Source organism: Perognathus longimembris, chromosome 6 (assembly GCF_023159225.1).
Source record: "Perognathus longimembris pacificus isolate PPM17 chromosome 6, ASM2315922v1, whole genome shotgun sequence".
In the NCBI taxonomy this organism is placed as follows: domain Eukaryota; kingdom Metazoa; phylum Chordata; class Mammalia; order Rodentia; family Heteromyidae; genus Perognathus; species Perognathus longimembris.
Genome location: NC_063166.1, coordinates 4,665,075 through 4,726,022, shown reverse-complemented (window position 1 = coordinate 4,726,022; position 60,948 = coordinate 4,665,075). Strand labels below are relative to the sequence as shown.

The 60,948-nt window shown below is 40.0% G+C and overlaps 1 protein-coding gene and 1 long non-coding RNA gene across 3 annotated transcripts; both read left to right on the top strand.

Annotated features, from left to right (window-relative positions):
- Positions 1–18,318: 18,318 nt before the first annotated feature.
- On the top strand, positions 18,319–59,556 carry LOC125352505 (CD2 associated protein). 2 transcript variants are annotated; one of them, XM_048347647.1, is made up of 18 exons: positions 18,319–18,496; positions 27,992–28,152; positions 29,953–30,106; positions 32,464–32,564; positions 34,794–34,914; positions 36,153–36,334; positions 38,587–38,665; positions 39,011–39,105; positions 40,334–40,438; positions 41,270–41,309; positions 42,263–42,325; positions 42,763–42,928; positions 43,271–43,410; positions 50,716–50,828; positions 51,552–51,653; positions 53,039–53,214; positions 55,556–55,619; positions 58,132–59,556. In XM_048347647.1, exons 1-18 carry the CDS (start codon positions 18,493–18,495, stop codon positions 58,171–58,173), a joined length of 1,908 nt encoding a protein of 635 aa, XP_048203604.1. In that variant the 5' UTR covers positions 18,319–18,492; the 3' UTR covers positions 58,174–59,556. The 2 variants fall into 2 exon arrangements, with proteins under 2 accessions (XP_048203604.1, XP_048203605.1); XM_048347648.1 differs by lacking the exons at positions 18,319–18,496; positions 32,464–32,564 and having other exon boundaries at positions 28,014–28,152.
- On the top strand, positions 37,609–38,580 carry LOC125352506. The gene is made up of 3 exons (XR_007211175.1): positions 37,609–37,926; positions 37,975–38,148; positions 38,344–38,580. It is a non-coding gene; the product is annotated as an uncharacterized LOC125352506 (long non-coding RNA).
- Positions 59,557–60,948: the final 1,392 nt, after the last annotated feature.

Here is a 60,948-nt window from a genome sequence, read left to right as displayed (position 1 = left end):
TAGCTTCTTAAATTCCACCACCCTGGTTTATGTCTTCATTTGCAAAGAGGTCATGAAAATGGGGTGCCTGGGGCAGGCGTTTATTTAACAGGACTCAAAGAAAACAAAATAAAGAGCCAGAGAGAGTCTTTGTAGTGGGGAGGGAGGAGGAGATCCTTATCTACAGCCATGAGAGTCCGCAGCAGAAAACAACCCAGGAGCTCAGGCTCAGGCTGCCGGCCTGGGGACTGGAAGAAAATCACTTGCTGCCGCTTCAGCCTCGCATCTGGAGCTTCTTTATGGCAACTTCGTGCAATGGCATTGGGTCTTTCCCTGAAAGCCGGCTGGTGCCAGCAGGCAGGAAGGTTTTCTGGGAACAACATTCTTTACTTAAAAGAGCAACAAACGATGTACTCTTGTAAAACTATTGTTATTGTAAGGTTGATGTGCAGAGGAGTTACAGTTACATAAGTTAGGTAGACTCGTGTGTGTGTGTGTGTGTGTGTGTGTGTGTGTGTGTGCGCGCTAGTGCTGGGGCTTGAACTCAGGGCCCTAGGCACTCTCTTAGCTTTTTCAATCAAAGTTTGTACTCTACCACTTTAACCACAGCTCCACTTCCAGCATTTTGACCTCAGTGCTCACATACCAAAATAAGTTTAATCTCATAGCTAAAGTTTGCTAACTACCTGGGGGAGGAGGTGTCCTAAGAACTATCACCATTTCTAGAAGTAATTATATGCTGAGCAAAGTAGCTGAAGTTTTAAACCATTAAGGAAGACTTTGCTAAATTACAGTTATTGTTTCCTTGAGGCAATGCTTTTCCTGGTCAAACCGCTTCTGTCACTTCATAGTGGGTGAATTCTATCAAGGTAAATGAGACTCTGACAGTGTTAGTGGCATTTGGGGACAATAAGAAGTCATCAGGAAGATTTGAAAGTGAATATACAGTTCCTCATAGGTCCTAAGACTTAAATTCCCTTTCAATATATTCTGTGTGTATATGTGTGTGTTCAGGAATATCACACACACACACACACACACACTAAGACACACACCAAAAACTTTAGAGCTATGGCTGAAGCTCACATGGTCAAGTACTTACCTAAAGCTCAAGGTCCTGAATTCCAACTCTAGTATCATTTAAAAAAACAGAAAAAACTCTTGCCAGGCACCATTAGCTCACACCTGTTATGCTAGCTACTCAAAAAGCTGAGAGCTAAGAATCACAGTGCAAAGTGAGCCAATGCAGAAAAATACACGAGACTCTATTTCCCATTAACCTGCAAAATGTCAGAGGTGGGAGTGTGACTCAAGTGGCAGAATACCAGCCTGAGAAAAACAAGGGACAAGTGTCCCTGCGTGTGTCCCTGAGTTCAAATCTCTCTCTCTCTCTCTCTCTCTCTCTCTCTCTCTCTCTCTCTATCCCCAAGAAGTTTTCCCCACTAGCTGCAGATTTGGGACTGACTTACCATGCCAGCCGTGGCTGACCAGGACTTGTAACTCAATCACGAAACACAGGACGTCTTCTGGGAGCCCAAACAGATGGACACAAACCCTACCTGCTTGCTGACTGGGTTCTGGAGTTCCAAATGTTGCCGCCTCTCATCCCTTGGTGAGAAATGATATCCTTTGCATCGCTTAAGCAAAGGCCTAGTATTGACGCAAGGCTACTTGGACAAAGGCAAGGGACAAACCCCCAAACAGTCTGCCCTTTGAGTACTCTCCCTCACCCTGGGGTGCTACCCAAGGGGTAGGTGCTGGGGCTCAGTCCTCCCTAGAGACGGATAATCCACCCCACAGTTTCATTTCTAAAAGATCAACAGAAGAGATTTTTATTATTTCCTGTACTGCTTAGATATGTGTTGATTTTATTATGTACTTTATATACATGTTACTATTGAAATACATTGTTATAAATCAATTTGAAAAGCATCTCTCTCTCTTTACTAACTTCATCATACTTCGAATCGCTAGAATTCATTTAAGTACTCAAAATACTTGCCCAATGTCAGGACAGAAAAAAGATATCTGGTTTTAAGTGTCTTGAAATGGGTGCTATAAACACTTAAGATTTCTTTAAAAATGAACTGGGAATCATGGCTCTGCCACTGTCTAAATTGAGGCACGTCTATGATTCCTCAGAGCCTCCGACTCATCCACTGTGAAATGGGGACTTGATTACCGCATTGCCTTTTCTTTTCCTTTGAGGTGCCAAGTGCTAAACCCTGGCTCTCACCCATGCTAAGCAAGTGCCCTACCTCCCGGGTCCATCCCTCGCCAGTCACACACTTACTTCTTGAGGCTGACAAGTTCAGTGATATGATTGATGTCGTAGCCATGTAGCAAATGTTCAAGGATGACTTCTGGTCATGATGTGCTCTAAACCCAACTCTCAGTTGTAAACTAGGCCACCAGCTGGGTGCTGGTGGCTCATGCTTACAATCCCAGTGACCTGGGGAGAAAACTGAGGTTCAAGACAGGCTTGAGCAGGAAAGTACAAATGACTTCCTTGTTGGGAGAGCGGGGTGGGGTGGCATGCACCTGTTATTCTAGCTCGGATGAGAAGGCTACATAGTTGATGGGCATGCGGACAAGCACCTGGGCAGGAAGTGGGACCCTATTACAAACACGACCAGCTGGAAACAGGGCTGAAAATATGTCCCAGAGGCCCTTAATATCAAACTCCAGTATAGCACAACCCCCTTCCCTAATAAAAGGAGGTCATGTAAATAATGTTGAATTTATTCAGCCTTCCCCTGAAGACATATGGTTCTTTCATTTACTAATAGACAAACTCTGCAAACACTTCCTGCAGAGAGCATACAAGCCCGGACTCCAAGTCAAATTGGAGTTATCCACAATTCTTTCTCGACAGGAAATTGTTCTCTGATTCTTTCCTGCTAGCTTTTCCTTGTCACCTGCCATTTCTACCCCCCCCCCCTTTTTTATTATTCATCTCTGTTTGTTTATGGACAACCACAGCTTTAAGACCTTGACGAAACTCAAATAATGTTTCATTGGGCCATGTGTTTTGAGGCAGGAGACAGGTGGGTTTAGAGCAATCCTGAGTCCTGGTTGTTGATCACAATAGATCATATTTTCCAGGTGCTTCTGCAGCCCAGAATCTCACATGAAAGAGGGAAATGGGCAGGGTCTACTGAGGTGAGCTGTTCTTGGTGCTTTCTAATTTTTTCCCACGTGCTCTTTCTGGTTCATATAAGATGATGTAGTTGCTCTTGTCACTTACTCCTGCTAGCCTGGGAAAGGGTCTTGGAGTTCTTTAGGAGCATACACAGAAAGGTCTGGAAAACTTGTTTCAACAGTATCCCCAGGTAGTTTCAGTGCACGGTGCAGTTTAAGCATCAAGTACATTAAAGACTTGTTGTCTATGATTGCTTTTTATTTTATTTTTTTCAGTGATGGGAATCAAACCTTTGGCCTTGAATATGCTAGGGAAGCAAGCACCCTGTCTCTGAGGTCCATCCTTAGCTCGTGTGTGTGTGTGTGTGTGTGTGTGTGTGTGTGTGTGTTTTGTTGTTGTTTTGGTCAGTCATGGGGCTTGAACTCAGGGCCTGGGTGCTGTCCCTGAACATTTTCACTGAAGGTTAATGCTCTACACTTGGAGCCACAGTGCCACTTCCTGTTTTCTGTTGGTTCTTTGGAGATCAGAGTCTCCTGCCTGAGCAGGCATTGAACTGCCATCTCAGATCTTAACCTCCTGAGTATAAATCTTTATTTTTTTATTGTTATAAAAGTGATGCACAGAGGGTCACAGCTACATAACTCAGGTACTGAGCACCTTTCTTTTTGGACAATGTCACCCCTTTCCTTGCTCTTCTCCATTTTCTTTTTCCTCCTGGGTTGAAATAAAGGCTCTCATGAGGCCCAGAATACCACCTTCCCACCTCCTCCTCCTGTGCACTGGAATTACAGGTGTGTACCAAGACGCCCAGCAAGAGTTTATCTTCACATTTTTAGAGTGGCCAGGGAAGAAGGATCAGATTATTTTTGCTGTCACACCGGAAAGAGACAAAGTGCAACCTGAGCTGGAACAACTTAAGTCCTCCGGTGTCTGGAGGTAGGATTCTTCGCCTCTGGAACTAGCTGATTCCTAACTATAGGTAGAGTTGAAACTTGCACCGAACTCTACAGGGGAAAAGATGGCTTCAAGTATAAAATGTGCTTTTGGCTAATTGTTCTGTAGCCTGTGTCAGCAGCAAAATTCTGACGAGATTGGGCGCGTTCAGGGTGGTATGGCCATAGACAGCAGCAAAATTCTGTAATTCCATGTTTCTGTGACGGAATTACTGAGAAGGGGTGGTTGGCGCTTCGATCAGCATGTGCAGGATTTCCCAGCAGCTCTAAGTCTTAGGTAAATTTCTCAAGGTCTCTCATGGTGTTCCAAAGATCTTCTTTAAATCTGTTTTGTCATTTTTCTGTTTTGAATTTTTGAGTTAAATATATGCTTCAACTTGACAAGTTGACATGTGGACATCCCTTGCACTTAGATGGTTTTGTTTTGGGGTGTTTTTTTGGGGGTTGTTTGTTTTTGGCAAACTCCTGCATTGAACAAAGGAGAAAAGGCTCTGCTTTTCTATGTGAAAAAGTTTCATTTGGGATAATACAGTAATAATAATCGACATATTGCAATGATCAAGGTCCAGTGAACTTTCTTCCTGGTTTTGTTTTCCCATCCTCCCACGTCTAACGTGTCTCTTCCTCTCCATGAGGAAGCAGCAGGCAGAACACCTCTACCCTACGGGGCCTCTGGATATGAACTCAGGAACTCAGGGGCACTCTACCACTCGAGCCCCAGCCCCAGCCTGTCAGAAAGGAATGCCCAGCAGAGGCCTTGTATCTTTCATCAAAGTGAAACCCTCCTACCTAGACAAGTATGCCCACAGGATCTTTCTGTTTGATACTCAGTGCCAACAGCCTGCTTTCCTGGCATACCGACTGCAAAAGGACATTCCCGTCAAAGCAAAACTTTGACACCGGCCATTGCAGGAACAGGAAAATCCCCACCAGCGTTTCCTTCCAGTCACTTTATTAGAATAGGCTGAGTCACAGAGTTTAGACTTTCTGCCTCGGGCTGGTGGCCTTTCTCTTGCGTCCCCATTTGTTTGCTTGTTTTCCTTGGTTAAAAAAATGGCAGTTGCATCTGACACAGGGCCTGTAACTCTGTCCATTGTTGTGATCAGGTTTCTGGTCATGGCTCAGCTCTCTGCTGGCAAAGTTTTCTTCCTCCACACCCAATGAGGTCATCGGTGGAGACAGGCAGAGTTCTACCTGTTCCTGGTTCTAGTCAGTGATTAACCTTTGCGGATCACTTTTCTACTCTGTGCGTGTGTGTGTGTGTGTGTGTGTGTGTTTGTGTGTGTGTAAGCCATTAATGGAACTCTGAGTCAGTGGTAAAGCATAAGGTTCTCAGCTGGGTGTCAGTGGCCCACGCCTGTAATCCTAGCAACTCAGGAGGCTGAGATCTAAGGATCATGGTTTGAAGCCAGTTTGGGCATAGAAGTCCATAAGACTCTGATCTCAATGTAAACATCAAAAGAGCAAAAAGTGGAGCTGTACTTCAAGCCCCAGGACCTACACACACACACACACACACACACACACACACACACACACACGAGAGGAAGAGGAAAAGGAAGAGAAGAGGAGGAGGAGAAGAAGGAGAAGGAGAAGGAAGAGAGGAAAGTTCTCCTCTCTCCATAATCTATAAATTCAGAGAGGTTTTTATTAAGATGCTTTGCTGTGGTCCCCTCACGGCTGAGCAAACTGTTTTCTATGCGTTTATTTAGCCTGAAGCCAATTCACAGACCATCATATTGGAATCAAGCATCAATATCAGTTAAAGCTGTATTTTCTTTTTTTTTTTGCCAGTCCTGGGCCTTGGACTCAGGGCCTGAGCACTGTCCCTGGCTTCTTCCCGCTCAAGGCTAGCACTCTGCCACTTGAGCCACAGCGCCGCTTCTGGCCGTTTTCTGTATATGTGGTGCTGGGGAATCGAACCTAGGGCCTCGGGTATACCGAAGCAGGCACTCTTGCCACTAGGCTATATCCCCAGCCCCTAAAGCTGTATTTTCAACACACTTCCTTGAGAAACAGCCCCAGGTGCCCAGCCCTACCATTTCCTCCTGACAAGATTCACTTTATTTTCTTATTTAAAAAAAAAATTGTGTTGGTTGTGGGGCTTGAACTCAGGGCCGGGCCGCTGTCCCTGAGCTCTTCGGCTCCAGGCTAGTACCCTACCACTTTGATCCACAGCTGTACTTCTGGTTTTCTGGTGGTTAATTGGAGACATGAGTCTCACGGACTTTTCTGCCTGGGCTGGCTTTGAACCTGGATCCTCAGATCACAGCCTCCTAAGGGTGGGCTTGTGGGACAGCAGGAATAGTACGAATTTGCCAGGCACAGATTTCACAACAGTGTTTGATCCTTCACAGCCGGATCTCCCTCATCCTCTCTTGGAATTTTCAGCTCCTTGTTTCAACTGACCACACCAACTATTTACAAGGACCTCTCCAACTCTCACCCAAATTGCAAATTTGGCCTCTCCAGTCACAACAGGGCTTCCTCGATGTCCCCACTTATCTATAGGCTCTCTGGTTCATCATTACATTTATTTCTGAAAAGCATGCCAGAGTTTAGTAGGTTTAATTTTGGAATGCAACAGAATTGCGTCTCTTGCCTATATGGGTATTCTGTCCAAGTGGGCACTTAGATCTCCTATTCAAGTAGGAAACGATTGAAAGTAAGAATTTATCACACAAGTCAATCTTCTCTGTATATATTAATGAACTACTAAACTATGGAGGAAAGATAAATTAGAGTAAGGTAAGCAAAATAAGTAACAGAAAATTTCAAACTTTAAAGGATAATAATAAAACTGAGTTCGAATTATTATTACCTCTTGACCTACAATCTTCCTTAACTGGACCAAATAGATAGCACATTCACTTAAACAGAGACTGCGATTTTAGTACTTTGGCCTGTGGGCTAGCTGCATCAGAATACTATTAGCTATTTTTATTACTATCTTAGCATACATAGATTTGTTGTATCCTATTCTAAAAATTCTGTAGTTCTAAATAACCATTGTGTGTACAAACTACCAATTTCAATGGTTAGAAAATGAAAATAAAATGTCCCTCCCAACCTACTTTCTTCCTCTAACTACTTAATTCCTCTGTCCAGCTGTATGGTCTGTCTAGTTTCTTAGATTTCCTTCCAGAAACACAGCTGTGTGTAGCATGTATACATATTGTGTGTATTCCTAGCCAATACCTTGGTTATTTTGTTAAACATCCATCTCACTCTCCTGAATTTGAAGCTAAAAGATAAATCTGAGTCTCCATTAGAGACTTTCTAAACGAGAGTTTCTGACACAATTTCGTTTCCTCCACTCAGTTGGGTAGAAGTGCAGAGCATCAAGTTCAACAGGACAAAACAAGCTCAGAAGGATGGGTTTCCCATGTGTTCTTCTCAAGTGTGAAATTGTCGTCGTCATTGTCATCATCATCATCATCATCATCATCATGTAAAATTATTGGGAGGAGTCTTCAGGAAGGGGCTGAAGAAAGAAGAGGGTGATAGTGGTTAATATGATCAAACTACATAATATACATGTATGAAGCTAACTAACATACTGAAACCCACAAAACCCTTTTCTTTTGTTTTGTTTTGCCAGTCCTGGGCCTTGAACTCAGGGCCTGAGCACTGTCCCTGGCTTCTTTTTGCTCAAGGCTAGCACTCTACCACCTGAGCCACAGGGACACTTCTGGCCTTTTCTGTATATGTAGTGCTGAGGAATCGAACCCAGGGCTTCATGCATGCCAGGCAAGCACTCTACCACTAGGCCACATTCCCAGGCCCCACAAAACCCTATTAAAAAGCAGAGGAGGAAGAACTTGTTAGAAAGAGTACGACAGATGGGATAGATTTGATTGAACGACATTTTATACCTGTCTGTAAATCCTACAAGGAAACGCCCTTTGTAATTTCTACTACTTGAACTCCCACTCTTGAGCTCTGTTGTGTTGCAGGGCACGTGGCTTTTGAAATGGAGCTAAAGGAGGCGAGAGACTGGGCAGCAGGCATGCACTTTGCTGGTGTGCACCTGCAGCAGTACTGCGGCGTTACCTTCCGGGGGTCACAGATGGCCCTTATTGCCTTTTTTTTTTGAGGCAGGCTTTCTCTATATTTCTGCCCACTGTGGCCTCAAACTCAGTGACCCTTCTACCTGGGAGTAGAGGCGCGTGTCACCTGTGGCCACAGCGGAGACGATGCCCCTGTGCAGACATCAGCCGTCCTGCGGTGTCCAGACCCCACAGCTGGCAGCCGGAGGGGCTCCTCCCCGCCGCCTCCCTCGGTGCACATTCTTCCCAAGTGACTTGCAGAGACTGAGCTAAGCCGAGTTAATTATTCAGCCTACAGTGCGGAGGCCATGGTCATAAATTCTCCTCTGCTCAGCCCGGCATAGATTATGATCTCTGTCACTGAATCTTGATAAGGTATACAAATACATGCGTCAGGGTAAGCAGGAACAATGCCCCTCTCCCTAAAAATGTCCATCTCCCAAATCTGTGGAAGCTGTGGATATGCTAGGTTACGTGACCAAAGGGAATAAGGATGGATTCACGTTCATTTTAAACTAGGGAGCGCTTCCTCGATTGTTCAGGTAGGCCTGACATGGAAAATGGAGGAGGAGAAGTGGCATGGTGGTGCAGGTCGGTCATCCCAGCCCTTGAGAGGCGGAGGCAGGAGGATTACAACTTCCAGGACAGCCTCTGCTGCGTACCAAGACCTTGTCCGAAACCCAAAAGCAAAAACATTGCGTGGAAGAAGACAGCAAGCATCTGACCAGAAACATGCACAATTGTTGGCTGTGAGGAGAGGAAGGGGAGAGACAAGAATCAGGGGGTGTGGTGGCTTCCAGAAGGTAGAGAATAAGATGAATTCTACTGAGAGGAAGAAGAAATGCTAAGAAAGACTTTGGGAGGCACACGGTGTTCCCTCCATACCAGTGAATGTCCAGAACATTTTTATTTTTAAAATTTATTAATATTTATTTATTTATTTTTAGTGGGTGCTGGGGGGGTGAATCCAGGGTTTATAAAGTCTAGTCATGTATGGTGACACACACCTGTAACCCCAGGACTCAGGAGGGAGCAGACTCAGGATTAAGAGTTCTAGGATACCTAACAAGCTTGAACTTGTCTGAACAAAACAAAATGACAACACTATGCATTCTGGGAAGACCGTTCTATATACTTTTGAGTTTATACCTTTGCCTTTGTCAGTCACTCCCGGAGAAAGGAAATTTGTAATATTGGTGGCAATTTTATATTCAGGCAAGGGCGTTCTGAGCAATTGTACTCAGTGCCTAAACACAAAAGCAACGGAGTGAGGAAAGGGGCTGAGAGACTGCGCCTGCTCTAAATTCTTTTTAATTAAACATCTGACATTTTAAATAAAAAATCAGAATAATAAATTTTAAATTATTATTCTTGCACGCTAAAATTTTAAACTTTGGTGGGGAAATTCAGCTATGATCATGATTTCTGATGAAAATGGAATTTAATACTTGATTTGGATTTAGTCAAAATATGTGTTTGGTGTAATTCTGATATTCAGTCATGCTTAGGAACCATTTACTTATTGGATCTTTAACGTCAGAACCTGGATAACCTGGCAATAGAAAGATAAACATCTGCACAGGGTAACACAAGAACATTTAGCAACTTGATGCCTGGCTAGAGCCCGTGTTCTGTTCTGACTCACTCAGGGGTAGAGCCCTTTTATAATTCTAAATATATAAAGCAGCTTACATCCTGATGATGAGTAATTTGGAGGATTGTTAATATGATTATGTATTAAACAACATCACACAGTGAAATGCTAGAGTAGGAAGAGTTCATCAGAGTTCTCAGACCCTACACAGAATTAAGCATATGAATCCATTAAACATCAGTAGAATATGGGTAGATTCTTTTTGTCAAGTATTATGGGATAAAAACAGACAAATAAGCTTAAATTACAATCTTACACTAAGTACCTTCAAATCAGATTCAGTTATATCACAGCTTTACATATAAAAGATGGAGCTGTGTAATGTAATTAAGTGGTAGAGTGTTTATTCAGCATGTGGAAGGCTGCAAATCAATCCACAGTATTGCCCCCCCCCAAGAAATTCCAATATGACATGAACACACACACACACACATGCGCACACACACACATTCAGAGCCACCAATAACAGGTTGAGACACTCTTACGCTAGCATTCTTGGATAAATGCTCTGGCTTCAGTGTTTCCAGTTACTCCCTCCCAATCCTGATTTCAGAAGTCCCTAAGTGAACCAATCCACACTTTGATACAGTCAATGCCTCTCAACAGCATGGTGACAGGTGCTCAAGTTGTTTTTCATGGTAATCCAAAAACTAGTTACAAACGTTTTTCCAATTTAGCCAAACTTTCTTTGGCCATATAATACAATAATATAATAGTATAATTTGTTCACAAGTTCCAGTGATCAGAAAGCTTGTATCTTTGGGGAGAGCCATTACTCTGCCTTCCACTTCTCCCATCTTCTACTAAGGCCTTCCCTTGTCCAAACTCAGGTGCAAGGCAACTGGCTAGGCAATCTGTTTTCCAGGGCTATTGGCAACTCCCCCTTCCCTTCTCTGCTTACCTAGGGAAAAAAGGAATGTATCTAAGAGCAAATAAGCACGTAGGGAAAAAAATCATTCATATCCCTAGAAGAGAGCATTCTTAAAAACCAATGGGAAAATGATAACAAGAAAGGAAAAGTAGCCAAGGATAAAGAATGGCAGGGTTGGCAATTTGTACACAAATAAGTAAACAAATAAGTCAATATAGAGATGTAAACATTCTTAATCTTCTAAGACATATTGAAACAATGAGCTATAATTTCTCTCCTACCCTGTGGACAAAGGTCAAAACATTGCTAACATTCAATTTTGAAGACAGGATAGAGTATTGAAGAGGAGTAATTGGTATAATCATTTTGGAAGGCAACTTGGCAAAATTTACTCCAACTGTAACTGTGGGGTTTCTGATTTAGTGGCTCAGAAATATTCTCACAATCACGAGTGTATTAAAACACACCTATAAAAATGATCAGCAAGGTGGTGTTGAGATACTACCTCTCCCCCTAAGCCCCCCACGGCCTGGAAATATTCACATACTTATTAATATAGAAATTTTCACGGCTCAATAAAACAGTGGAGGGCACCACTTGAAGCAATGCCATGCATGGATCTATGTTTAGTGCCAGGCAGAAAAAGCAAGTTGCAGAGCAATGTGCAGAGTATAATTATGAACTATTTATGTGGTAGAAAATGAATGAAAATCCCAGTAAATATAAGTCAAACTATTAATAGTGATTGTTCTTGGGAACATTGATCTTATGTTTTACCTATTTCTGTAGTGCTTGAGTTTTGTTTGACAAGCATTTTTAAAAAAAGTTATCAGAAGTATAAAATTATGGACTGTGGGACTAGGAATGTAGGTCAAATGACCTAGCACCTCTGAGGCCTTAGGTTTGAGCTTTTGTGCTGCAAAATAAATTTAAATAACAATCTCTCTACTCAATTGAATATGTGAATGAGAAGAAAACGACTTTCTCTCGGCTTTTAGTCGATTGACATTTCTCTCTCGCACTAATTTGTTTAAATTCAAGTTCCTCCTTCTGAAGTTTCTTACCCCCAAAACGAATCTGTCCCCTTGTACTTTCAATTCCTTTCTCCTCAAAGAGTCTGCTATGTGTTCCTTTCCTTTTCATGCTGGTTCTCAAAAATAGCCACCAAGACCCATCAATTAACACTTACGTTTGAGGAAGAGAAATGGAAGTTGAACTGAAGAGGCAGAAGTCTGCTACATGCTATTTCTTCTGGCTTTTCTTTTGGTTCCCTGGACCTTGGAAACTGCAGATCTTTGAACAGAACTCTAATGGGCAGTGATAACAATATATTTTCCTTCTGCATCTATCTTCCATAATCATTGAATGATGTCCCAACACCTTTTGTATACAATGAATCTTAAGTTCTGGCTTTTGTGTCTGACCTTAGCAGCAAGTCATCACTCTCCGATACCAGTTACAACCTTGTGTTATAATTAGCTGATGGCCTCATTCTTTGCATACTTTTTAGTAGTGAGCAGTTAGATCTGAAGAATAGGGTGGTGGTTTTATGGTAGGAGGGCACACATGTGAATATAAATACAAATGTGTCTCTGTGCATAGAGATGCAGCTGAAAAAGCCAGTCACTTGCTCAGGGGAGGATACACTGGGCAGATTTGGCCTGTCCAACATCTTCTTACACCAACATTTCTCTCCTAAAAAAGCTTACAACCTTGTTAGTAAATAGGATATATCTATCCTAAATCTACTTCTCTGACTTTTCCCGAAATGGCATTTTAAATAGAAATCAAATATATAAAATTTAACTTAAAAAGATTACTTAACAGGATTTATTATTTTCACTAAAAACGGATAATGAAACAATCAGGCACACATTATAGGTAAACCCATCTTGGCCAGTTAGTAAAGATTTCCTCTAGAGTGTTGTATTGTGTGTAATTAGAGTTTACATTGGGCATGGCAGGGTGTGCTTATAATCCTAGCACTTGGGAACCCCGATGCAGGAAGTTTGAGAACTTGAAAGAAGGCTGGGCTACACAGCAAACTCAGGTCTCAACAAGGAAAAAAACAAAACAAAACAACTACTCCATTCACTAAAGTAACAATTCCTTGATTTGAATCTTGGAGACAAAACTAATTTGGGTTCTCTCAAATTTAGCTTTGTTTACTTCTTTCTCGCAGCGCTAGCCACGGAACCCAGGGCCTGGGCCTTCGAGGTCCAAGCGCTGCCTGCCACTGACCTCCACCTCCAGCCCCATAGACTGTAATGACCCACAATTAACCTTCTGCGAGCCGATCGCAGGCGTGAATGTAAAGATGAGTGGGGCAGTCCCAGACTGCATCCACACAACAGGAAATGAAAGTTGTATGAAAATAGCTATTTTTGCGAAAGGAAACACACCAAATATCTTAGCAGAGGAATAAAGAAGGACAAGCTTCACGAAGACAGAGAGAATGTATTCAAGAGTCATGTCGGAGGGTAGGCAGAAAGAAACACAGAGGGTGTACATATATTGTGCTACTGTGCAAGTCTCCCTCTTTTAAAATCTTGAGCTCCATCAAGGTCGGAATGGTGTCTCCTTTCTCCCGGTTAGCCCAGTACCTGACAGATAGTAGGTCTTCAGTGAATGATAGAGGGGAAATAAATTGGACTTAAGCATTTAGTTGGTGCCCGGTCATTTCCTCGCTGGTCCTTACAACTACTAACGGATGATTCCTTCTTTTCTTCTCTCCCTTCTCCTGCAACAAAGGAAGAAATCCTAGCTCAGGAAGGAAATTGATGTAAGATAGGCTGGAGCAGCAGCTATGGAATTGGCCTTGAATTTAAGCACTGGCTCCACCATTTCATGGTTCGGCGATCTCAAGCAAGTTAAGCAACCCAGTTTCTAATCTTTAAAATGGACATGACAGTATTATTACTAATCATGCTGTAATGGCAGCCATATCTGATGAGGTATATAGTGTTTAGCCCAAGACTAAATGTGTTAGCTGTCATCAAGGTGGTTGTCACTAATAGTCTAACTATGAATGATATTCCCTAATTCACTGCTTTCAAAAAGAGATTTCGCACCGTTGATATAGAAAGCTTTGTCATTATGGCCTTAATATGGGCCAAGATTATCCTGTGAAAATGTATTTGATGGTTTGGGAGGGTTACAAGATCAAAGAGGCTACCTAGGAAGGTTTAATAAACCAGACAAACTGGATTGGCAATATTAAGGTAGGGTTCAAGTGGAGGGACATGGGATAAGATAAAGAGGGAGGGGAAGAAGGGAAGAAAGGGATGAGACTATGTTAGAAAGGGAACGCTAGCACAATAATAAAATCACTAGATTATTTCATACGTAACTTGCTGGGGAGAAAGAGGATGAGGCCCCTGTCCAAAAAGCAATGTGTAAATGAGAAGAAGGAGCTCACAGAAGCCCTGTATTATGACTCAGTTTCCCTGAATTTAAAGGGAAGGTACTGGCAGAAGCCTCAAGGGTTAGGAGGGTGAGGCCACTTCCACAGATAAGCAGGTCTGAGAAGAGGCAAATGCTGGCTGAGGAGGTAGGGAATTGCTTATGAGTTGCCTACAAAATGTAGTATGTTTGTGGGAGTGGCAATGTGTCTCGGCAGGCATTTAATTTTGGGCATCAAAATAACATCAGTGCATACCCAGTAACTTTCCCCCACCCCACAAATAGAACAGGTAGCTTAAAAGCTCCAGTGTCAGATGGAATGTAACTCTTATTGTCATTGGTGCACTTAAAGAAGTGGAGATCTAATCTGAAACCAAGTGTCCATTTCTTGTTTCAGAAGCAAGTTAAGGATAAGTAGACAGAAGCATAATAATGTAATAAATAGATGAGTGGGTTTTTTTTGTGTGTGTGTCCCATTTAGATCTAGAAATGCCCTAATGGTGTCCAAGAGATAATAATTATAGACAGAATCCTCTGTTGAGTTCCTTTGTATTTTCATAAAAATTTAGAAAATATTTTAGCTGACTTAGCTGGAAATCACATTGCATGAAGGTAGAGTATATAGCTGCAGAGATACATATCTCACAGATCCTATCATAGGAGGTGCTTCCTATACATTTAAAATTGCTTGTGATTCTTGTATTAGTAGAAATAAATTTACTACTGTACTTGATTGAGGATAAGAGGTGCTGAGTCAATGTATTTTTAATTTAATATTGCGGGTGCTTGGACTTAAAACCTTATATTTGGTAGGCTGGAGCTAGTGTGAACAGAGGGTTTTGCAAGCTTTAATCACAACACAGTGATTGAGCTGATAATTTCCTGCAATGGATTTCTAAAGAAAGACTGTTAAAATTCATGTTATACAAGTTTAAATGTACTGTAAATTAGCCAAGCTACAACACGATAACAAGAAAACGGCTCAGGGAACCTAGTACTTTGGAGCTATGAACAAAGAAACAATAGCAACAACAAAAAGAATTAGTTGCTTGCAATATTTTAGCAAAACAAGTACTTTATAAGTGATTATAACATTTATTTGTCTTCAATATAATCTTCTTGGTGAAACATGGTTTAGGCACATTTTAAGAATATGATGAATTCTAATATAGATATCCTCTAATTAGTTTCTAAGAACACTTTAGGAAGGCGTAATGGCAGGTTAGCACAGAGTGGTCCTAAACTGGTTCATTCACATAGCAATTGTAGAACTTTTCTTTGAAGCCAGGTCAACAACGTTCAATAGTTAACAGACAAAAGGGAGTAAATGATCAGAATGTTGGTAATTCATTGGTCCTCGAAAACAAGGACGCATGAGGATAAATGGATAGCAACAACCCTAATTCAATATAAAGACCACTGTGAAAGAAATGAAGCAAAAGTAAAAGATAAGCTAGGCGCAGTAGTGTATGCGTACGCCTCTGATCACAGTTCAAGAGAGGTTAAGGAAGAAGTACTGAGTCTGAGGTCATCCCGGGCTACACCGGGAGTCCCTACCTCAGAAAAGAAATACGAAGAGGAGAAAATAAGAGAATCTGTTTTTAGCTGAGTGAACTTTGAAGCTCTATACGTGATATACGTGGGAAATAGATTTTTCTCCTCTGACTAATAATTGCTGCGGAAGAAAACAATGTTTTGAGCTGAGGGTAGTTAGCCAAATGAAAATGTATGAAACACAGACCCATCTACTCTTGAAGGCTTCTGGAAAGTTGGAAGCAAGACTTACAAGAAGTAAAGAGCACCCTGGAGTAACCGCTGATATTTTATGTACTTGTACACAACTGTGTGGTTACATATTATTTTTGTAAGCTTAAAAGTAAGTACAAGGGGGCGGGGAATATGGCCTAGTGGTAGAGTACTTACTTTGCATACATGAAGCCCTGGGTTCGACTTCTCAGCACCACATAAACAGAAAAGGCCACAAATGGAGCTGTGGCTCAAGTGGTAAGAGTGCTGACCTTAAGCAAAAAGAAGCCAGGGACAGTGCTCAACCCGAGTTCAAGCCCCGCACTGGCAAAAAACAAAACATAAGTACAAAGGAGTTCCTTTGGAAGGCATTACCTTTGGAAAATTGATTTTTTTAAAGCTATATTTCAACTTTTTCAAACCTCCGTATTTCTGATTTTTGCCACTTCTTGTTTTTTGACAGTACTAGAGTTTGAACTCAAGGACTTGAGCTGGCTAGGCAGGTGCTCTATCACTGAGCCATGTCCTCAGATCTTTCCATTTTATGAGTCAACAGTGGACCTTACGTCAATGGGGTAAGGGCTTCTCAATTTGATAATTCTAATTTTTAAAATTCCCAAACACATACAGTTCACTATGGATATAAAGCAGATTTTGGAAGTTTCTAGGACGGAACTAAATATTACTTTATCACACTGACAGATCATGTAGCTTACATCTGATTACCTACTTCAGCTTACCTACTTGACCTCTGCTCTTCAGCTGTTAAAAACTTAAATATGAATTTTGTTACCTATGAATAACCAAATATAGTTACATATTAACTTTCACATGTGATTTTATTATCAAATCAAAAGCATTATTCCCTTTTCTTGTTTCCTTAACTTTCTTCTGGTCTCTTTAGAAATTTAGGGTTTTAGAAACCTAGGAAGTTTGTCTTTTCCAAGAGATTACATTTTCCCCTCTTGTTTCCTTCAACAAGTTGTCTTATGTTTACCAGCCTCATTTTTCCAAATCTTAATCTACTTTTTCTTTTCTCTTTACTTTGTTTCCTTAGACAGTATCTTACTGCCTTGCCCCGTTTGACCTGAACTGTCAGCTCAAAAATATCTTCCTGCCTCAACCTCCCAAGCAGCAACCAGAACTACAGTTGTGTGCCATCTCTCTCGGGTTGTGTATTCTCCTATAGGCTGCTTGAGCTACACAGACTTCTAAAGGGCTTAGTGCACCACTTGTGCGCGTACGCGTCTCTGCTTAGTTCTAGGGGAATGCCTTCAAACTGCCTCCAAGACTTAATCAACTCAGTTTCCTGCCCACAGCAATGCATTTTCCTTTAATTCTCAAGGACTTGACTTTCTCTGCTTGACACTTCTTTGCCTGTTTATTAAATTTCTGTTCGTGTTGCATCTTCCAAGTTCGCTTGCAGTCACTGCGGACATACAGCTATCTATTCCCTTTTCAGTTTGCTCCTAAGGGGACAAATTAACTCGACACTTGCAAATGTTGGGTAAAAGGAACAGGGCTCCAAGATTTCCACTCCAGGCAGCAACTCTGTGGCGGTGGCACAAGCCAGCAATCAGGTAGGCAAGTGAAGAAGCGAGGCGGGATGGGGGGAGATCCGCAGTTCAATACTACACACACACACACACACACACACACACCATTGACCTTTCGCTGCGCATCACGTGTGTTCTCCTTTCAACACACTAACTTCGGGCGAGCCCATGCCATAGGCGAGCTCCAACTCAGCCCCTCAAGCTCTGGCTTGGCTTTTTCCACCCAAGGCGGGAGCCGTCCCTCCACGTCTGGCTTTCTCCTTCTGTGCTGGTTCACTGGAGACAAGCGTTCCCGATCGCGGACCCTCGATGACAGGGGCGAGACACGGGTACATCGGCTTCTTTAAAGTTCACCGCCGCCCCCCCCCCCCCCCCCCGCCCCAGACCCGGGTCGGCGTGGGAATGGGGGGCGGTGGGCCCGGACCCCGCGCTGACCGCTTTACCCCCCGACTTACACTTCAAAGATCCGGTCTAGAAAATTCCCGCCCCACCGGAGAGAGGGAGGGAGGGAGGGAGGGCGGGGCGGGCCGGCTTCGAGGTGGAGGCCCCGGCCGCCCCGGGAACATGGCGGCCCGGCGCGCCCGTGCCGCCGCCGCCGCCGCGCTTCCGCCCGCGCGCCGCACCTGGGCGCCCCGGCCGTGACGTCACCGCACCTGGCACCCGCCGGGGGGCGGGGCCGGGAGGAAGCGGGCACTCTCGCGAGATTTCCCTCCGTTCCCTCACTCAGCCCGGGCCCGGCTCCCCGCACCGTCCCACGGCTCGGAGCCGCCTCCCGTCCTGGGCGTCGGGGCGTCGCGTTCCGTGGGGTCGGCGAGGGCCGGAGCGCGGCCGGGGACGCCAGGCCCCTGGGGAAGCGACCCCCCGCCGGCGGGGGCAGGCGTGCAGGCGTGCGTGCGTGCGTGCGTGCGGGGCGTCCCGCCGCCGTGGCTCCGGACGAGGCCGAGCGTGAGGAGCCGCGGCCGTGTCGGCCGGGCGGGCGGCGCTGAGGGCCCGGCCGGGGGGCGTCGCGGGCGGATGGAGGCCCCTCCTCGCCCCGCCTGATCGGGAGGGGCCGGCGCAGCGGAGCGCGGGGCCCGCCTCCCGCCCAGGAGCCTCGGGACGAGCGGCGGGCGCCGGGCTGGTCCCCGCCGGAGCCCCAGCATGGGTAAGACTCGGGGCGGGGGGCGCTTCGGGGTGCGGCCCGGCCCGGGGGCGGGTCCCGGCGGGGGGGGGGTCCGCGGCGCCCCCCCCCCCCCGCGCCGCCCTTGCCTTCCACCCGGCTCTTCGGGCGGGGAAGAAACTGACCCGGGGGCTCGCGGGGGCCGGGGCTCGCCGTCTCCGAGGTCCGGGCTTTCTGGGGGGCTCGGGCGCCCGACTCCCCCCCCCCCCCGGACCACCGCTGGGCTAGAAGTCAGGCCGGAGCCCCCGTCCGCGCCCGCGGGAGGGCGACCCCGAAGCTTCACCTCTCCGGGGAGCCTCCACCCTGGCTCTGGGAGGCTTCTTCCTCGAGCTGGCGCTTTAAAGGACCTACAAACGCACGCATGCTAGCTGTGCGTGTGCGCGTGCGTGATGCACACTCGGACGTGGTGGTGGTGTGATTTGTGCTCCCCTCTGTGAGCTGCCAGGGGTATCCTCAAGGGCAGTGAGGTGTGAGTCCCCGGGACCGTAAAAGGTCGACCGTCCCCTCCGCCTCTCCCTCCGCGGTGAATGTCTCCTCCTCTCCGGGGCTGGGGGTTCGGTCGGAGCCGGTGCTGCTTGGGCTGCACGCTGGCTTGGGGGAGCAGTTTCCTGTTGGGAGCCAGACTTCCTCGCGAGGGAGAGAGAAAAAGCACAAGGCCTTTTTATATGGACATATACATTGTTTCCCCTGAGGGTTGGAGAAAGCGGCATTTCTCAGCTTGGTTTGAAAAGGAGTTTTTTTCTGTTCCTTAAGTGGATTGTTACTACCAGGCAGTGACTCCCTCAATAGTTAAAAGTAACTTTTTTTTTAAAAAAAAAAGGACAGATTTTTTTTTTCTCCCTCCTTCAGATTTGTGCCACCATAAGGCAGCAGATGGCTGGTTTTGTGGAGTAAAATCAGGAAGACGCTGTCACTTCTTTCCAGTTGAAAGTTGGCACAGTTTGCTGCCAGCAGACCGTCACCCAAATTAATAATTCATGAAACCGACGAAATGATTTCGCGTCGCCGCCACCCAGGCGCGCGCGGAGCACTGCTGATGTGGTACCGCTGCCCACACTGCTGTGTGGGCGATGCCGGCCAGCGTAGTGTTCAGAGACGCTCGCCCGCCCGGCCATTCTGTTCGCTTAGACCTGCTCATTTTGTGTTCTCCGTGCCTCCCACTATCGGGTCCTTTGTGTATGCACAGTGCTCTTGAACTCTGCGCGAAATGCAGTATCCGCCCTCTGGAACATTAAGAAAAGAATCTCTCTATTTCCAATTGATTAGTTGAGCTTCTAGGGTAATTGTGGGCTTGCTCCTTTAATCGTCACGTTTTAAAGTCACTTGAACTAGTTTTTGTGAAAATTTTCCTCCGAGTAAAAACACAAATTTTATCTCTCTTGAATACAATACAGAATATAATTAAACTCTCCATGACCTAGAGCCATAATTTGTAACATTCCATCGCTGTGACCGCCTTGGGCATCGGTTGGATTGTATATAGAACTGTCATCCCATTACAAAATGTCTTGGCATTCAGAAGTTATCTTTAAATAACTTCAAGTAGGTATGCCCCTCCCCCCTTTCCTATTGGATGCTCTTATAGCTGTAATTACTGTCTACCATCGCCATCTATTGTTATGAAATGTGGAAAATCATATTTGTGATTTTGTGTAGGGAAAAGCTCAGTAAACAAGTAGGTGAATGCCAATTTTTGGACATTGTGATATCTCGTTTTTGTTGGCAAGAGGCTTTTTCTTAGTGACTTGTTTTGTTAGGTAAGTTGCTAGATAGTTTTTGTTGGCATGCTGTCAACTTGACTGTCTAAAGAAGATGTAATTTTGAAGGTTTGTTTCATGGTGTGTTTGTGAAACATTTCCAATAAATACATACTCATTTACTTTAAATTGGAAGTGGTGCTGTGGCTCAAGAGGTAGAGCGCTAGTCTTGAGCTGAAGAGCTCAGGGACAGCACCCAGGCCCAGAGTTCAAGCCCCATGACTGATAAAAAATTTACTTTACATTAAAATTTATTTTAAATTATATTAAAAATCCTCAAGTTCCTTTGGTTTTGTTGTGAGCTACTTTCTGTAATGGAATGGTGCCTATTACATTTGAGTATGATAAAAATGTTTGATTTGCTGATGCTGTGTAAAGAAATGGTAGGTGTCAGGGACGAACACAGGGAGACAAGAGGTGTAATAACTAGATTTGGGTGAATACAGGTCTGTTCCCCAGGTTAACTGGAGAAGCAAGTTGTCAAAGATCTGAGTTTCCAGTAGTTACATTCGGAAAAGAGGTAAATCATGATGGCCCTGTGACTTGCTTGGCAGTAGAAAATGATACCTACTACACACTGAGGACAAACACAGTTTAGGGACCAAACAATGTGAGTAGTTGGGTAGTGCTTCTAGATAAGACAAAGGAGAAAGCGCTAGCCTGGGAAATCTGGGTGGAGGTTCATACCTGCCCCTAGTCAGCATGTTGTCATTAGGAGATATGTGTAGCAAAATGCAGCGTGGAGCCATAGGTCAGTGGTGTGGAAGTGAGCTGGTGGTGGGCAGCAGGTACTAGGTAGAGGTTCGGATTAACATCCTGGCATCCTGGGGGAAAGAAAAGAGAGGAAACGGCACCTGGCAATAGACCTGAAAGACCTAACTGCAGGGAAACAAAAGCTGGTCCAGGACTTTTATAAGAGGTACAAGGTAGGTTCCCCCCCCCCCCCCCCAGCATGCTTGGCTATTGAAATTATTGGGGATGAACCAAGCAGAAATGCGAACAAGATTCTAAGCCCCTCAACTATGGACCTTATTGGTCAACATATGGTCAACTGTAGTCAACATTAGCAGCTGAATATTTAAGTGATCTTGAATAACTTTGGGCTTTAATGGGGTGTTCTGCCTATTAAATATTTGAGAATATTCCTATTAACCTCTCTTCTGTTTGGTCCTAGGATTTGATATGCTTGCTTTTCTTTTGCTGTCATCTCTGCCAGCTTGGTTCCTGTCAGGCTGGAAGTATGAGACCATGGGAGCCTGATCTAGTATCTATAATACTTTACCAGTGCCACTTAGCTCAGGGTGTGCAGCATCTAATTACTAGGGCTTTCTAGTAGAGAGGTAGTTTCGAGTATAGTTATAGTAACAGTTGACCACCAATTTTAAAAATGATTGTAGCTCCATTGTGGCTCAGTGGTAGAGCACTTGACTAGCATTCATGAGGCTCCAGCAAGAAAGGAGTGGCTGACCAGCGATTAAGGAAATATTTGTTCTAATGAAAAAGTTCTCAGAATCCTTAATTCTGATAAAAATGCTTCTCTTACTGTGAATGTCACAAATCTGTTGGGATGGCTTATTAGTGTCATAGGAATAAGATAACATAAAACTTAGTGTGTGACTGTGTTACATATCACATAGGAGAGGGAATGTGAAAGGTGGGAGTGGAACAGGAGAAACATAAAGATCAGAATATGAGTGTGCTTGCATTGGAAGGTAAATAGATTGTCTTTCTCAGCAGTTTGACTATGATGATACAGTAGGTAATTGGTAGTTGTAATTGTCAGTTTTCTGTTGCTGTATAGCAAAATACCTGAGATCATAATAACTTGAAGAGAGGAGAGATGTGTTTTGGCTCATGATTTCAGAGACTTCATGGTCTGTCTCTCTGGCCTGTTGGGGCCCAGCACATCATGGCAGGTACATGTAGCAGAGGAGGTCTGTTCAAAACAAAGAAAGACACAGGAAGGGGCTAGTGACCCAAGTTCTTTAACTAGGCCACTTTCTAAAGTAGAGGCCACCTTCCAGTAAGAGCTACTGGTTGGAGACATGGACCTTCTGGGGGCAGTCCAGATCCAAACTCCAGCAACAATAGCCAAGGTACTTTTCCTCTATTCCTGGCAGAGTTGTTAGACTGAAGCAGCCCTTCTCGTGAGGCTTTAAGATACTTTTCTGCTGAAATATTAGAGCAATTTTACTGTTTTCAGCGGCCCAACAGTGCTCCAGTATAGAGGAGGTCAGAAATTTAACCTAATACTGAAATTGATTTTATGAACTATGAGAGTGTACCAAAATGTTTAGGATATTAAGTACAGAAGTTAATGTTTGTAAAATTGAATTCACACAGTTCAGGCTAATGTAGAATGTATTGCATTCTGACAATTTCAGTTCTTTTAAAATCAGCCATATTTTACACTATGCTCATAGCAATTATAATTCTGTTGGTAATGTTTGTGTTTAAATTCAGCAAATGTTTCTTTTTTTTTTTTTTTTGGCCAGTCCTGGGCCTTGGACTCAGGGCCTGAGCACTGTCCCTGGCTTCTTCCCGCTCAAGGCTAGCACTCTGCCACTTGAGCCACAGCGCCGCTTCTGGCCATTTTCTGTATATGTGGTGCTGGGGAATCTAACCTAGGGCCTCATGTATCCGAGGCAGGCACTCTTGCCACTAGGCTATATCCCCAGCCCCAGCAAATGTTTCTTGACATCTTTGTTTAAACAGACACTCAAACTAGTGGACAAACTGAGTCATGTGTAACAGGTGTTGTTGGTCTGCCTTGTTGTGCCCTTTGTTTTTTGTCCATTCTCTCCTCCCTTCTGTAGCTTTACAGTTTACTTACTGTGCTTATAGTATAAGTATTTCAATATTTCCTTCTTTTTCTCTATATTTTGCTATCTAACTACAGGCCTCATGCATGCTAGGCAAGCTCTCTACCACTGAGCCATACCTTCAGCCTACTTATTTACTTCTGACTCACTCTGTTTGGAGTATAAATTCCAAGAGTACAGAGAACTTTGATTTTTCATAGATGTATTCCCAGTGTGCCTAGAATAGTAAGTGTATTCTAGGAGCAACCACTTGTGTATTTGCTGAGTGAAGACAAAACATGCTGATGCTTGTTTTTTATATTGGAAAACTAAGTGAAAATTAAAGTTGACAGTTTTAAGATAAGAATTGAAAATTGTATGCAATAGTAGCTTTCAGTTCAGAACTAGAAATAGCTGTTGATTTTGTGTAAATGTCAGGCACTGCAGGATGTTAGGAATATAATGAATGAAATATGAATTCAGCTCTCATTCCTGGGCAGTAATTTTTTTCCAGTTTGATATATGTAACATATTTCAATATATATGTATATATTTATGTATGTGAGTGTGTGTATATATACTTGTGTGTGTATATACATATATATATATATATTTTTTTTCCTTTTTCCTTCTTGGACCTGGGGCTTTGAACTCAGTGCCTGGGCACAACTCTTAAGTTTTTGTGCTCAAGGCTAGCACTCTACCACTTCAGTCACTGCTCTAGTCCTTTTTTTTTTTGTTTGTTTGAAGTTAACATTTTTTATTATAAGAATACACATACTTTCTGGAGAAGAAATACGTTTTTCATGGATGTTTAGAAACAGAAAGTTCAGATGACTATTTGAGATTTTTTTTTTGAGGATTCTTGACATCTGTAATTCTTTCCATTTTGCAATCGTCTGAGTGTTATTTTTAAAGTCCACTAAAAAATGGAGTGAACTTTTATAGCAACTTCCTACTTTTTGGTAAGTTTGAAATTTCTTTTTAGCTGCTGTTTTGCTTAGCTGGTGTTTTGCTGATGATTAGCATTTACAGAATGATTACTATGCTAGGCATTGCATTGAGCATTTAATTCCCATGAGTGTTATGGCATAAAATATTATTGTTTCCATTCTTTAGAAATAGGAATTGAAGTTAGAGATTGCTGCTCACAAGATGACTGGATGGGGAGACAGGATTAGACTGGTCTTGGTCTCCTTTTTTTTTTCCCCAGGCAGAAAAGAGTTTACTGGGGGGAGAGCAATCTGCCTGCCCACACAAGATGGAGGTGCGGGGAGAGAGAGGGAGGAAGAAGAGGAAAAGAGAGAGCAGAGAAGAGAGAGGAAGAAAAAGGCTTGGTCTGCTTTTTAAAGCATGCTCTCAACACTTTAGTAAAGCATTTTGGGGAAAAGAGACTATACTGAGTTAAGCAAAGCAAGTAACAAGAATCAAAAGGACTGTTTCAGTATGTTAAAACAAAGAAATTTAGGTGGGCCTCTTGCAAACCTGCCCGTAATCCCACTAATCAGGAACCCCAGGAGAACCAACCTGGGCAACCCGAGACTCCAACCCGTTACAAGCAAACAACCTAAAGAAACGATAACAAAAATCCTTCAAGTCACTGTAAATATTTATCACCTAAAAAATGTAGCTCATTATTTTACATTGCTGTTTGGTTTGAGTAACTGTTTCCTCTTAAATGTACTTTTAGGGATGTGTTCTCTCTCAAGTGTTAGATTGCCTGCTCTCAAGCCAAAGGCCCTGATTCAAATCCCCAAACCACCAAAAATGAAAACAAAAAAAGTGCTTTCAACAAATGTTAATTGTTATATATTGTGCTTGTGTTTATGTATTCAGTAGGTCTTCATAGTTCTTTTGTGTGTGTATGAGGTCTATACAATTTTGTGATGATATTCACCTGGTACCTTTTTGGTCAGATTTGAAACATACCTTATGCAAGTTTCTATATTTTCTTGTAATTAACGTTGGAAATAAAAATGAATAACTGGAATATTTAAACATTCCAATTTGTGTGCCCTTTAGGTGGACTTTGGTAGAGGTATTAAGTGCATGTAAATGGTGATTTGTCTTTTTTTTAAAATCTGAAATTGCGAGCAATCAGTTGTGCCATTTAAAAAATTTTGGGGGGGTTATATTTGTGGGTATTTGTTACCAGTTGATCTGATTCTGTTATATTTTCCTTACCTCCTCCTCCTCCTCCTCCCTGTTTCCTTGTTTCTAAACAAAGTCTGTGTAGTGCGGGCGGGCTTCAACTTACTATCCTCCTGCTTCATTTTCCCCAGTGTTGGGATTACAGGCTTTTGCCACCATGCTTGCTGTGTTTTCTTATAAATCAAATGTATCCTTATTAGAGCAGAGCAGTAGAAAACTTCGTTCCCAATAGTATTCTTTTAATAAATTCTAAGCTTTTTCCATCTCTCCTTTTTCTATGTCTGTATTGCTGTGTTGCCCAGGTTTGCCTTGAATTTCTGGGCTCAAGTGACCCTTCTGAGTGGTGGAGACAAGGTGCCTGACATTGTGCCTTTACCCGTCACCCCTCCTTCCCTTCCATTTAAAATATGCTCTTACTTTGGGATCTAGGCTAGCTTGCAACTTGAGATATATGTCTGTTTCCTATGACTGGGATTACCTGGTCTAGATTTTTAAGATTTTCTTTTTCAAGCTTGATTTTTATTTTTATCTTTAAGTAGTTGTACAGAAGTCACCATTCAATAAATAGTATATGAATACAATGAATCTTGATCAGTGTCATTCCTTTCTTCATTCTTCCCCATCCCTCCCTCCCAACCCCATTAAGTGTGATTTTTCAACAGTACTGATGTTTCAACAGTACATGCATGAGGCCTTGCTTTGAATCCTTGGCATCACCACTCTGGACATTAAAAAAAATAAAAAAGGCACACACTTAACTAACAGACCCACAAAAAAGTAGAATCTTACCTAACTTTCACCAGAACCAAGTTAAAGAGAAGCCCTTCCTCCCTCCCCCCTTCCCTTCCCTTCCTTCCTCTTTCCCTTCCTCTTCCTTCCCTACCTCTTTTTCCCATTATTTTGGTATGTCTGTCTTAGTTTGTTGGGCCTGCTGTGACAAAATGCTATAGGACTGGTTAACTTACAAAACAGGTATTTATTGCTTATAGCTATGTAGGTTGCTAGGAAATCCTGGGTCCAGGTTGTAAAGCAGAATTGGTGTTTACCTCAGAGATGGACATTCATACCACTCAGGAAAAGTGGATCCTGATCAAATCACCTCCTATTGGTCCCACCTCTTAAAATACTTAAAATGAAGCATAATGCATTTTGGTAGGACACATTCAGACCATAGCAACTTTGATTTCTGTTCTGTGTGTGTGTGTGTGTGTGTGTGTGTGTGTGTGTGTGTGTGTGTGTGTGTATGATTATCTGTGTGCTTTTTCCTTCTGCTAGAGTTTATAGGGTATGATGTGAGATAAAAATATGTAGCACGTTCCTCTCATTACATACTGTTTCAAATTTGGGCAGCGTTGAATTGACATTTAAGGCTAGTTAATTTTTTCATGGGGCTGGGGAGTTGTAGCCTTTTTTTTTTTTTGGTTGGTTGTGGGGCCGGGTGTTGCTCCTGAGCTCTTTTGCTCAAGGCTAGCATTCTACCACTTTGAGCCACAGTTCCACTTGCAGTTTTCTGGTGGTTGATTGGAGATAAGAGTCTCAAGGACTTTTCCTGCCCTAACTGGCTTGGAAAGCAGTCTTCAGATCTCAGACAGGTGTGAGCCACCAGCACCCTGCGCTGTTGTTGACTTTTTAAAAGGGCTTCTGATTTGAGGTACTCATGGGATATTTTTAGTGCTAGGCTTAGGGTGCTGTCACTACCTCTGCTAGATAGAGGCTGTTATCTGATAGTCTGTGCTTGGTCTTTGTTACTTATTGTCTAGCTATGCATTTGTATTCTTTTATTCATTTGTTTAGAAATTAAAATGGTACAATTTATTTTGAAGAATGTTTTTGGTAGCCTTGTTTTGACTAGTTTGTGTTTTTCCTGGATTATTGATCTGTTGATATTTAAATTTAGACCTGTAGCTTTGTAAAGTATCATAGAACTAGCTGGCCCAGAATGTTGAATTGGCAAACCTCTTTGTGTATTCTGTAATCTCTTGTGGCTCTTTTTGTTGTTCATTACTCATCCTGATAGGTTTCTTTGAAGTAAGTAGTCAATCCTTTGAGATACTTTGGAAGAGGGTTACTGAATAAGCTAACCACACAAATGCTGTTGATGTTGGAGATAGCTTAATAGAACTTTCATGTAGGCATTTACTATTTGATTAGAAGTCAGTGATAGGCTATGTCTACACTCAGGAATCGGAAATTACGTGGGAATGTGAATATAGAGGTGGAAGGTTGGAAGTATTGGGGTCTACTCCACAGTATTAAAAGCCTGTGCTTTCTACCTAAAGACCCATATAGTATTCTAAACAAGATGATCAATACCTTTCTGAAGTAGCCAAATGTTTAAAATTATTGTTAAAATTTTAAATCATTGGGATAAGCTTCTGTGTCTTTCTATTCATTCCTGTTGGTAACCAGATTCTTAAAAGTTTATTAATGTGGTTTACAGTATTTTGTACATTAGATTTGTGTGTGTATGCGTGTGCGTGCATGTGAGTGCATGCATGCGCGCCTGCCTGCATGCGTGCTCTGGTCCTACCTGGCCCTGTTCATGAGCTTTTCTTGCTCAAGGCTAGCACTCTACCACTTGAACCACGCCTCTGCTCTGGCTTTTTGCTAGCTTCTTTGGAGGTAAAGAGTCTGGGCTTCCTTGTCCAGGATTGGCCTCCAGCTGCCGTTCTCATGTCTCAGCCATCTGAGTAGCAGGGATTCAGGCCTGAGTCACCAGCACCTGTGTGTGAAATTTTAGGCTTTTTTTTTTTTTTTTTCTCTTTTCTTAGTTGACTACGTTGTGGAGTATGACTATGATGCTGTACATGATGATGAGTTAACTATTCGAGTTGGGGAAATCATCAGGAATGTGAAAAAGCTCCAGGAAGAAGGATGGCTGGAAGGGGAACTAAATGGGAGAAGAGGAATGTTCCCTGATAATTTTGTAAAGGTTAGTATTTTCAGTTTAATTTCTAGCTCTTCCTTTACAGAATTTACTGTCTCAATAGTAAGAACTAAGTACATCTATAGATGATTTTATTATTACTTTGTGTCCTACTAGCCAGTGACTCATGGATGCGCATCTGTGTGTTTGTTTATGTTTGTAGGAATGGAAGTATCTGTCTACTTTCCTTTTCTTTTTGGGGATTGAACTCAGGTCTTCCAGCTTGCTACTCAAACACTCTACCACTTGAGCCATATTCCTGGTTAAAATTAAGTATGCAATTGTGTGGCACGTGTTAACTAATAAAATGGTAGGCTGAAGTCCAAGATGCTTCCTGGGTTTCTCATTGTATATTGTTGCTTTTTTAGCTTTCTCAGAGGTATTAGATCATACTTTCTGACTTGTAGTGTTACAGTAGTTATCTGCCAAAGTAACAATTACTCTCACCACTAAATATTCTTTTCTATTTAGGAAACAATCTTCAGCTTGTTGAACTTATTACAAATGGATATTCTCAGAAGTTTAGAAAACAGGAAAAGAGTTAGTGATGTCTTCACAACTTGCCTACAGTGGTCTTGTTTTCTGTATATTTGTTTTGTTTTCTTATATCCTGCCTCATCAGATTGTGATTATGAATTTTTAGAAGGCTCAGAGTGTCTCATTTGTTTTCCCAACTTGCATAGTAGTAGTTAGTTGAATATTTGCACAGCAAGCATACTTAGTTAATGTGTGTTTTCTAAATTATTTGTGTTTACTATAGCTGTAGTTTTACTTCCAGGTGTGAACACAAACTTTATTCTGTTAATTGATTTCAGAGAAGGTGAAGTAACTGCACTTTGAACAAATAGAAGCAATTTTCATATCAAATTGTGTGAAGTAGGAATCTGGTTGGACTCCTTTGTCCCTTACATGTGGAACATGGTTTTCCAAGCTTTATGCTTTTAAGATGCCATTTTTTCTTTCCCTTTTTTTTTTAAATGCTTACAGTCTAGAAATGCTAGCTAAGGATTTTGTAGATGGTTGGGAAAAAATGAAAAGGGAGAATATTATGGGACATATGAATATATGTGAGCATTAAGATCTTTTTTTTTTCAGTCCTGAGGCTTGAACTCAGGGTTCTGGGTGCTGACCTTGAGCCTTTTCACTCAGGGCTAGTGCTCTTCCACTTTGAGACACAGCACCAGTTCCTATGTTCTGATGATTAATTGGAGATACACGTTTCATAGACTTTTATGCTTGTGCTGGCTTTGAACCCTGATGCTCAGATCTCAGCCTTCTGAGTGCTAGAATTACACGTGTTAACCAATGGCACCTGGCTTGAACATTAAGTTTTTAGTGTTCCCCAAAATAGTTTTACTGAAACATAGGTGTTCACTTACTTAATTAAGTATAACACATTCATACTATACTTGACAGACTTGATTATTGGAGCAGAATTATGTCCTGCAAATTATAAAGTACCATATATAGTGCTTTGTAAGAAAAAAGTTTGTCTTATTTCTAATTTAGAATTATGTTTGTCCATCTAAGGATTTGTTTTGTGTGTTGAGGTAAAGGTGGGGCAGATTTTCAGACAGACTTTCCTTTCTTTGCCTCAATCTCTGCTCGCTTCCAATAAGACTCAGTCATGATCGTCAGAATGAGCTGCCTTCTTCACATACGCTTGAGCAGAGCTAAAGATTGGAAATCAGCACTGCCGGTTTTATATAATAATGACTCCAGTAGCTATGTTTTGGCACTTTACATTTGAGAATTTTAACTTAAATAAAATTCAACTTAGTTTTATACTTATTTCTCCCTTTATAGGAAGTTAAACGAGAAACTGACTCCAAAGATGACAATTTGCCTATCAAACGGGAAAGGCATGGAAATGTAGCGAGTCTTGTGCAGCGAATGAGCACTTATGGACTTCCAGTGGGAGGAATTCAGCCACATCCACAAACCAAAAACATTAAGAAGAGTATGCAAATAATTCTTTCTCTGCTTAGTTACATCAAAATAGATTTTTTTTTTGGGGGGGTGCAGGTTCTGGGGCTTGAACTCGGGCCTGGGTGCTGTCCCTGAGCTCTTTCGCTCAAGTCTAGTGCTCTTACCACTTGAGCCACCACTCTACTTCTGTTTTTTTTGGTAATTTATTAGAGATAAGAGTCTCACAGACTTTCCTGAACAGGCTGGCTTCGAACTGTGATCCTCAGATCTCAGCCTCCAGAGTAGATAGGATTATAGATATGCACCATTTTTTTTCATAATAGGAAGTTTATTATTAGTAATGTTAGACATGCAATAAATGTGATGGTTTTATTTTTTTCCTTAAGGTACTGGGCTTTGAACACACTTCCCTGGTGTTCTACCACTTGAGTACTGCCCGCCTCCCCCACACCCCTACTTTTTTTGCCTTAGTTATTTTTCCCAAGAGAGTGTCATATTTTTGTCCAGGGCTGGCCTGGGACTATGATTCTCCTCACTGTTACCTCCTGAGTTTCCTCATCTCTGCCTCATGACTAGCTGGGGTCACAGGCATGAGCCGCTGTGCCTGACTTTTCTCTTTTCTTTCTCTCTTTTTTTAAATGTCAGAGCTACATTGTTTAGCGTAGGCTGGCCTTGAACGTCTCGCTTGAGTTCTGCAACTACACGGCATGCACCACCACACATGGCCCATTCTTTGTCTTCCGTGGTTTGCAGAGCAGGAGTAGCAAGTGCTCGAGGCGCCCTTCTGTCTTAACTCTGTTACTGCTATTGTCTGTCACTTTGGGGAACTGTCACTGTTTGGTTTCTTCCCAGTTCACTTTTAGTCTAATTTCAGTCATAAGAAAAATGATTGGTTTGCTTGTTCTTTGTTTTTAGTTATGTTTATTAAGCTAAAAATTCTGTTGACTTCCCTTGTCCTCTTTTTCTTTTTCTTTGTCAACTTTGACTAGAACTGTACTGTGAGGTCCAAAAATCTTTCAGAAAGTTTTTTCTGCTGTTGTATCTGTTTATATTTTAGTTGTAATATGTGAAAAACATTTAAGTCTTAAACATTATAAGAAAAGTAACGATTCTCCTTCGTTGCGCCTGTTGGCTTATCTCAACACGTTTTCTACTTTTATCCTTTTTTTTTGGTTTTGTTTTGTGTTGTGCTCGTCCTGCCTTGGCCTTGAGTGTTGGGATTATTTTACTGTTTCGTTTTTGGCAGTGCTATATGGTTTGAACTCAGGACAAGTTTATGGCAGGTACTCCACCTCTCGTGCCAGCCCTTGGTGCGTTGGTTCTTCTCCAGAGGCTCCTCTTTTCACCTGGGCTAGGCTGCACTTTGATTCTTACGTTTATGCTTCTCGTGTAAGTGGGCTAGACATGGACCACCGCACTCAGTTTACTGATTTGAGATGTGGGCTCACTCACTGTTTGTCTAGACTGGCCCTGGACTGTATTTCCTGATTTCCATCTCTCACATTGCTGAGATTACAGATGGGAGTGAGCCACTGTGCCTTGGTTTTTTTTTTGTAGTCTTAAGATGAGTAGTGTATATTGTAAGGCCACCCTGGAGAGGGCTCCATGCAGATGCCCCCACTGGTTTAAGTCTGCATCCAATACCTGAGTTACCTAGGTAACTGGCACAACTGGAGGCTGTTACCTCCTCCTCCTCTGAGGTCATATCCAATTTACCTGGCCATATCTCTCACCTTTTCCTATGTAATCTGTTCAACCGGTCCCACTCTCTTTCCTTTTATCTCTCACTCTCTTTTTCCCTTCTTCCTTCCCCTCTGTCTCCCCATGCATCCATCCTTTATGGGCTGGCAGTTTGCTTTCCCCCCAATAAACTCCTTTCTGCCTGAACCATGTGGCGGGTTTCCTTTCTGTCGGTCAGATCCAATCCACCAGGCCAGATCTCCCACCTTTTCCTATATAATCTGACTCAACACTGTCCCCGCTCTCTTTCCTTTTCTCTCTTACTGTCTTTTTCTCTTCTTCCTTTCCCCTGTCTCTCCACACCTCCATCCTGTGCATGCAGGCCAGCAGTTTGCTCTCCCCCCAATAAACTCCTTTCTGCCTGAACCATATGGCGGGTTTCCTTTTCTTTCTGGTGAACCTTATATCTGTTTCGCTTCTGAGTAAAATGTTTCAATAGATTCAGTTGTTGGAAGCCTTATCATTATTTGTAGTTTTATTTTTAGGAATGAACATGATACCGTGTGGGAAGTGAGTTAAAAGGTCTGATCAGGACAGATCATGGCAAGCTCTTATTCTCTTATTAAGTCATATGACTATGAACATAGTGTGTGAATAAAGGAACCTTATAAAATCTTTCTCAACCTAAATTTTTATTACTTCCATTAGAATTGAAGAAGCGTCAGTGTAAAGTTCTTTTTGACTACCTTCCACAAAATGAGGATGAACTGGAGCTGAAAGTAGGGGATATTATTGATATTAATGATGAGGTAAGGATAACACGTGTTAGCCATAATATTGCAGTTTAGACAAAGGTCTAAGTTTTATAAAAGTGCTTGGTCACAATTTACGGGAGGTTGTGTGACTGCTCTTTACCACTGTGTTACTCTGCCTCTGAGGAATTCCTTGAGTGATAACCCTAACTACTTCAGTGCTAGATATAATTGGGGTCCCACATATTGATAATAAATAGTCTGTTGATGTTTGTGACCCAGTTTGGTCTTTTCACCCTTTTCACCCTATAGTTTGAATCATTGAATCGTTCTTTAATGTCTCCTAACAGTTTGTATTTTAGCCACTTTAATCCAACCCTGTTTTCTATGAGTGAATCATTTACTTTTCTCTCACCATAGTTTGCCCATGAATTTTTTATCTAGGGTGCAATATTGTACTCTGTGCAGCATTGTGTTCATGCTTTCACAGTAACACTTTTTACATCTGTATTATAATGACCTTTTCATTTGATTGTTTAGGTACAGGGATTTCTCATGAGAAGGTCAAGCTAGAATCTTTCCTTAGCCTTCAACACTGGTTTGTACATAGTGCCTGTTACTAAGTTTGTTAGCAATTATGACAAGGTAGAAAACACTAAAAACTGTTGTAAGCAAAATGGTCTTTCTAGTTATGATTTTGTACTTGCTCCTACTAAATGAATTTGGACAGTGAGTAACTTAGTTCTAAAACTTGACTTCATTCTGGATGCCAGTGGTTCATACATACAATCCTAGCTACTCAGAAGGCTGAGATCTGGAGGATCACAATTTAAGCCAGCCTGGCAGAAAAGTGAGAGACTCTTATGCCAGTCTTGAGGCACAGCTTAGGTTATCAAAGTGGCAGCCATGATCAAAGCAAGCCAAGTGAGAAGAGTTCTAATACCTGGATTTAAACCCTGGTACTGGCAAAAAATGCTTTTACTCAAAACTCCTAACAGACACTATACCTTTTAGGTAATTATGATTTAACCTAAAGGAACTTGATTGATCTGATTATTAGTGAGTATAACTATTTTTTGGAAGAGTTTGATTCATGCTACTTGGGTTGGGAAGGAATCATTTTGGAATCAGATATATGGATTTTTTTAAACTAGTAAGTTTGTTTTCATATTTGGCTAAAAATCACTTCAAGTAAAAAGTAAGCTTTGTAGACATCTAGGAAATTGTATTTTTAAGTCATCAAACTTCTCAAACCAAAAATTTCTTCCTATCTGACATCTGTTTCTTAATTATTGGTAAGAGTCTAATAATGGCTAGAAGGCTTAAATGTAGGGCTGGGAATGTGGCTTAGTGGTAGAGTGCTTGCCTAGCATGCATGAAGCCCTGGGTTCAGTTCCTCAGTACCATATGAACAGAGAAAGCCGGAAGTGGTGCTGTGGCTCAAGTGGTAAAGTACTAGCCTTGAGCAAAAGAAGCTTAGGGGGGCTGGGAATATGGCCTAGTGGCAAGAGTGCTTGTCTCCCATACATGAAGCCCTGGATTTGATTCCCCAGCACCACATGTACAGAAAATGGCCAGAAGTGGCGCTGTGGCTCAAGTGGCAGAGTGCTATCCTTGAGCAAAAAGAATCCAGGGACAGTGCTCAGGCCCTGAGTCCAAGCCCCAGGACTGGCAAAAAAAGAATCTTAGGGACAGTGCCCAGTCTCTGAGTTCAAGCTCTAGGACTGGCAAAAAAGGAAAAAAGAAAAAAGACTGAAATGCAACATATGTACTTTTTGTTGTTTACACATTATTTGTGTGATACTTTTGTTAAAAATTCATATGATTGATTGCAAGTTCTCATTGTAACAAAGTGCTATTAATGTAATTAATTTTATGTATGACTCATTAATTGAGAATCCACTGTAAATAAATTTCCCCCCATGTTTCTTTTCCCTTTTTTTTTTTTTTTTTTGCCAGTCCTGGGGCTTGAACTCAGGGCCTGAGCACTGTCCCTGGCTTCTTGGTGCTCAAGGCTAGCACTCTGCCAGTTGAGCCACAGCGCCACTTTCGGCTTTTTCTGATTAGCTTATTGGGGATAAGAATCTCTTGTACTTTCCTACCGCGGGCTGGTTTTGGGCTGCAGTCCTCAGACCTCAGCCTCCTGAGTAGCTAGGATCACAGGTGTGAGCACGGGCACCTGGCTTCTCATGTTTTGTATTGTTCATTTTATAATCTTTTTCCAGTAGGGCAAAGACTTAAGCTTAAAAGAAATGTTGATTATTTTTGAATTGTGAACTCTTTTAGGTAGAAGAAGGCTGGTGGAGTGGAACCTTGCACAACAAGTTGGGTCTGTTTCCCTCTAACTTTGTGAAGGAGCTGGAGGCAGCAGACGATGGGGAAGCTCACGAAGTCCCAGAGGATCCAGGTACACACAACACTTTTTCTGTATACGTATGCAAGCTCTGGTATAGAATCTAGGTGTTTTTTTTTAAATTTTTGAAATGGTGCGATCTACTTTTGAACATAAGCTTACATGATAATAAGTGAACTAAATGGTGGAGTCATAGCACTTTTTTTTTTTCCATCTCAAGCCTGAGGAAGCTTCCCTTTATTGTAAAAGTACTGCATATGTTAACTGATCTCTCCCTACTGAAGATGTATTTATATATACTTTTGAATTGCTGAACTTACAGAGATGATCTGATACTTAAGAGACTCAAGTTATTTTAGATATTGAATATTTCTATTGTTTTCCATGTTCATATAATAGATTTACTTTTTTTCTGTGCAATCGAAGGTCAGTCAGTTTTTGAGTCAATGGCATTTTCTACCACTTAACCCCAAAGCTGAACTATTTATGTACTTTTTTTGTTAGATGAATTATACTTTTCTTAGATTATAAGGATCTTTTTATTTGTCAGTCATGGGCCTGGAACTCAGAGCCTGAGCGCTGTCTCCTCTTCTCTGCTAGCATTCTACCACTTTGAGCCACAGTTCCACTTCTGGCTTTTGAGTGATTAATTGGAGAGAAGAGTCTTACAGGGGCTTTTCTGCCTGGGCTGGCTTCAAACTTTCATCCTTAGATCTCAGCCTCCTGAGTAGCTAGGATTATAGGCATGTGCCACTGGTGCCCAGCTTGTCTATTTTATTTTTTGTTTATGTGGTACCAAGGAATGAACCCAGAGCCTTGTGCATGCTAGGCAAGCCCTCTGCCACTAAGACACATTCCCAACCCATATTATACGGATCTTTGAGAAGAAAGTCTTACCCGATAAGATGTCTGCTGAAAACCCAAGTGGTTGTTCATATCCCTTTAAAAAATGATTGTACTTTATTTAAAATTTAGTCTTAGGTTATTTTATTTTTGGCCAAAGATGCAAATTTGATATATTCTTGTCTTGGTCTGTTTTGTGTTGCTATAATAAAAATCATTGTACTGAGTATCTTACAAAGAAGGAAAGAGGCTAATGTACATAAAATTATTACTGCTTTCTACAACAACAAAAACAAGTGCAAGGTATACGTTACTCATTTTAGTACGTAATCACTTGTTTCATTGCTTTCATTCTGCCATTAAAAAATATAAATTTACTAGCATAGAGACCTTATGGAAGGAAGGGTGTGTAAATTAGATTTTGTGACTGTGTGGTGTGATTCTTTCAGACTCGGCTTTGGCGGGGCCTGCCTCCCCGTCCCCGTCTCCAGGAGCTGGGAGTGACACTGCCACAGTTACGCAGCCAAAGAAAGTGCGAGGTATTGGGTTTGGAGATATTTTTAAAGAAGGCTCAGTGAAACTTAGAACAAGAACCTCCACTGGTGAAACTGAAGAGAAGAAAACAGAAAAGATGGTAATAATGAATTTAATTTAGATTCACTTCCACCCATTCTCTGATGTAGTTTTTTTTTAAACTCCTAGGGTTTGAATAGAGGACCTCGTGTTTGCTTGGCAGGGGCTCTGACTCTTGAGTCATGCTCCCAGTGTTCTTTTAGTTATTTTTGGAATAGAGTTTTGTTTTTGGTTAAGGTTGGCCAGGATTAGGACTGGTCTTGAAGTGTGCTACCCTCATCGCTACAAGATGAAAAGCTCAGATTACAGCAATAAGCCGCTGTATCCCGCTTGGATTTTTTAAAAAAATTCTCCTTCTGTAGTCCAGCCTGGCCTGGCCCCTTGCTTCCATCCAGTTGCTGGAACTACAGGTGTGCTCTACCTTGCCCAGATCATTAAGAATTTTTTAAAGTATAAATGTCAGGTAGCAATTTCGCTAAATTTCTTCCTTTGAATTCAGTAACAATTTGTTTATGAAGGAGGAAAAGCTTGTGGGGAAGTTTTCTCTTCAAATTTACAATGATTACTTGAGCGTTTGAACCTTATAAAATGTCACTTTCTTTTAACTTTGATATGAACTTTCTTTAGAGAAAGCTTTAGATTCTTTAGTTAAAACAGTGTAAAGATGAAATTTGTTTTCTTTTTTCTTGCCTTTTTAAACTAAGATATTTTCTCTTCTGAAGTATACCTAAAATGGGCCTTATAATGAATTCCTAGTGAACTATTAATAACTGTTATTTACCTTCCTCTGGATTTCCCAATCTCTCCTCTGAATGTATGTATGGACAACTATTTTGAAATGAAATGAAGTTTTATTTTTGATTAGCATTTTCAATGACATAAAGATCCATAGTTTACATGGCTCTAATGAGTGGCTTTAGTATAGTTTTTGAAACTAAAAGTTTGAAAATAAAAAATTAAGTTGTTTTTTTTTTCCCGGGAAAAATAGCTGCCCCTTTCATTTCTTTTTTTTTTTTTTTTGGCCAGTCCTGGGCCTTGGACTCAGGGCCTGAGCACTGTCCCTGGCTTCTTCCCGCTCAAGGCTAGCACTCTGCCACTTGAGCCACAGCGCCACTTCTGGCCGTTTTCTGTATATGTGGTGCTGGGGAATCGAACCTAGGGCCTCGTGTATCCGAGGCAGGCACTCTTGCCACTAGGCTATATCCCCAGCCCCCCCTTTCATTTCTGTAAAAGTTTTGTTGTTGTTTCTAGTGTCAGTAGTTCAGAGATTGTATTCACTTGAGGCATTCCCTTTGACTTTCGGTGAGTGTCTCCCTGTGTTTGTCATGTGTGGTTGAACTTTGGTCCTTGAGCTTACTTGGCCAGCACTCCTATCACTGAGCCACACCTCCAGCCCTCATTTTTCTCTGCTTATTTTTAACAGACGTTCTCTTCCTTGCTATGGCATGTGCCTGGGCATGATCTACCTGTTAGCTTTCTTTCCCATGTAGATAGGCTAATAATAAGCATGTGCTATCACGGTAGTCCAGTCCTTCCTTCAGGAATCTTCTGATCCAGGGTAGCCTCAAGATTCTGTCCATCTAGTCTCAGTCTCCCAGGTAGCTAGGATTATAGACATCAGTCACTGGTGTCCAGTTTTAACTCACAAAAGTTTAAAATGTTTATTTAATGTCTTAGACAGTGGTGAGATAAAAAGAGTTTTTAATGTTTCCCCATCTCATTTTAAGGTTTAGTGCTATTCATTGTTCACTTTCTAGGGTCAGACTTTGTAGGTTCAGAACTGGGTTCTAATACTAGATTGTGTGTGCACAGATTAACTTTTCTAATCTATACAAAGAGAATAATATCTACTTTGGTTCAGTTATTAGATATGTGAAGTGCTTATTCTTTTTTTTTTTTCTCAGTCCTGGGGCTTGGACTCAGGGCCTGAGCACTGTCCCTGGCTTCGTTTTGCTCAAGGCTAGCACTCTGCTACTTGAGCCACAGCGCCACTTCTGGCCGTTTTCTGTATATGTGGTGCTTCATGTATGCGAGGCAAGCACTCTTGCCACTAGGCCATATTCCCAGCCGAAGTGCTTATTCTTTAGAAATTCCAAAACATCAGAATATGTTTATTTTTCTCAACAAGTTTTAAAAGCTTGTAGCCATTAAGTTATCACCTACAGATCATTTGAACTTTTATCTGTTTTATTTCTGACTTCAACCATGTTTCTAACTTGATTGTAAGTACCCATGGAGGAAACTAATGGGAAACTGTAGTCAGCACTATCATTTTCTTTTTACTGTTAATAGCTTCCTTTTCTGTTGTAGCCTTTAATCATACAGCCACAAGGACCCAAAACTCAAAGTGTGGAAATGATGAGAACAGATACTGAAGTTAAAATTAAAGGTAAGACTGTGAGTGAAATATATTCCCATTACATTATTACACTTGTTACATTGTACTGCCTATCAGAATATGAGATACATGCATTATACAGGAAAAGATCTTGCTTTTCTTTGTTCATTGATGGAACCCTTTCATAGAATTGTGCATCGTACATACATTAATCAGATACTTGAATGGTTAATGAAATTATTTCTTAACATAGGATATTGGCTATATGTTTTAAATATTAAAATATAATGAATTATTGAACTCATCAAGTTTATATTTTGCTTTATACAAAATAGAGGCTTAAAAAGTTTGCAGAATCAATTTTTGTAATTACTCTATTTACTTCCTTTATTTTAGCTAAAGAGTATTGTAGAACATTATTTGCCTATGAAGGTACTAATGAAGATGAGCTTACTTTTAAAGAGGGCGAAATAATCCACTTGATCAGTAAGGTAAGGTACCTTTCAATGAATCATTTAACTTAGGAGGTACTTTTCGAAGTTCACATGTCTCCAGAATGTCAGTTCTAGAAGAATTAGGACTTTGTCTTTTATTTTGGTTCTCAGAATCTGACATAGGGCTTCTCATCTCCATATTGGGATTTGAACTCAGGGCCTTGTGCTTTCTTTCTTTTTTTTTTTTTTTTGGCCAGTCCTGGGCCTTGGGCTCAGGGCCTGAGCACTGTCCCTGGCTTCCTTTTTGCTCAAGGCTAGCACTCTGACACTTGAGCCACAGTGCCACATCTGGCCATTTTCTATATATATGGTGCTGGGGAATCGAACCCAGGGCTTCATGTATATGAGGCAAGCACTCTTGCCACTAGGCCATATTCCCAGCCCAGGGCCTTGTGCTTTCTATGCAGTTGTTTGTCACTTGAGCTGTTCTGCATGCTTGTTTTGCTTGGCCATTTTTGAGATAGGATCTTATTTCATGATCAGGCTGGCCTGGAGATCTGTCCTCCTTCTGGTTAATTTCTAAAGCTGATAAGTAATTTTTATCATATAAAGCCTTGAAGAAAAAGATACTTTGAAAATTTGTATTTTTCTGTCCTTTTTCTAGTGTGTGTGTGTATGTGTGTGTATTTTGTGCTGGTCTTGAGGCATGACTTCAGAGCGTGGGCACCCTGAGCTATTTTGCTCAAGGTTAGTGCTCTACCACTTGAGCCACAGCTTCACTCAGTGTTTTTGGTACTTAATTGGAGATAAGTGTCTCAAGGGCTTTCCTTGATCCTCAGATCAGCCTCCTGAATTGCTAGGATTACTGGCATGAGCCAGCAGCTCCCGGCTCCTTTTTCAGTCATTTATCTTTTCCTGAGACTCTTTCAGCCTTGTAGATGAAAACTTAAAATTGATTTAATGGAAAAATCAAACTCAGTTTTGTAACATTGCTAAAAGTAACATGTGGGGAATATTATTCTTTATGAGAACCATTTTATCTGTTGATTTGGGGTGGGGTGGGGGGGAGTGAAGCCATTTTATTGAACCTGTGGTGGTGGTAGGGGTTAGAAAAACACCAAAGACAGAAGACAGGAGATGCCAGCCAGCTCTGTAGTCCTTCCCCCAACCTGTGGTCTCAGAAGCTTTGTTTGTTTCTTATAAAAATATTTGAATTCATTATTTTGTTGTAAACATCTGTCCTTAATGGTAACTGTTAGCACTTTAATTATTGTTCTGTTTTTAGGAGACTGGGGAGCCTGGCTGGTGGAAGGGAGAACTTAATGGTAAAGAAGGAGTATTCCCGGACAATTTCGCTATTCAGATAACTGAGCTGGATAAAGACTTTCCTGTAAGCTTTTGTTTCCAGTGGTGACAATACTTTTAACATGTTGCCAGTATGTTTTGAGTAACAGTTGTTTACATTGCTACTGAATCGTTTTTATGAAGGAATTTATTAAAATGTATTTAGATAAAAGGTATTTGAATTACAGTAAAAGAATATGATAGGTCAATGCAGAATGGGAGAGCTGAGTTTATAGAATAGAGGGGGAAACGGACAGTGGGGATACATATTAAGACAGACTGCCATATTTGATTTCCACCCATGCAGCAAGTCCTAACTGAATCAGAAAGGAGCTTTTGTTTTACCTTTTGGGGGTTTTTAAGTAAAGTGAAAGCCAAGTTTAGTATTGTTGCTCTCTTTTTTTTTTCTTTAGTAAACAAACTCTCTTCTACTTGTTTTGCCTTGCACATAGTTATCTGTCCTTGAGCTGTGCACAGGGGTCAAGACGATGGTCAGGAATATTAAACCAAGGCGGCCAGGAATGGGGAGGCACATTTTTCATTAAGACATTCTGGGTTTAGTTTACCCATTGATAGTTTTTGAGGAATTTTAACTGACTTTTGACCGAGGAGGCTGTTTGGAGCTATAGCTATAGCTCAAACTGTAGTGCTAGAGTTATTTGTGTAGCAATACATGCAAGGCTCAGGGTTCAATCCCAGTCATTGCAACAAACCTTTTTAACGGGATACAACTTTTTTTAGTGACTTTTTATTGAATTGTTGTTATCTTAGCAGTTGATCATTTGGCAGTAGTTAAATAGGGAGAGATAATCAGAATTGTTTTACGTAATCACTTAATACATGAGTTGTCAACATTTTTACTATTTTTCTAAAACAGAAACCAAAGAAACCACCACCTCCAGTTACTAAGGGTCCAGGTATGTAAGAAATACATTATCCAGCTTGCTATTAGTGTTAAATTCTTAGTGTTAAGAACTTAGTGTTAGGGGCTGGGGATATAGCCTAGTGGCAAGAGTGCCTGCCTCGGATACACAAGGCCCTAGATTCGATTCCCCAGCACCACATATACAGAAAACGGCCAGAAGCGGCGCTGTGGCTCAAGTGGCAGAGTGCTAGCCTTGAGCGGGAAGAAGCCAGGGACAGTGCTCAGACCCTGAGTCCAAGGCCCAGGACTGGCCAAAAAAAAAAAAGAACTTAGTGTTAAGTTCTAAGCCAGTAAGATGGGGTTTAATATAAACAAGTTTTACTAGCGAAAATGATAATGTACATGAAAGTTTTTAGAGCTGTACAAAAATGGAGTATTAACATGCATTCCTGTCCGTTGTTATATTTTTTAAAGCATAGGTGGTGTAAAATAGAATACTAGCTGAATATAGTAGTATATGCCCGTATTCCCAGTTCTCAGAAGGCTGAGGCAGGATTGTGAGTTTTAAGGCCAGAATGGGTACATAGCAAACTAAAATTAAAATATAAATATAAAACTGGGATTTGGACAATAGCCAGTATTTCAGTTATATGACATATTGAATTAATAAAAATTGGTCGAGTGTTTTTAAATAGAAAATGTAATAAGTTGATCTAATTAGTCTTTCTGCCCCCATCAGCTTCTTTCCGTGGAGATAGGTCCTTGTCAAGTGTGAGTTTCTCCCGTTGCTGGGATGATGAGCATGTGCTGCTTTGCCCAGCCCTTTTTTTTGGTGAAGGGTTTTGAGCTTTTTGCCCCACTGGCCTCAAACCATAATCCTCCTCAGCTTGCTAAGTAGCCAGGATTACAGATGTGAGCCGGTGTCCTGCTTATTAGTTTTGTTTTATAACGTAATGTCTCTGCTTTAAAATTATCTTATAGTTTTCTTAAAATTACTCTCTGCAGCTCCAAAGCCTGACCTGTTAGCTGCAGAGAAGAAATTTTCCCCACTGAAGCCTGAAGAAAAAGGTGAGGCCAGCGTTCTCCCCCCTCCCCTGTCAACCCTTTCTTCCCTTGTCACGAGCGGATGTATCCGCAGTAACTCATTGGTGCCTACTTCTCACCAGTGTCTGTATTTTTTAAATGCATAGAATTGCCTGAGAGGGAGCATTTGATCAAAATGAATAGGAAGGAATTAAGCTTTTACTTCAGATAGCAGTTTACATTGATCAAAAAGTTCAGCTTTTTTTCCCCTGGTAGGTAGACTGTAGTAATCATAGTTGCTTCAAATAATGTGTAAGAAAACAAAGCAGTAAATAACTGATTTATCATTTATATGGTATTTCCATTGAAATTTAAGTGTTTAAATTAGAAGTTTCCTAGCCTGCTCGTAACTTTTTCAGGAAGGAAAAACCCTATGAAATTTATATTATTACTAACTTGTTAAATGTGTTTTAAATCATCAGATGAAAAGTCACTCCTGGATCAGAGACCTTCCAAACCAGCTGCTCCACAGGTCCCACCCAAAAAGCCAACTCCACCCACCAAAGCCAGTAACTTACTGAAATCTCCTGCAGCAGTGTACCCCAAGCGGCCCGAAAAACCGGTTCCTCCCCCGCCTCCCGCAGCCAAGTGAGTCTAACTCAGCCTGAAGCAGGCTGTTGACTTCCTACCTTTGTTCCAGGTGGATGTGTTGCTTCTGTAAGTCTATAAGTAATTTAGTTACTTTTTTGCTGTAAATGATAGTCTGTTAAATTTCAATCTTGTATTCACAGTAAGCTGAATGTACTGCAAGCTATTTCGATATTTCTGATTCTGTTTTGATTAGTCTTCTGACAGATGTTTGTGGAAATCAATTTACAGAACAGAAAGTGATCATTGTTATCTTATAAAATCTTTAATGCCCATAAATTGTAATTTTAAAAAGTTGTATTCCTTGAGTGATTTTTGTCTATTATGTTGTGTGTATTTCAGAATTAATGGAGAAGTTCCTATTTCGTCAAAATTTGAAACTGAGCCAGTACCAAAACCAAAGCTGGATTCTGAACCGTTGCCACTTAGACCCAAATCAGTAGACTTTGACTCATTTATAGCAAGGAGCTCTAGAGAAACAGGTAAGTCAGGCTGGACAAAGATACTGCATTGAAAGAACTGGTCAGCATAGTGTTTACAAACGATTTTAAGAGATTTGTAAATATTAGTTGTAGAAAGAAATAGTGAGTTTTTTTTCTTTTTTACTTCAGTAGCCAAAGCAGAAAAACAAAAAAATGGGGCAAAGTCTTTATTATGCTGACTGGTCAAAGGTTTCTTGCTGATCGGTAGATAGAAATGAGTAAGTTTCCATACTAGTCAGGAAGCCAGTCTTTTCAGTGTTTTTGCAATGGGATGACCATACCACCTCAATGAGATAGATAGGAATGCATTTTCACTTTTGAAGGTTTGAAAATGAAGTGAGGTGCTAGTGCTCATGCCTATCTTCTCCCGATTCAGGAATTTTAAGGTTCAGCGCATCACAATTCAAAGGCAGCCTGGGCAGAACAGTCTGTGAGACTCCAACTCCAAAATAACCAGCAAAAGCTGGGCTGGAGGCATGGTTTAAGTAGTGAAGTACTAGCCAAGCAAGCTCGGGACCCTGTGTTCATTCATATCCCTGCACCAGCATCAGTGCCGCCATTCATTCATATTTGATAAAACCTCCTGAATTTTCTTTCTCGGAAAATGTGCCCAACACAAGAGATTATGTTTTTAATGATTATATATCAGCAGGCTAATTTTGCTAGTTGTTCTTTACTAAGGTTTAGGGATGACATTTTCTTTTTAGCTTAGTAATTAATCATATCTCTACTTCTTGGTTTTGTTGTGCTCTGGGTCATAAAATTGACAGGTTGTATGTAGCAGTGGTCCTCTGAAAAAGGTCTCTTAGTTATAGAAGCATTGCTTTGTGGTAAAATACTTTGCATTTGCTTTTCACTTTTTGCATTTTTCAGAGCACTTTATCATTTTGTTATCATTTTTTTCTTTATAGTAAATGAAGGAAACGTGTTATTTGCCCTTTTCAACATCTAAACGGACTAAGCAATAGACACATCAAATACTCCTAATTCCATCAATCAAGCAAGCGTACTTTACATTTTTTGCTTCAGTGCTAACATTTTATATTTCCATTTGAACTTATTTTTTCCCATCTTTTTTATTTTCTCAATGCAAAGAATCTAAAGTGTGGCTGTTTTTCAGTCTTTTGATTTAATCTTTTTATAAATCCTTTTGTTAGGTCTGCATGTAATGGGTGATATCAGATTCGTACTGGTAGAAATTACTTCTTTATGCTTTTAAAAATAATCCTTTATTCTTTTCTTGAAGAGTTTAGTAAAAAAAATTTTTTTTAATTTAAAATTAGCTAGCAATATGTTTTCCAAGTTAGTTTGAATCAAGGTTTTTTGACAAGTATAGAAAAAAATTAAAACTTAAAAGTTTTCATACTTTGACTGCACCACAAAAAGTCCTTGTGAGGACCACACAAGCTCATTCAGGCATTTGTGAATACATGCTAAGTTTGTGAAGTTTGCAAAAGCTGGGTGCTATTGGCTCTTTTTGATGGACTTCCTTTGGGAATTGAAGAAACAACATTTAAATTTAGAATATATATTTATAGTTCACCTTGTATCATTCTCAAATAATTGGTTTATTTAGTTTCAGAGTAGTGGACATTTGAAAGCACTTTATGTAAAATACATCTCACTTTTTCTGTACCATCTTTATGCACTCACCAATAAACTCCTTTCCCATAGGAATGTGGATTCCAGTAGTAGAATCAGTTCCTGATGGTTGGAAAGTTTTACTTTTGGGGATGGGGGCTTGTTTTTCTCTGTAATATATACAGTGGCTGTATATCTTTCATATAAACAAAGAGGCTTTGTTGACAGAGTTTGAAAACTTCTCACTCCTGGCTTTTCCTTAAATAAGTATAGAAAAAGAGATTCTAAGACTTGTATAAGCCAGAAAATTAACACAGTTAACTTCCAGATAAGTATGTTTTATTTCTTCCACGTACTTTGGCTAACTGTGGTATACCACACTTATACACTGTAAAGTTCAGAATATTTTCAAGATTGAGTTAAATAAATAAATAGTGAGCAGCTGTTATATCCACAGTAGTATATTAGACCTAGGTAGTATGTTTGATCTCAATAAAAGGAATAGTTGCCAGGAGCAAAATGTGTATGTCCCAAACATAAATTCAGAGGCTTCTCTGTATCCTCTTTTCAGTAAATTATTAGCATATCCCTTGTACTAAATGATTATTCTGTATCAGTAGTAACTACCTTCACTAAAAATAAGTATTTTAGTGTTTGGGAGAGCGGAGATAGGTTAGGTAGGTGGTACTGGAGTTTGAACTCAGGGCCTTCTGCTTGTTAGGCAAGTGTTCTACAACTTGAGCCATGCCTCTTGCCTGCTTGTTTTGGCATTTATTTATTTTTTTCTCATATAGTATCATACTATATTTTGCCTGGGCTAGCCTCAGGCTGAGACACTTCATACCTTGCTTCCTGCATAGTTGGGACTACACATACGTGCACTGTTACCCCAGCATGTTCTTTGAAATAGGGTCTTGCTAACATTTTGCCCAGGCTAATCTTGAATAATCCTTTATATCTCGGCCTTCCAAATAGCTGCCATTACAGGTGTTGAGTCGTAGCATCACAAGTGTGAGTCACAGCAATCCAGCTCAGATTTTAGATCCCCCCCCCCAATATTGGCATATATTCTGTGAGTTGTGTTTGAGATAGGATCTAAGATTAAACATGAGATTTTTTTGTGTGTCATATACATTACACACATAGGTTCAAGGTAATTTCATGTGGTATTTTTCATCTGTCTTTATTTTGACTGCCTTAACTCTGTTACCTGAGATCGAGTATAGAATCACCCTTGTATTTAAAAATTATTTGATCACTTTTTATTTCATACACTCAGATTAAGAATGTTTTACCTGTACTTGTAAAGGTATTACACCTTGTTTGTGGAGTATTAGTAGTCACTAAAAAGTATTGTATGTGGCAGTAGGTTCTGGCACAGCTTATATTTCTGGTTTGCTTGCAGTTACACATATATGAAACTAGTCTAAATAATTTGGAGAATGCAAAATGTATGGAACCTTTTATTTTGTGTTCCATTATTAGGTAAAGTAATATTGAGAATATTGAGCTGGTTTATAGTAAAAAGTAGACTGACAGCTGTTTGAGGTTCAGCAAGCAGTTATAGGTTAGATTCTTGTCCACATCTTTTTTCATAATTCTTTTGGCAGTTGTGGGGCTTGAACTTAGGGCCTGGGTGATGTCCCTGAGCCACTTTGTGTTCAAGGCTAGCACTCTAGTACTTGAGCCACAGCGCCACTTCCTTTTCTGATAATTAACCATTGAATGATCTGGTTTATCTATTCTGCCTACTAGAAAATGGGACATTGAGGTGCTGATGAGTGTTCTTTCTCCTCTACCCCTCCCTCAAGTTAGTTCTATCTTGTTCTATTACATGTCTATGAAAGATAGGAATTTCTGACTTTATTCTTATATATTCTATTTTTAAGCTATACATAAACATTCATGTATATTGTGAGGTAATTATATGTATATACACATAAATTCTGTTTTTTGTATAGATCAGTCATCCCTGGAACATTCAGTTAGCATTCTGTTTCCTTACAGAAGGCATGGCATAACTAAGTCCCCGTGCACAGTCCCATATAGGATGTAACACAGTGGTGTACTAGAACTACTAGGTGTACTAGTGGTGTTCTAGGAGCTACTAGGAACCAGAATGTAGCTTTTTCTTTACAAGTACTACATCAAAATTGGAAAATATCACTGGCACTACCAGTAAATTGAAAAGTTCATGTGGCCCAATTATTTCTAAATAGTGAATTTCCTGAGAAGGAAAATTATTTTAGAAATTAGTTTGAAAACACTAAATAGAAAATTTAGGATGAACATAGCTATTACATTGAGTAAGCTCAACTAGTGAGGTACTGTCATTAGAGTGTATGTTATCTCCTTTGATTTGATTGGTGTTTTTCTTTGATAAATTCTTTTAAGATCCAAAACAAATTTTAGAGGAAAAAATACATTATTTGATCCTCAAACAGTCATATTGAAGGAAGAGGATACTCCAGTTTTATTTTAAGGTTGGCCTGTTTTTGTTTGAATAGCTTTAGTATTTACTCTAGAATTTATGAGATTTTCCTGATGTTTCTTATTGAATAGTAGATTGTCTTTATTTACTTAGGGCCTAGGGACCATCCTTAGCCTTTTCACTTTAGTGTGGTGCTCTCTGACTTGAGTCACAGGTCTGTTTCTATCTTTTTTACTTGGTGAGTCAGTCCATAAGAGTCTCATAGACTTTCCTCCCCAGGCTGGCTTTGAAACACAATCCTCAGAACTCAGCCCTCCTGAATAGCTAGGATTCCAGGCTTGAGTCACTGGTGCCTGGCTTTGAGTCAAAGGCATTGTAAAAAGTGATTTTGTATCTAAACTAGGATTCAAAAAAGTTTTTCATAATAGTTTTCTTAATCAAATTATAGAATATCACAGAAAGCATTAGTGAATACACATGTATGAAATATTTTAAAGGTTGTGTTTAATTCATTTTTTGTAGTGTATATTAAAATACTATTTGGCAATGTATTTCTGTTTTATGATACATGAAATGCAAAGTGTTTCTTTATTATAATTACTGGCATGTACCAAAGACAAGTGTTTGGCTAAAAGGGGATTTAATTTTAGTAACAACTATATTATGAAATATTAAAATACTATTTTATAACCTTAGCCCCTTAATGTGCTAAGCTATCCTTTTGGAAATTGTCTTAATGTTCACTTAATAAATAATAAAAAGGCTTCTTGTCATGTTAGCTTAATGTATATTGAAATTAATACAACTTTTAAACTTTTCTCTTGAAAGACAAAAGAGAAACTCTGAAATTAAGTACATACCTTATATATGTTTGGATAACCTGCAATGACTGTCATATGCTAAACATTGAAATGCTTCTGTTCATTCTACAACTGTTCCTTTTTCCTGCTTTGTAAAATAATTTTTTTGGTTTAGTCTTTTTTCTAGACATTCCTATCCTTGACTTTTCTTTCCAGATTTTGTTTCCTAGCCTGTTTGCCATGTTTCCCTTCTTACGTGTCAGGAAATTATCCTACCCTTCTCCATTTTGGTAAGATAACAATTTATAAAAGAAATCAAAATAGTATGTTTAGTAGATAGGTGGTGCACATTGATTTTTTTTCCTTTGTAATTTTACTCGAAGTGTACATGTTTGTTTGTCAATTCTAATCCTTTCGTTTTTCCATTTTAAAATAAATAAAATAAAATTCATTTAGGGAAAATGGTTTTTATTTTTAATTTAAAATAGTCTTTTTAAAAAGAATTTTAAAGAACATTGGCAGCTTGAAAAAAATCATTTTCTTCCCAAGTGGGCTGTTTGATTTGGCGATTAGAAATTTCCACCTCTTTCCAGCAGTGTGCAGATGTGTAAGGGGCTGGAAGTGTGATAACGCCAGAGTTGGGGGTTAGACCGTCTTGTCATGTGTGAGTCTAGAATGTGCACTGTTGGTCTAACTCACCGAGTGGTTTACATGGAGAACCTGAGAGAGCTCAAGAATGGTCACGTTGTCGTCGTGTTGTAGACCAAAACGGGACATAGGGAAGGCATTTTACATGAGCATGGTGTAATCTGTGAATCTACGTCATTTACCCTTTCAGTTTCATTTCTCTTCATTTCTTTCATGTTTTTCAGTTTGTTTCGTTTTCTTCCTGCAAGTTGCTTAAATATGCATTTGACAATAATCTCTATAGGCCAAATTGATTGTATTGTATTTCTGAAAGTTTTTTTTGAAAGGTTGTCCATAAGAATGTATTACAAAAGGCTTTTACAAAAGACCCTTTATGCGTCAATGTGTTCTTAACCTACCTTTTAAGAATATCAACTATTTTCTTGCTAGTGAATTTAATTTTGTATTTAAAAATAGAATATTTGAAAAGGTACATTTTATGTGAAACCTTTTTGATTATAATGCTTTTTTTTTGCTATGGAATGATTTCTAAGTATAGTATGTTAATTTATTATTGACACAAGAGAAAAAATATTGAAATAAACTTGTTAAAGTATTTGGATTTACTAGCTTGGTGACTGTCCTAGATGGAACATACAAAATGACCTGTGGAAACAACAATAGTCAGCCAGTACTCGGCAGTTGTAAAATGCATATTGCCAAGTAGTGATGCTTCTTTTCTGCCTTGCCTGTGTTTTCATCCCTTAGAATTCTACAAATTCTATAAATTACTTTGAACATGAAATTTGATGAATACAATTTGAGGGTGATGATGACATCTGTCTTTTTAAAGAAACAAATATCCAAGTGTCGATAGTATACCTGCCTATGGAAATGATGATGTCCAAAATGAATACAGTGCTAGCAGATTAGATAAGGATACATATTACCATGTAGAACATTGTGGCTGAGGTTATTTCCAGTTTGGAATCTGGGCTACAGGAAGGTTATTTTGACCATAGAAGAAAAGAACAGCAGTTTGCCAGGGTTCTTCTGTCATATGTAGGTACTAGGGCTTCAGAGTTACAGAAACCTTTTAAGTGAGGTTTTCTCCTTCATCTGGAACAACTCGAGGTAATGACATAGTAGCTTCAGAGTTGGCTACATTTGTCTTGAATCCAAATTACTGGATCAAAGGTCAGTTAGTCTTTGCTGGTCAGGAAGCCAGTCTGTAAGCCATGCAGCATTTTCCCTGGTATCTGATTACCCTCGATCAGAGGTGCAGAGAACTCTTGAGAAGAGTTTGAGCCCCAGCAGTAACACTGTAAGTAAGGACAGGTATATAAAGGCACACCATGCCTTCATCTTTATATTAACTAGTACAGCTGGAAGGTAGCGGGTGCTGGACACAGGTTCATCCTGAAAATTCAAAGGCTAGTCCACCAGGTAACATTTGAAACACGTTTTGTATGTAAATCTTGTGATGTACTGTGATTAGTCAGCATTTAAATGGACCGTATTTTTTGTTAATAAGCAAGGGCTTTAAGATAGTAGCTTTGTATGCTACAACAATTTAGGGTATAGATTTATCTTTCCCTAAGAACTTTTTATTGAGGTCTAAATCTGCATTGGAGCAACCCTTAAATTGTTAATAAAAAAAACATTGCACTGTAAATTTTATCAGATAGAGAGGCTGTTAGTAGTTTAAAGGGTAAGTGTTGTTTTCCAAGTGTGAATGGAAAGCATAGATCGACTTGTGAGCTTTCAAATTAGTGGTACTCTTGTTAAATTTATAGTTGGTACAAAAAAGACATACTGCTCTCTAAGACGTTATCTTAATAGATAATGTTAATTTTTATGCTCTAGATGTTGTAAATTTTGATGACATACCTTCCTCAGAAAACTTACTACATCTCACTGCAAACAGACCGAAGATGCCGGGGAGAAGGCTGCCTGGCCGCTTCAATGGAGGACATTCGGTGAGTTGTGCTCGCTACAGAAAAACGCAGATGCTTTAGGTGGTCCAGTCCATTTGGAGATGAGAAAGAGGAGGGCTTAGAACTGCACCTGAGCTTACAAATCTGGATGATAGCTGTTAGGCCCAGGAGACATTCTGGCATTTAAGAAAACACAGAAAAAGAGTTAAGTTCATTTTAACAGTGCCTGTAAAAGAAGATTGTGGAATCAGAAGTTAAGGATGAGACAGACCATAAGCAGAAAAATAAGAGACCTTAATCACAGCACAGGGACAACAGGGAATATGGGACCTAGTTCATTAGTTTAATCTACCTGTGATTAGAATTCAGTATTAGATGCTCATTTTAAGAAAGAAAGACTCTTTCTCTTTGTGGGATATTTGTTGTTTTTGTAGTTGTCTTGGTATCTAAGTAGTTCCTTTTTTTTTTTTTTTAATGAAAAGCTATTTGCTGCCTGGAATGTGGGTTGTACTTTAATGTTGATGTATTTCCTCTCAAGCAGACTATAGTGTCTTTAACCTAAGTGAATACTTTTTAAAAATGATTACTGTAAGGCAGTCTGCTTTTAGACTCAAGATATGTGAAAGTATTATTCAGTTTGAAGCTATGTAGCGTCCAGCTAAAATCAATTGATATCAGTTAATAGGAGTAGCAGAAAACGTGTCAAGTTTATTTTATTAACTATTTTCTTCTTTAATCTGTTCTGTTGAAAAAAAAATCATTTAGCCAACTCAAAGCCCAGAAAAAACCTTGAAGTTGCCAAAAGAAGACGATGGTGCCAACTTTAAACCATCTGAGTTTAAAAAGGACATAAGCTATTCCACAAAGGTGAGATGCATTGTGGGCTAAGAGTTATATATACTTCAATGAATTCTTTGTGAACATCAGCATTATGGAATTTAAGATACTCCTTAAGAAAAATTACTCTCAAGTTAATTCCTGCAGAAAACTGATGTGATAAACTTGTGACATGACTCTCTGCAAGTGATTTGTAGAAGAGCTTGCTGTTTTAAATGAGTAATGTATTCAGTGTTTCATATTTTAAGGTATAAACTTTAAACCATGTCTCTTTAAATATTCTTGCTAAACATACACTCTGAAATTAGGCCACATAAAATAATCTTCACATAACCATTTATGCGAGATAATAAGTCAGGAGCTAATTACTTGTTTTGCATTTTACCTATATTGGTTCTTATCTTGCTTAGAACTAAGTATGTACTGGAATGAACCAGAATACGTGGATCTCTCTATTACATGTTTTTAATGTCCTTGCTATACTTGTATCATCTTTTATTTAAAGTAATTTTTATATAACTAGCGTGTCTACTCATGTATGTGTGTCTGATTATTCTTTAGTTCCATTGCTTAATTTGGCTACTCTTCCAATTTATCAAATATATTTAGTCTGATTCTGTAAACTGTCAGCAGTTCTACTGAAATTTACCAGAACTGAAAGTTTAGAAGTTAGTCTGTGGACTTAGGATCTATGAACTTACAAATATTTTTGTAATTACTTTCACGTGCAACTCTTTGGATATTCTGAGCCCTGTGTTTTGTTAATATGAAATCAAGAAAGCACTTTAATATTGCTAAGACATTCTTGCTTGTATGCTTTACTAAGCAATCGGTCCATGTATAAATCTGATGGATTAAAAAAAAAAATAAAGCTGTTAGCATTTTCCATGATAACCACCAGTGATTTCAGACTTAGTTGTCTGGTGTTTTTTTTCCCAGTGATGAACATCACACTGCCCTTTGAATTTCCAGGTTTGCCACTTACCTTCCAAGTTTAGGTTGACTATCATTATCTAAACGTGTGGGATAGAAAACGTTCTGTATTTCATAGTCTGGTTTGTTGACTTTGGAACATTTATCTGTATGAGTTGAAGTATCTTGAGAATGAGACTTGAGAAAGCATGAAATACATTTGGTTCATGTACATGTATACATGTAGCCTTAAAGTAATATTATACATGTTTTGTATGCCTACATTTTGACTACAAACCATACTTGTGGTCCATTGTAAAATTTTCAGATTAGGAATGGTTAGTCTGCTTAAATTGTTTTATCTTCTTGCTATAAATTTTTTAACTTAATTTTATTATCAAGGTGATATGTACAGAGGGGCTATAAAACCTTTTTGACCTTAAGTATAACATAAAAATATAAATAAAATCAGGGGGAAATAATCCCTTTTATTATGTTTCCAGCCATCTCCTCCAATACTTTCAAGTGCATCTAAGGCAACTACAACTGCTTCCCTAACTCCATTAGAAATCAAAGCAAAACTAGACGCAGATGATGGGAAGCAAAATTCCTTGAATGAACTTAGAGCCCAGATTATTGAATTGTTATGTCTTGTGGAGACACTGAAAAAGGATCATGGGTAAGTAGCCTGTGTTTTTTCCTGGGGGTGCTACTTTACACAGACTTAATCTTGATCCACTAAAGATCTAGTATGACAAGTCTCTTAGAGTCACCAAGGTTTCAATGAAATTGTCATTTATAATTCTTTGGGGTTTAAAAATCAACTTGTGTAGGAAAACTTGTTCTAGTAGCGTAGTTTTGTTTTTTTTTAAGAAAGGCACATAATGTACCTTATATGTGTTTATATTTAGGCTAGAAAGATACACACAGGCTAGAAATCTGGTCAGTCACAGTGGTTAGTTAGGCTTGAAAAGAATAAGCTATATTGTGTTTTAGATATGTCATATATCTAAAATATATCAGAGGACATCCTGCGTTAGATATTTACAAAATGGTTGTGTTATGATAGGTGCTCTCTAATGGCCTTCTCAGACTCTGTCTCAGTTATTTATGTTGAGGATCAAACCCAGAGCTTTGTACATGCTAGACAAGTACTGAACCATGGACCTAACCCCCAACTCTGAAAATACTGAAATGGATTGATATATATTTAGTACTGGAGTGTTAGCTTGACTTGCTTGCTCATGGCTTGGTGCTCTTCCACTTGAGCAAAAAGTGTTCCACGTTTTTGCGAGTTAATTAGATGAGCATCTAAGAATGAATTTTTTTGTCCAGACTGGCTTTGAACTGCAATTTTCTTGTATAGCTAAAACTGCAGGCATGAACCTTTGTCACCTGGCTCCTCCCCATCCCCCCTTTAAAAAAATTTCTGGCCTGTCCTAGGGCTTGAACTTGGCTTGGGTGCTGTCCCTGAACCTCTTTGTGCTCACGGCTAGCACTCTACCACTTGAGCCATAGTGCCACTTTTGGCTTTTTCTAAGTAGTTCATTGGAGATAAGAGTCTCATGGACTTTGCTGCCCAGGCTGACTTCAAACTGCCATCCTCAGATATCAGCCTCCTGAGTTGCCGGATTACAAGCATGAGCCCCTGGCTCCCTTTATTTTTAAATGAAGAAATAAATAAGTGTTCAGAAAGGTAAAAGCTGTTTCATTATGATAATACAGTATTTGAATTTCAAACTCTGTTCCATTGTAAGCTTAATCCTGCAAAAAGCTGGTGAAACATCAAAGAAAAGCCAATCTAACTGGCAGAAGCTGAGAATGTCTATCCCATCATGTCAGCTCCCATCTAAAAGGTTTCTTACTGGGCTGGGGATATGGCCTAGTGGCAAGAGTGCCTGCCTCGGATACACGAGGCCCTAGGTTCGATTCCCCAGCACCACATATACAGAAAACAGCCAGAAGCTGCGCTGTGGCTCAAGTGGCAGAGTGCTAGCCTTGAGCGGGAAGAAGCCAGGGACAGTGCTCAGGCCCTGAGTCCAAGGCCCAGGACTGGCCAAAAAAAATAAATAAATAAATAAATAAATAAAAAAAATAAAAAGGTTTCTTAGGATAGAGTACAGAGCTTGCTTCCAGGGCCATGTCACCTTGAGCCAGTAATGACCATTTTCCTCTCAATTTGCAGTCGTCCTAGGATATTGAGATTAACAATGTAAGGTACCCATAGTTTGCAGAATATCTCTTAGAAGGAAAAAAGGACTTGCATAGCTACTTAAAATATGCTTTATATCATTCATACAATATATATGTTATATATATTATATATTACACAGAATTTCTTGGATCCTCCAGTTTATCTGATTTGAATTTAGTTGTGAATTTTAACTCAGAGCTGGAGTTATCCCTAAATAAATACTGAGTACAACATACCAATTAATTCTACTGATTTGTGGATTTTGTTATTCTATCCTTTTGATACCAAATGTACTAGTTTTAATGAAGCACTAATTACACCCACCGGCTTGCTTATATAGGTGCTCTTAAATTAGTGATGGAGTGAAATGATTTTTCTGATTTACATATACCTTGAAGTGTATATTATGCATTTCAGAAGTCTTTATTTTCAGCATCTCAAGGTTCCTCTGGAAGAATAAAATTGGAGGGATTTTTTTTTAATCCACTAGAGAAGAGGATTAGCAGGAGAATGGGGAGATCTACTTGTATATTAGTAAAGAAGTGTGTGCAGTAAAAACACCATTTGTGGTGGGTGTGTGAAGTCATAGGATTTAATCTAAAAATGAGGAGTGGGAGCAAATTATGCGTACATGCATTTATGCACGTATTCATGCATGCAATCTTACTTAGAGAAAGTTAAAGCGAATAAAAATGCTATGGAACATTTTCAGTGGAAGAGAAGAGTGGGCAGAGTTGAGTGCATCACTTCGGCGATGGACAGCATGCATGCTGACTTAGAGTTCTTGTTTAATTTAAAGATTTAACAGCAATGCTTTGTTTTTTAGGAAAGAACTGGAAAAACTACGAAAAGAGCTAGAAGAAGAAAAGACAATGAGGAGTAATCTGGAGGTAATTCATCTCTCCCATTATTGAGATTTTAAGCAACATAATTCCCTGTGTGATTGACTCTACTACAAATTATACTGTCCTCCTTTGGTCAGATATATGGTTGCAGATTTCTTGTTGACTGCCACGTTCTGTTTATTCATGTAGCATTTGTGTGTGTGTGTGTGTTTATGTGAAGTATGAGTGCTCAAACTTTTGCCTGCTTAGGCAAGTGCTCTCCCATTGAGCTATATCCCCAGCTTAGGAAATAATCTTTTGAACCACGAGGTATGTATTTATAAATACAATGTAGTTCTTGCTCCTTATACAGTTTCTAGTTCTTCCTTCAACTACAGGTTTCTTCTCTGTGACCTTTTCCACTTTCCTTGCTTTTTTGCCTGGGGACAGGGCTCACAGTAATGCTCATCTCCTCGCACTGAGTTGGCTTTGGTCTTCTCTGCTGATGACTGGCAAATTCATTGTCGCTTATTTTTCTTTTCTTGGATTTGTCTCCCCTTCTGTTCTTGCTTCTGCATGTAACAAGAGGATGTCTTGTCCTGTCCCCTCCTTAAGTATTCCATACCTCCTTTACTCTTCACTTGGCCTTGCTTCTTAGCCTGGTACTTTTGTCAGCATCGTAGACAACACATGAGGCCCCGAGTTTCCTTCTGGTTTCTAAGCACTAGTGCCCTCCAGTTTTGTAAATAGTGTGCAAGTCACAGCTTTCTGTCTCACCACCATTTTATTATTAATTAGCTTGTCTTCTAAGACGGTAAGACGGTGTTTGGAATGAGATCTAGGCTGACTGCAGCCTTGCCCATAGGTCCTAAAACATTAAATATCTGGTCACTTACTTTTGACTTAATGAATGCCAGAGCACACATGCTTTAAATGTCTCTTTAGGAGATTCCTGTTTTTAACTTTATGTTTTATACCCATATCTTTATATTCATATAGGAAAACAAATGGAGCTATTTGTGGTAAATTTGTATGTATGATTTAATTTGTCATAAAAGTCATTTCAAGAGTCAGATCAATTCTTTAAGAATTTGATTTTTTTCAGGACAGTCAGACGTTAGCTTCCTACTAACATATATGTGTATATATATGTGTGTAATACCTTTGTGTGTGTATGTATATATATATATGTAATTTTTTCTCCCTATTTATAAAAGCACACACTTGAGGCATTAATGTTTTAGAAGAAATGATGTTTACCCAAAGCAGTATCTGAAACATTACATGTTAGTAGAATTCAGTATCAAATTATACTGGAAAGTGATTTTAAAAGGGACAAAGAATAAATAGTGAAAATAAGCATCCTAGAAAATGGCAACACAAGTTTTGCTTCATAACGAGGCTTCTGTCTCTACGGCAGCCTGTAAGGGATACTACTGATTTGCATGCATGTCTAATCCCTCTCCTACCAGTTCTTTGCCTTAGTGAATTCCCTACATCTCGTTCACTAAAGTTGGTATGATTGGTTTACTATGCCTTTGGAATAAGGATAATACAAATACACTAACTAGGTGCATGCTTTAAAGCATATTTTCTTTTGATCCAGGCTAAAAACTGAGGCTTGTTCCAATTCAATGCTGCTAAAATATTTGGCTAATAATTATGTCATTAATATACTATTGTCTGGAAAGAACCTAAAATCAATAAGCCATTTTTGGGTGGTTAGAATTTTAGGCGATGGAGCATACCAAAATTGCAGTGGCAAAGGCCTCATCGTTCAGTAGTGACCTATGTGTTTAGACAGCTGGAGGGTATGTGCCTTTCACAGGTATTGTTGAGAAGGAGGAAAGCATTAGGGAGAAGCAAGGCCCACATACAGCCTCGTGAAGGGAGGGGCCAGAGACGCTGACGAAGTTCAGCGGTGCACTTTACAGAGCCCGACCTTGTGGGCCTCAACCGTGTCAGTTCCTGCAGCCCAACAGTGGCTCTCCTTAGTCATTCTAATAATGGGGAAATTAAAAATCCTTCTACAGTTACTGTGAAAATTTCTTTCAGGAGTTCCTTAAAGCATATCTCTTCCTACATTTCCACACATTGATTGACTCCTCAAAGAAAATGTAATTTAGTACATACTATTTACAGATGAGAAAGTGAAATCAAGAAATTGACTAACATCACATAGTGAAAAATGTGAACGTAAAGCAGTCCTTTATTCTTACTGTTTACCCAGACCTGTTTTAGTTGATTGCCATATGTTTATTTCAGATACATTTGTATTGGAAAAAGTTCTTTTACTTTTTGGAGGCCTGGTTTTCTTGCAGATCTCATTTCAGAAGCTCCTGTTAATATTATTGTGGTGAAAGCATGACATTTAGGAACTAGCATTGTGACATCCCTCTTCATGACCTTTATTTAACATTAAACTTTTTTTTTTTTTTACACCATGGAAAATTGCATTTTAATGTTTAAACCCGAGGCTTGAGAGTGATCTCATATTAATGACCGACCACAAACACACAAAGAAGCTTTACCAAAGAAAGGGTATTTTATGTCACCCAATTTATGTTTTACATTTTAGGTGGAAATAGAAAAGCTGAAAAAGGCTGTCCTGTCTTCGTGAAGCGGCAGGGACCTGGTGTTCTTCATGCTCCGAGGGTCAGAAACAGCGCTGACCATCTCTCCTGACTCAAGTGTATGAACTATAAACTATAGTAGCTGTTGAAAAATTAGGGAGACGGTGAGAGGTGGTTTTTAAAAAAATATATATATATATTTTGTTTTGCCAATATAAAAAAAGAGGCCTTATTTCTTACTGTGCTGGAATTGCAAACATTTTGTTGTCGTTTGCTGAAAATACTACTGAATCTGTGTAAAAAGGAGAGTTAACAATAATTTTTTATTGAAATTCTAGTATTATTTTTAAAAGAGATCTATACTATAAATATGGTGGTATCTTTACAAGTAGCCTGTAAGATAAACTATTTGAGCGGGACAAATTAGCTTTGTAGTATCCACAGTCACTACTTCCCTGAGTGTGTAAGACACATAAGCTTTGTGTATGTACATATATGCATATATATAAATATATAAATATATTTTTACTTTTAGCTTCTTACCCAGGATTACACTGTTGTGCCTGTTTGTCTGCAGTGCTGTTTATATTTTGGGTGATGAAATAAGAGTTTCCTAGATAGAAACCAGATTGCTCACCCATGCATTTAGTAATAACTTAAATAATAATTAAAAACCCATTCAACTTTTAGAGTGTTTATATTGCTTGCACTATAGGATTCATAAGAGGAATTTAATTAAATGTATTGATTTATCACACATTTGGGAAAATATGAGCTTTATCTTAAACCCATGAGGTCTAAAGAAACTAAACCGTCAGTTCTCAATTTGTGCCTGGAAACTGCAGCACATAGGAAGTATGCAACACCAGCCCTATTGCTGTACCTTTTCGTTTGTTTCACAGCAGCCTGAAATACTGCTTATTTTATTATCTTGTGATTTTATTCTCTATGTTCCTTCCTCTGATTTTTATGATAATAAATATTAGGAAAAGAAAACCCAAATCTTGTCACAAATTCAATGTGAGGTTTTGTACTCAGACAAGTTATTGTAGTGTAAACACTCAGGTTTTCAGTGAATTATGTAATTAACTAGACTGACTGATGGAGATACTTTGGACTGTCATTTTGGTGAAAGCAGTTAGAACGAGTGTTACTATCTCATAAAATATGATATTGCAGCTTATTTAAGCCAAATCTAGTTGGCCATATTATAGTACATTTTCATAGAATGGATACATTAAAGAGTTTCTTCAGTCACACTGAACAGTTGAGCATTTTAAGTTATAGGTCATTTGTCTAAAAGTACATATGGGTTTATTTGAAATTTAAAAAGTGAACTTCACTTGGAAAATAAGGTTTTAAGCTTTACTATAGCAAATAAGTATAAGATATTGAGTGCCAGCTATTATGTTCCCTCTTTTATTTGTTTTGTTTTAAACCACTAAACCAATATTTTTCCTTTGCATTTTTATTTTTTTGCCAGTCCTGGGGCTTGGACTCAGGGCCTGAGCACTGTCCCTGGCTTCTTTTGCTCAAGGCTAGCACTCTGCCACTTGAGCCTCAGCGCCACTTCTGGCCGTTTTCTGTATGTGGTGCTGGGGAATTGAACCCACGGCTTCATGTATGCGAGGCAAGCACTCTTGCCACTAGGCCATATCCCCAAGCCCCTCTTACATTTTTTGAATCATAAAATATATCTTGACTAGGCATCTGGGGCTCCTGCCTGTAATCCTTGGTACTCAGGAGGCTGAGATTGGAGGATCGTGGTTCAAAGCCAGCCCGGGCAGGAAAGTTTGTGAAACTCTTACCTCTTAGTTAACTACCAAAAAACTCTGGAAATGGGAGTGTAGTTCAAGTGGTAGAGCGATAGCTTTGAGCAAAGAAGCTCAGAGACAGCACCCAGGCTCTGACCGAGTTCAAGCCTCAGGACCAGCACCAAAAACAAAACCCCAACAACCAAAAATTTTGTGAAAATGAAAATTTGTTATGTGTTTTCAGTTAAAAGAGAACTGGAGTGGAAATGCCAGTACAGGGATATTAATGTTTAATTCATAACTTTGGATGTGTGTGTCCATGATAGCTGATAGGCCCCCATGATAGTCAGGCCCCTAGGTAAAGCTATAAACATTCCATCTAGTAACCATACTCCAGTTTTTTCTAGGAATGGGGGTAGGAAAGGTTGCACAGATCCCGGGCTGTGGTGAGCTGCGTGCAGGTGGCAGCAGCCACGGTCCTGACTCCAGCACTCCAGAGGCAGGCTGTGGGGTCGGAGTGGACAGCGGGCTACGGGCGGGGGAGGTCCCTAGCATCAGGATCATCATGAATGCCGAAGGAAGAAGAGAGAAGTCATCGGGGGTCTGTAGCCATTCTTCTGACCTCAACACAGTAGTAAAGAAAACCAAGCAAGCTTGAGTGTAAAGGGAACAGAATAATTTCTTTGGCATGGTCATTTGTCTGTATTTGCTCTTGATCACGATCCTCTGCCAGTTACTATCCCTGAAGTTCCTATCAGAAAATGATGTAATTACCATAGCTTTTACATAAAGATTGAAAGAAAAAGGCTTTTTTTTTTTTTTCCTACATGTGAATACAAGTAACAGACTGAAGTTGATGAGCATGGAATCTGTCTTGCCAAACTTACTGAATGTGTAATTCAGGTATGCTTGTCTCTGAATCACACAATATTTCCAACTTCCTCAGTGTATTTCTGTTTTTATTGTCCTTTGTGTGTGTCACGTGTGCACGCGTGCAGTTTCTGACCACTAAGCTTCTGCCATATTACCAAGCTGTTACTTAAACTTTACAGAAAAAGTTTAAAATGC

Bases quoted from the DNA above. Each gene is read 5' to 3' on its own strand.
- LOC125352505 (XM_048347647.1), top strand. The intron at 30,107-32,463 runs GTATGCAAATAA...TACTTCCATTAG, and splicing joins AACCAAAAACATTAAGAAGA to AATTGAAGAAGCGTCAGTGT. The intron at 43,411-50,715 runs GTAAGTCAGGCT...TTTATGCTCTAG, and splicing joins AAGGAGCTCTAGAGAAACAG to ATGTTGTAAATTTTGATGAC.